The 72,089-nt window shown below is 37.5% G+C and overlaps 3 protein-coding genes and 1 pseudogene across 4 annotated transcripts in view; 2 read left to right on the top strand and 2 right to left on the bottom strand.

Moving 5' to 3' along the window:
• Positions 1-5,504, top strand: part of LOC145589341 (putative F-box/FBD/LRR-repeat protein At5g62970) — a 7,605-nt gene extending 2,101 nt beyond the window's left edge. Inside the window, exons 4-5 of the mRNA XM_081645872.1 lie at positions 421-569; positions 4,767-5,504. Coding sequence (XP_081501998.1) covers positions 421-569; positions 4,767-4,988 — 371 coding nt within the window. The 3' untranslated portion in view covers positions 4,989-5,504. The remainder of the gene's footprint in view (positions 1-420; positions 570-4,766) is intronic.
• Positions 5,505-6,377: 873 nt separating this feature from the next.
• Positions 6,378-10,584, top strand: LOC145589342 (monooxygenase 1-like; annotated as a pseudogene). The gene is made up of 6 exons (XR_014101645.1): positions 6,378-6,527; positions 7,382-7,528; positions 7,635-7,685; positions 8,527-8,695; positions 8,901-9,129; positions 9,785-10,584. The product of XR_014101645.1 is annotated as a monooxygenase 1-like (transcript).
• Positions 10,585-11,661: 1,077 nt separating this feature from the next.
• On the bottom strand, positions 11,662-17,153 carry LOC145587335 (protein BEARSKIN2-like). The gene is made up of 3 exons (XM_081644063.1): positions 16,865-17,153; positions 13,017-13,291; positions 11,662-12,374 (listed from the first exon to the last, which is right to left on the bottom strand). The coding sequence occupies exons 1-3, from the start codon at positions 17,028-17,030 to the stop codon at positions 11,772-11,774; spliced, it is 1,044 nt and encodes a 347-aa protein (XP_081500189.1). The 5' UTR covers positions 17,031-17,153; the 3' UTR covers positions 11,662-11,771.
• Positions 17,154-37,405: 20,252 nt separating this feature from the next.
• LOC145589340 (MAP3K epsilon protein kinase 1-like) lies at positions 37,406-61,097 on the bottom strand. The gene is made up of 25 exons (XM_081645871.1): positions 60,909-61,097; positions 60,214-60,348; positions 58,313-58,333; positions 57,604-57,677; positions 57,407-57,497; positions 57,247-57,330; positions 55,305-55,406; positions 55,037-55,168; positions 52,837-52,908; positions 51,933-52,036; positions 50,375-50,459; positions 49,557-49,925; positions 47,885-48,211; positions 47,758-47,802; positions 47,101-47,280; positions 46,896-46,979; positions 45,796-45,887; positions 45,410-45,493; positions 43,757-44,085; positions 43,271-43,684; positions 41,937-42,322; positions 41,600-41,734; positions 39,306-39,712; positions 38,521-38,635; positions 37,406-37,789 (listed from the first exon to the last, which is right to left on the bottom strand). Exons 1-25 carry the CDS (start codon positions 60,966-60,968, stop codon positions 37,607-37,609), a joined length of 4,110 nt encoding a protein of 1,369 aa, XP_081501997.1. The 5' UTR covers positions 60,969-61,097; the 3' UTR covers positions 37,406-37,606.
• Positions 61,098-72,089: the final 10,992 nt, after the last annotated feature.

Raw genomic sequence — 72,089 nt, 5'->3', positions numbered from 1 at the left:
TGGAGAGAAAAGTAATTGTAGAGATAACAAAAGGTAAAAAAAAAAGGCTAAAGTATTATGGAAGGAATAATTTTTAGTCCACTGTCACTTCACTCGTCCTATTTCATTTGAAGATATATATTATATGTGGTCACATGCTGTTTTAATCTTCCAATAGCCATTCTTCACGTGTCCTTGCATGAGGCTGAGTTTTAATTATGTCTTTATTGTGAGGTAATTGTAGCTAAGCCTGGCTATCTACTAAAACTATAGGGTAACATTAAATATGAGCCGGTGGTGATGTTGGATAATATCTTTGCTTACTCCAACTACTAGCTATGTGGTTTTTTTTTTTAGTTATGCTCTTTTAATTAATCTTCAATAAGTATCTTCTAGTATAGTTGTATTGTATGTTGACAATTGTAATCTGTACCCATGCAGATTATGGTGTAGATTATGGTGCAGATTACGATTTCAATAGATTGAATTATACTCCTGTTGATTTAGTCAAGTGTCTCCTGTGGCTAGCTCCCTGCTCAGAGACTCTACGTGTATGCAATTTCGATGATGAAATTGTTAAGCTATATAAGGTAAGTATATATTTGGATACTTTACTCAACATACATCAACAATGAATATATGTGGTATCTTTTATTTTTGTCCTGTAATCTGTAATTTTCCCTTTTCTTTGTTTCTTTTTGTCCACTTGTTTCTGTCTACTAGTGGTCTGGCTTTCTATCTTTCATTCTTATTAACCCACATATTGGCACCAATATATTAATTTACACAGTTTTCATACAGCTGACCCATTCTCTGACATTGTTGTTGCTGTATGTAAACAAATTATGGGTTTAGGGGATCACTTGTAGGAGTAATTTCTCAAATTGACCAAAAATGAACAGAGCAGAGTGATTATTTAGGATAAGCAATACTATGAAATTCCAAATATCCAATAGACACCTATGTCACTTTATTGAGATCATTGATCACTCTACTAACTGTCTAACTCCTCCATACACTTAAATCACTACTGCAGTATTAATTTGCTCCACTTGTGCTTGTGTGCACTCTAATTTGACTCTCATTTGAAACTTGAAAGTTGAAGCTCGAATTTAATTTTATTCTCAAAAGGCAGATATTCTTATTAAGGCTTAAAACTGCCTTTTATTTTTGTGTCGTCTGAATTTTGAATTTGACATACAATTTCGAGTCTCTGCACATATTGTTGCAATCCATATGGTCATTGAGCTCTCGGGCAAAGGGCAACATGATCAAAGATCGGGAAGATAGAAAAGAGAGGAGGGGGGGGGGGGGGGGCGATGGACGCATGTGTCTCGCTGTAGCTCTAAGTTGCTTGTAGCTCACTTAATTCTTATTGTTAAGTAGACCAGCAGAGTACCCTGGCCTTGAATTCTGCATTAATCTTATGGCATGATTAGTGTTTGTGAATTTATTACACAACTTAATTAGTCGGAGCATTCTTATAGTATGGTTTGGGTTGAACTCGATTTACTGGTCATGGAGACTTTGGATTCAGTACTCTTTTCAAAAGTTACTATTGTCTATAGAACAAATTTCAATCTGAAGGGCTAGTCTTGATTTTAATGATTACCTGTAAAGGACATGTTTTTGAAGGGAAATAGGCCAATTTATTTTTAGTGTTACCTCTCCACATGATAAACAAATAATTAATCATAGATATATAGTAGTTTATATCAAACCTCTTAATTTCAAATATTATGTGATGGGTAAGTTATATCTTGGACCTCAAATTTTTTTTCCCCCCTTTTAATGGTAGACAGTCCTCTGTGCTTATATTTAAGCTTAAAAATTATTCTTGTACATAACTGTTAATGATGTGTCAGTGCTGAGCTGCTGACAGCCTGACATGTTAAGTATCTATCCTCTTGCGAATTGCACCCTCTTCAAATGTACATTGTGGGTTAGGGAAGGAAGTGCTAGCAGAAACGGATAAATCTAGGAGCTGCAAGAAGGTTTTTGTCAAGCAATGATTCCTGGCATGTGCAAAACTTAATTTACTGCATCTTGTCATACTTATAAATGCAATTGAATCATCTGATAATCTATTCAAATAGGCTAGTCCCTGGGTAATCAAGATTAATTTTAATTGAAACTCTCATGCCACTTCAGAAGCTGTTCACAATAAGTTAATGTGTCATCGATATCTGCTATAAATTATCTTCGAAGTTAAAGGCTACATTGCGACTTGCGAGAGATATCGATGAATGTATTACTCTTGAGTGTGGAATGATATTGGCTATGTGCTATTGTTACTCTGATGTGCCACAAGTAATCTAGTCTAAATTGATTCTTATTGGTGTAGGTTAACTTCACTTTTGGAATATATTCCAACTTTATATCCTTGGAGGATAGGAAATACTTTTGGAATATTTTCCAATTCGTGTTTTATAAACTTTATTGATTTCCTTTGCCATAGTTTTCTTAAACCATTATGTTTTTATTCACACATTTTGACCACTCCTTTAAAACTTTTTTATATTTTATTCTTGGTACTCTTCAAAAACTATCTTATATTTTACTAGGATGATGTCTTTTCCTCACTTTACACACCTTTTTTCTAACTTTTTCAAGGGGTTATCTTGTTATGTCCTTTATTCTTTGTCGGACGATTCCTTATGACAATTCATGTCAGCTGGCCCTAAATTATTTTGAGACTAAGGCTTTGTTGTTGTTGGTAGTGGAGGATTGAAAATACTATCATAAATTCTTTTTTTCGTTCAGCTAAAGGGATGTGGATTTGGGGCATGCTTAAGTATTTAGTTAGGTGCTAATCTGTTATGGTCTAAAATAATTGGTTTTTGTCTCGTTTTGATAGCTGTGTGGTTGTGCTTTTCTCAACGTAATGGATTTGGAAGAACTGGGCTACAATCAAGACTGAATAAAAAAAATTTGGTTTACTTTATTTTATTTTAATTTACGGATTTTTCACCGGATACCACTGAGTTTAAGCTTAATTCACCATATACCATAAAAAACTTTCTAATACACCATATACCATTCGGTTTAACAAAAATGTCACATCATGTCATTAATGACTAACGGACGTTGATACCATTACTCAGTAAGGCTAATAATGCCACGTGGCAACATATAATTGGTTTCCCTATTAAATTATCTAATTTTAGAATAATTATTTAATTAATCATCAAAAAAAAAAAAAAAAACCAAAACCCAGCCACCCACGTCCTCTTAGCCTGCCACCTCCCGTTGGCGGAATCCGACTAGAACCTCGCTGGCCCGAATCTAACCAAAACCCCCCGCAGCGGCCAAAAATCTGACCAGATTCCCTCGCCGATGCTGCTCCCCTTCCCTCGAACCACCGTGTCTCACTGCCTCCCTCGACCAAAACCCCCTGTCTCTCTCGAAAAACACTCCCCTAACCACGAACTGGCCGGCACCCAAACCCCCCTCCCCCGCTTCGGCTAACTGAATTTGCTTTTCCCGATGCCATCTCCACCTCACTAAACCACCACGTACGCCGAATCCTAAAACCAAAATCTAGGGTTTCAATTTTGGTGTTTTCGGTGTCGTGGTTTTAGGGCAAGTTGGGCAGCGACGTTATGTGGGAGAGGGTTTGGGCTGTCAGCAAAGGTGGTGGCTAGAGAATTCTGCTAAGGTGGTGGCTGGGGATTTGGGATAAGGTGGTGGGCTGGGGGCTGGGGAAATCGAGAGGGAGAGGGGAATTCACCTAAGGTGGTCTGGGTTTGGGAATTTGAGATAGAGAGGTGGTCGGGTTCAAGATTTTCGCCGGCGGGGCGAGGGGATACCGACCGGCCAGGATGTGGACCTGGCGGCCAGCCGAGGGTGGGGGTCATGGGCTGGGGCGGCAGTAGCTGAGTTTGGTGGTGTTTTTTGTGTTTTTTTTTTATAATTTTTTTTAATAATTTTTCCAAAGTTAATCAATTAAATAAATAATAACTATAAGAACCAATTACAAGCTGCCATGTGGCACAATTAATGTTAATGACTACCTGAGTTAACGGAAAGGGGATGTTGTGACATTTTTGTTAAACTGAATGGTATATGGTGTATTAGAAAGTTTTTGATGGTATATGATGAATAAGCTAAAACTCAGTGGTATATGGTGAAAAATCCGTTTATTTTATTTATTAAGGGAAAACAAAGAGGCCTTCAATAAAAAAAAATTGTATTTAAATCGTCATATTTTGGTAGTTCAATATATATTTGAGAATATGTCAAAGTTATAGAGTGATTAGATGATTGCGGGGACACTTGATTTTTTTTGAAGTAATTGTGGAGTTGATCTTTGCAAGAGGGAAGTTAAGCATCTTGTCTGAACTTTCAATGCTATATTGTTATTTGTACTGCTTTATGATGGTATAGATCTACAGATTGTTAGATTGTTTATGACATTGTGTGTGGGCTTAACATGTGTGTGTTAGATCCGTGTCTCATCTAGATTGGTTCATTGAAGCTCGGCTTGTGCTCAGTTTGATATGAGCTGTAGCTGTACTGAGCCTCAGGTTGTATTAGGCCAAACCCATGTCCAGAGGCATGAAATTTACTTCTGCCCTGCTGGAATAAGTACGCACAGGCTTTGTATATTAGTAGTTGTTTATGTGCAACATATATGTTGTTCATTCTTAGTATCTCTTTTGGAAACACATTCAATTTGAGAATTGTAATCATTGCTGAACCAAATTAAAGAAACCTCTCCCTCTCAGAATAGAAAGGATTGTTAGAAGCTATTGTTGGCGGCTATTAACTTTTCTTTTGCTTTTCAGTTTACATATGAGAAGCCATTAAAAGGCAAGAAAAAATGTGGTTGCTGGAAGTCTCTGGCTATTAATTGTTGGCAGCATTCGCTTACCAATGTATCGCTTGAGTATGAGGAAGGGGATGAAGATGATACAGAATTAGCAGAATTCTTTCGCAATGCCAGGATTGATGGGAAGATGGTGGATTTTGTCAAGACTACCAGGCCTGAAATGAAATACAGATGGTAAACCTTGTCAAGAATTCTAGGACTGAAGCATGTTTCTCCAAAGGCCTTGAGTCGACATTACATATATTGACTTCTGTGTTGGTGTTATTTTGAGGAGCATGGTTTTGAGCCACTACTAATACTAAAGCTCGAAAATTATTAGCCTACCTGACCTTAATTAAATCCAAAAATTGCATCCGTTTTTGAGTACTGAAGGTTAAGGAGCTACTTTTTGTATGTGGTGGGAAGTATCTTTCTTTTGATCTGAAATCTGATGTTAGTAACAGCTTTAGATGTACTTTATCTGGTTACTACAGTATATATTTCTAAACTTATCCTGCAAGTTAATAAACCCTTTGCCGAGCAAATGACTTATCCCTTCTGCAATATCGTGATTAACCAGAAATTGCTGGACAATTTTATGGCTAATTGCACTCTTATACAGAAAGTTTGGCCTTCCCTTTGTGTTCACTGTTCAGGATTCAATCTCTTAAGCTTTTAGGGCTTGTTGAACCTAAGCCAGCCCCGAGTTGCGAAGCGTTGAGGCTGGTGCACACAGTGCAGTTCTAGTTGATTTTGCATGCAGTTGGGAGGAGTATGTGTAGACTTTTCTTGTATAGCAAAATTGTCTTAGTCAAAAAACGTGAGTTGAAATCGCGAATTCAAGGATTCCTACTTTTCTATGTCTCAATTTTGTCCACTTTTCTGAGTCTTAACTCTTAAGTTTTTCATGTCATCAATTTTGCCTAGGAGTCCGTGACAATATCTTTGTTGCACATAATATGAATGGGGTAGTTTATACCGAGTAATATAATGTAAAAACACAACATGACTCGGGTACTACCTAGTACGAAGTATTGTACAGTATTTTTACATGTACTGTTATTGTACCACAGTAATTTTATAATTTGGGATTCATTCTTGAGGTTAAGTTCAAATCTTGCACGAAGAGAGAAAAAGGTAGTCTTCACATAGATTAAAGGTTAAAAACTTACCCAATAGTTGGCCAATCAACATCACAAATTCACAATTATTGAAGTGTCTCATTGATAATGATATCCCTTATTTCTCTGTACACGGTTGCCATTTTGGACTTTTGGTAAGAACTATGCCTTTTTATTCTTAGCTTTTGTCCCATTTAATCCCAAAAAGAAAATAAATAAAAAAAATAAATAAAAGAAAGAGGAAATTAGTTTTTTTTATAATCCATTATTTCGGGAATATCCTCGAGGGAAAGGTTCAAATCTTACACGAGGATTAAATTAAATTATGATAGAATAATTAGTCAGTCAACATCACAATTATTTTAGTCTTATTGATATCCCCTTGGTATCTCCGTACTAAGGTTATGGTTTGCATTTTGTGAACAACTCTACAATTTTTTTTTTTTTTTTGGTTTGGAAATCCAACAACTCTACCTCTTTACTCTTATCTTTAGTCCCATTTATCCCAAAAAAAAAAAAAAAAAAAAAAGAGTAGGGTCGATGGCAGTGGAAGAGATAGATATAGTGATTGTTGGTGGTGGAATTGGTGGATTAGCTACTGCTCTTGCTCTCCACAGGTTCCTTTTTACTTCTGTTTTCTTTTGTGAATAATAATGAATTTGTGTAATAGATAGTAAATTTTCTTTTCTATTTTTATTAGGATTTTTATTATTTCTGATAAGTTGGGGTATAGTCTTAATTTTTCAGATAATTTGTGTAATAGATAGTATATCCTAACTTCTTGTTTACCTTTCCATTTTTAAAAAAGAAAGTAATGAATTTGTGTGTTTATCAATTTGGGTCAGTGGATCGGGTTTGGGTCAAATTTCAGGTCGTTTGATTCAAGTGGTTCACTGGTTTGGATCATTTGGGTCATTACAACATTTGATAAATGAGTCAAATCAGGTCGTTTTCAAGTAGTTTTGTTTGGGTTGGGTTGGGTTGGATCGGATTTTTCTCTCTTAGTAAATCATATTTGGAATTGGGTCGTGCCAAGAATTGACATGTTAGGTAATAGAACTCTATCCCCATACATGTGAACTTCATGAATTTTTATTACCACTCAATAGTCAATACCATCTTGCAAAAGATAATGGATGGTAATGAAGAATTATGAAGAAAAATGAGGGTATTGAGATGACCTCATATTACCATTGGTTTTGACATACAATTTTTTTCATTAATTTTCGCATAATTTTATTACCAGTTCCATGATTGCATGCTGTTGGGGATGTTACCAAGTTGATCTAATTTGGTTTGTATTCAGTACGGATGACATCTTTTATATTTGTAGTACACTGGTGATAAAAACTAACATACCTTAAAGAAGTAAGAAATATGATGTTTTTCAGAAGTGAGTTAAGGATGGTTGAAAGATTAAATGGTATTAAGAAGCAAAGTTGCTGCTGAAACATGTCTGCTGTTTATGCAGGAAAGGTATTAAGAGTGTGGTGTTAGAGAGGTCAGATACACTGCGAGCGACGGGAGCTGCTATTGGTGTTTTGCCTAATGGCTGGCGTGCCCTCCACCAGCTTGGTGTTGACTCCAGTCTTCGATCAACTGCTATTGCACTTCATAAGTACAACCCGAAATTCAAATTAGCTGCATGACATCTGAATTACTCGAATTTCTTTACTTTCAGTGTTTTTGTTTCTGTCTAGCTAACATCCTTCAGTATCCTACAGTGCAGTTGATCTTCAGGCTGAGACTGGTGTGGAACGAAGGTTTCTTTTGTGGTAATCATTACAGTTATTTTGATTTTGTCTAAATGGCAGCAGCACTCCAAGAATCTCTTTTTGATAACTACACTAGACCTGGTAAATGGGTCATTCAGGTCGGGTCACTTTTGGGTCGGGTCATTTTGGGTCAGCTAACATTCGGGTCGGGTCATTTCGGGTTTCAGGTCAACAACTTCGGGTCTGGTATCGGGTCGAGTTCGGGTTGAGCCAATTTCGGGTCGTGTCAAGTATGTTCGGGTCATATTCGAGTCAAGTTAAATATGGTCAAGTCATGATCGGGTTGTTTCATTTGTGAATCAAGCTCAAATCAATTTATACGGAGTATATAATATATATTTTGTTATTGTTATAATAAAAACCTATCAATTCAGTTTATAAGCTTAGCTACGGTAAAAGATGAACAATTTGAGTTATTTTTAGTACAAGACATTTCGGGTATCGGGTCTATTCGAGTTAATTTCGGGTATCGGGTCTGTTCAGATCAAACACTTTGGGTCGGGTCAGGATCGGGTCAACTCCATTTTCGGGTCGAGTATGGGTCGGGTCGGGTCATTTCGGGCCAATGTTTTTGGGTCAATTTTGAGTCATGGGTCGAGTCATCGGGTTTGGGTCAGGATTGCCAAACTACACTAACAGAAATGTTTCGAAGATGCATATGTGCTTTACTCATGTTATCTTAGTGTGACACATGATGGGGACTTAATAATTTTAGTTATGGAGCTTTAAGGAATATAGAGGTTCTAGTTAAAGGGTTGAATTGTTACAAAATGGAAAGTTTATAATTCTTAGAGTACCTTGGAAAACAATGACAGTCTAAATTTGGGCATTTTAATTACAGTGAAGGGGAGGCTCGTTGTATAAGAAGAAGTGATCTCATTGAAGCCTTAGCAAATGCGCTACCACAAGAGACTATACGTTTTGGCTGCCAAGTAGTATCTATAAATGTTGAAAGATCATGTTCGGATGCAGTTCTTCAACTCCTTGACGGGAGCTTAATCAGGGCTAAGGTATTACAGCTGCTGTTATATACTTCACTTTAAAATCTTCTGGATTAATCAAATTGATTAAATTAGCCTGACTTATATGGGTTTCATCAATTTGTAGAACTATCTACTATACACACTAGCATTGGTATTGTGGAATGAACATTAATTATATTTCTAAAATAGATTTACACTTGAATAATCATACACCTACAAATTCAACTTGCAGGTGTTAATTGGCTGTGATGGAGCAAACTCAGTCATTGCTAATTACATTGGCTTAAAGCCTTCTCGTCGTTACTCCACATGTTCAGTCAGAGGCCTGGCTCGATATCCAAATGGTCATGGATATGCTCCTGAGTTCTTGAGGGTAAGAACAAAAAAGCATTTAGTTGGAAGAGTTCCAATTGATGATAAGACAGTATACTGGTATGTTTCTCTGCGCTGGGTACAAGAAGGTATAATTTCACCTATTTCATCAGTAAATCTATTCCTTCCTATCAACCATGACAGTTTAAATGTATAATATATTTGATGTAGGACCTTCATGATATAATGTCATAGTTCTAAACCTATCATACAAGAGATGTCAATATGTCAATGATTGGGTTATCATGAAGTTTTGTTTACCTGACCTAACATGCTGTAATTCACCATGGTCCCTGTTTGGAATTTTTCGGTTCACAAAGAGGAACGTAATATTTTTTTAAGGAAACTTTTTAGTTACAAGTACCTACTGGATATGGAGTTCTCAAATTTGAATATGGAGGGCATTATGTTCATAGAGTGAAATAAAGAATTTTGGTCAATTTAGTGGTCTAGCTTATGCTTTGGTATGTTCAACACTTTAACATGGATGGAACAATTCTAAGTGAAGTGTAACACACTAACACCTGGTAGTTTTGTTGGTAAAGTTATGGTCGGGTGTTACTTAAATCATGGATCAGATCAGTCTACATCATTGTCCTTCGTTCACATTAATGTAGTCTACACCCTCATCTCACTGATTTTAATTAATGTTTCTTACCCCTATAACCAAATCTTTCTCAGGAATAATAGATTATGTTCTTATTTATCAGATTGGGATTAAACAACTAATCTGTTTTTGAGCAGATGCTGATATGCCAAAGGATCCTGCTTCCATCAAACAATTGACATTGAGCATGACAGCGGGTTTACCTAAGGATATCGTGGAGATGATAGAGAACACTGACTTAAGCACTTTTTCAGCCACATGACTGAGATATCGAGCCCCATGGGATTTACTTTCAGGAAACTTTCGCAAAGAAACTGTAACAGTAGCTGGAGATGCTTGGCATGTTATGGGCCCTTTCCTTGGGCAGGGTGGGTCTGCAGCTTTGGAAGATGCAGTTGTTCTTGCTAGATGTTTATCAAAGAAGATACGCATTGCTGATGTGAACGAGAGCATTATGCATTTGTCAGCACAGAAGGCTATGGAAGCTCTGGATGACTATTTGAAGGAGAGGAGGCAGCGAGTAGTACTCTTATCCATCCAAACTTACCTCACAGGTTTATTGGCAGTCGAGAAACCCTCTTTTCTGTTGAAATTCCTGTGCATCATACTCCTGTTTGTTTTTTTCCGAGACCTGCAAAAACCCCAAAAATATGACTGCGGTGAACTCTAAGACCTTTCTGGTGCTGCCACTGAAGTAGTTTCTATATATCTGGGTTGGATATTTCACTTTTACTCGTCCGCAAACAAGTAACAGTTAATAATATAAGATGATGAGCATTAGCACCAACTTTTTTGGTGCAATGTGAAATCCTCTTATGATTGTATTCTGAAAGAGTTTTATGTACTGTATCATGTCATCGAACTTAGTCTAATCTGATGATCTGATCGATGTACTACAGTCAAAGGTAAGGCATGTATATGCAACTCTTCTAAATTATCTTCTCGCTTCCAGTCTTCTAGAAAGGTTTTTGTTATAGTGTGGTGTGATTTTTATTTAATCCTTCTTTTGGTTTAGGCATGAAAATGTGACAGGATTAACTTCTTGTCACCTACCTACTGCAACCGCCTTTCTAGTAGTATGTAGTAGACTTGGGACCAACAATATATGTTATGTTGGATGCTGAAATAAGTAATGGCTGCGAGGAAACACGCACACAATGCTGAAACAGGGGAAACAAGGTATCTGTATGAGGCCAATGTCTAAGGTCCTCATGAAGAGACGGCTGTGTGAATGATCTGCATAAGCTGAGTGAACAACTGACACCAAAAGTTCTTTCAGGCGTTTATTAGACTGTATAGGCTGATGACCAGAGCTTGATCGAGTCTTCAAATTCTTATTGTTGGTTACTTGACAGAAATTATGGCCACTAGTATGGGCAAGGTTAGTAAAACAAGAAGCTTTACTGTCTTTTGTGCAATTGAAACTATCTGCACCGTATAATATGGGAAGAAAATGAAGCCGCATCAGCAGCTGAGGATGTCGCGCACCCTATGTATGATGTCTTGTCCTTGAGCGAGGCAGGGTGACTGCTCTGCTTTAGAAAACATTGTTGCATAATGAGCTTGTATTGTAGCATAACAACTTGACATCTAGAGAATAAACCAAACCCGACCCAAAATCTACCTGACCGACTTGCTTTCCCTCTTGATCTACATACACATCATAAAGGTTACTATTGAACAAATGTTTCTAGTATTATGACTAATATCACTCTCCATTGGATTGCCATTGTCATTATTCGCGACAAACATAATGTGGGAGACGACACAAACATACAAGAACAATTGCAAACGAAATTAAAGGGATTAAAAGAAGAAAAATGAAAGGAAAGAGCAGGCAGTTAAGTGAATAAATATTAATGAGTAAATATAAAACAATCACAATTTGAATTCAATCTTATACACACATTATCCTAATCAATAATGATGCAACATGAACCAATTCAATTGTGTACATGCAACAAACAATTATAGTACTTGTAATAGTGTGAAGTATTACATGCAAACAAATTAAATTAAACTTAATTTGTGCATGCATTCATGCATGGAAATTAAATTTTTATACATTACATGTCAATCTAATTGAATAAAATCCCAAAAAAGAAAAAAAAAATAATGCAAAAATCACTTGGTATAGCCCCAGAAATCCATTTCCCCACGTAAAGAAAGTTGTTGTTGCTGATGTTGTTGATTCATTTCAAGCACAGTAGAAGTCAAGTCATTAGCACTAGCATTAGCCTGCTGCTCACCATGGTGTTCATCTTGTTGGTGGCCTACGACGCGATCAAGCATAGCCCACTCGTTGATCCCTGGATGATGAGGGTCTGAAGGTTCACATGGTCCTACCTCGAGGGAGGTAGGACCACCACCCTCGCTTGCTTGGTAGAGATGGTGAGGATGAGTCGCGTAGTCAGGAGGAGGTAGGGGTGCAATTTGGTGTGGGTGGGAGTAGCTATGAAGCCCTAAGTCGGGTTTATTCATGTATAAGTCAAAGGTTGAGGTTGCTTGAGGATCATTGCGTAGGAGGAGGTGGTGAGGGTATTGAGGATTATTGTTGGTGTGATCCCTAGGGATGAAGTGGCGTGATTGGTTCGCGCTACTTGATCCCGTGGGGTTGCATAGTAGCTGATCGGAGGTAGCGCTTGTTGTAGTTCCTCCTCCTTGTTCACCTCCAATCTTGAACAAGTTTTTCTTCTTGAATACTCTACATATAACCCATCCATCTTCCTGAACATGTATTAAAAAAAAAAAAAATTAATTAAGTAATATATACTTCCTCCGTTCTTTTTTTACTGCTAGAATCATCTCAATAATAAATACTATCATAATATCGATGTCATCAGCATAATATATAATTTTTACGTATGAAATTTAAAGGTGTTGATGGTTAAAGTTTAATCAAACAGGTCAATTAAAAAAATTACATTTTTTTAGGTATTATTTGTTGTATCACAAATACTTTTATTTTTCTCTTCATAAAACGGAGAATTGAGTTTTATGATAATTTCAAAATGTAACACAAACTCACAACTGAAACTTAGCTTGAGAATGCACAAATAATGCATATACGATCAAGCTACGTACAAAACTACAAATATACTAAAACAAAATTATTTTAGCGATCATAGAGTTGAAGTAACTTTATTTATTTTGGAAATAACAATACTAATATACTAAAACTAATTAAACTACTTTTATCGAACATGCTCTTAATTAACACCTTAGAGTATCTATTATTAGCATGCATGCACATCATAGATTATTTTGTCATAAACCAACTTTATTAATCTAAATTATAAGCACATAAATGTTAAAAAAAAGGGTATAATTAGGAAAAAATATATATAAAAAAGTGGGAGTAATACTTACACCATTAGCTTGAGGATCATCAGTATCTTCTAAGCGATACTCATGCATAATCCAATCAGTTTTTTGACCATGAGGAGCTCTTCCTCGATAGAAAACCAGAGTTTTGCGCATACCAATCTTCTTGAAGCTGTTTCTGATGCATTTGTCTCTCCCTGTGGCCTTCCAAAACCCGGCATTCGTTGCTCGGTTAGTCCTTGATCCTGTTGGGTATTTCCTATCCTTGTGGCTGAAGAAGTACCATTCATTTTGCGGAGTTGATCCTATCCTACACCTCTCTGTCAATAGTAATCAACATATTTGAATATACACGTTAGTTTACTATACGATACATAGATCTGATCTGATCGTGAGAGAAGACTGTTCTAACTTCTTGTGTATTTTTTAATTTTTTTTTTTTAAAAAAATATGCTAGGTGTATGAAAACCTTTTGATGAATGCGTATTAATACAACAAATTATATTTGTTTGTTAGAAATCAGCATAAAATTAATCTTTCACTTGGACCTTCAATCATACATATATAGATTAGGTCAAGAATATGAGTGATTTGTGCCCTAAAATGGGGGTGAACCAAAGAAATTTCAGATAGAGGTGCACTTTCATAAATAATAAGATTCAGTTTGCGAAATTTAAAATCTTATCATACTCGATGATGAGTCATTTGGTTTGGTTTCAAATCATAAAATTTTACTATAAGGTCGAGTTAGTCTAGTCAAAATTGAATCACCTAGTTTTTTGTACAATTATTTGAGTCGAGGTCAAACTGTTTCCGGTTGGAATAATGCTCATGTTAGCTAGCTAGGGTCGAAATTTACATATTATTCCAAAGCAAATTAAGTAGCATACTCATACAATTTAATTCTAACTACTCATACAATATAATTCTAACTAACTAACTATATATATAGTGATAAAATGAGATAAAACTGACCTTTATGCATAAGTAAATTTCACCACCTACAAGTATATGTAGAAACGTAGACGTGTTATAGTTGTAGGCGGTGAAATATACGTAGGTGTGTTATTTACTAAAAAAAGGGCACTAATTTATTATTTCTAAACACCGCAAAAAAATAAACCCTAATAATGGCTTAGGAGAATAAATCTGTGACAATATAGCAACCTTTTTACTTGTGAATTAAGGCTGCTAATCTGATATTTTGTCACAAATGTTGCCTCACATATTCATTCATTCTATTTCATACATCAATCATACATTCATACACGATATACATGTACATAATTATGACTTTGATCTATCAAGCAATCGTATATCAATGAGACTATTAAACAATCCAATAATAATAAAATCGCAAAATTAATCAGTTAGATAATATGATAGGACAAGAAATCAAAATTGAATATATTTAGTTAAGATCTATAAATGCTTCAAATGGTTTTTAAAATTTTAAGATTTTATCTGGTACATACTTTCAATTATATATTAAGCATCTTTTAAAAAAAAAATAGCATATAAGATCCCGTTCACTTCAACTTTTTTTTTTTTTTTTTTTTTTTGCTAAATTGAAATTGTTTTTACTGAACTGAAATTATTTTTGCTGAACTTATATTATTTTTACTAAACTAAACTGAACTGAAATATTTTATTTTTATTTGATATCTTTGTCAATTTTGTTTCTAATAAAATTTCTTGAACACCATCATCATGAGAAATTATATATACTTTTTTTGGATTTGTAAATTTGCTTCTAATATTTTTGCCTTTTATTTAATTTACTTATTATTTATGTTAGTATTAGTACGAGTTATACTTTTTTTTGCAAGAATTTAACCTAAAATTGTATGATGGTAAAAATGACATCTATGACCAACGAAGGTAAAATTGAATATGCATGTGTTTTTAACCTTGTTGATGAACTGAACAAAAAATAGTACGGAGTACTAGTATTTGTAAATTAAAGAGAATAGATATTTGTAATATGAACATACTCCCTTAGATTTAGAAAGAGTAAATTAAATTGAGTGTTATTTAAGGATCATGCACAAAGATTAAGAAAGGAATTTAATGTTTAGTCAATTAACCAAAATACCAGGCCATCCCATACATGTTGGACTAAATACATTTATCACATGGGTTAAAGTGTGAAAGTAGATCATAGTATTATGCTTGCATACAAAATCTATTTTAAAAAATTATTATATACTAAAAAGAATTTCAAAAATGAAATACTTTGTTTTTTACTAAAAAAGAAAATTGAATGAAATAATTTTTGAATTGGTCCAATTCAATTCAATTCAATATTTAGTCTTCAAATATCCAACAACCTAATACAAATGATATATACCTCAAAACTACTATCGGAAATATTATAATATACATGTATACAATTCTTATGATTGCATGCATATAAAAAGCTAAAAATAAGAATGTTAATCTACATTATCATTAAAAATAAGAATGAGTACTAATTAATTCCAACTTTAAAAATGTACTAAAAGAGCTTGTATGCACACAATATTTCATCGCCCAATACAATTTATGTTTGATCAAATAAGTATTACCCTATGTGTTTCAAATATATATATATGTTCATATCTTAACTTTGATAAAAATTAAAATTTATAAAAACATAGTACAAGCTAATTAAGAGTAAGTTCATTATAGATATCTTAGGTGGACACCAAACTTAAAGAACCCATATGTTCTAAGATTGAACTTTACATTGATTGTAATTAACATCTATCAAGTGTAAATTTTATATTGTTCTTGCTATAAATTTTGTTATTTTTCTTATTTCTTTGAGAATAATTTTTGAGAGAATTTTGATCAAAATTTGACCTTCAAATATAGGTATTTTATTTATTAATATAAATGAGAGGGAATAATTTTATAAAGGATTATACTCACTATGGTAAATTAAAAGGGTATTATACTTGTACTCTCCTCTTGATCTAAATTCTATTTTAGCAATCAAAAACTTTTAAATAATAGGGTGTACAATTGTACATCCCCTAAATAAATTAAAACTTACTTCAATATAAAATAAAGGTTACCTATATTATTGCTAATAAATTTACTCTTTTTTCATCAAATTGAGCTCATAAATTCAATCATAAACATAATATCGTAATACCTTTCTTAAAATTTATTTCTAAAAAAAAAAAACTCTGTAAATTATAATAAAAATTAAATCAAAAGTTCTTTTTCCACAAAAAATAAAAATAAACAAAGGTTAAAAATTCTTTAAAAAAAAATAAAATAAATAAATAAATAAATAAGTTACCCAGAATTGGTTAAAACAATTTACAATTTGCCAAATGTACAAATCGAAATACTATTGTACATTAGTCCATTTATATAAAGTGCCCCTTAAAAAAAAAAAAAAAAAAAAAAAAAAAAAAAAAAAAAAAAAAAAAACCCAAGAATTTCTTTTAATTCATTAAATTCCCTGCTTTACGCTTATTATCATAATTATATTTATAAACATTAAGTGATCTGACTTCCTGAATCTAGGTGCATGACTATAATGAAGGAATTATGAATTCACTCCACATATTTTATCTTTCATTCTGAAAATTAACATTTAAGTTGGTTAGTAATGGTATGACAAAAGATTTATGCAATAGTTGTACAACTAATTATACAAATCCCTACAACTCTCTTACAACCCTAGAAAAAGAGAGATTTACGATATTTGTAAAAAAATATACATAAAATTTAGGTAAAATTAGGTACGTAATAATTCATTTAAGAGAAGAAAATAATTTTTTGTTTCTAAAACTTCTTCTTTTATATTTGGACAGTAATGATTATATCACGAAAAAAGTTAGTCAAAATAGAAAAAGAACTTGTAGAGATGAAGGAGCGATTATATTTAATAAATTTACCTTGAAGTTCCCAAGGCTCCATCTTGTTCAAATCAACTTCACGAATAACCTCCATATCAAACTTTTGAAAGCTGATTTTCTTCTTAAGGTAATAGTGTAGCAACTCTTCATCCGTAGGGTGAAACCGAAACCCCGGCGGAACACCGCCATTGCTCGAAGATCCCATATTAATCTTAGCCTCTTATTCTCACCTGAAGCAATACTATAACAATCAACCAACCAACTCAAAAACCGTACTCCTACGCATAAACATGCATAATATTATTGCAACAAACCTTTTTTTTTTTTTTTCTTTTTTTTTGGGGAGTGCTATCCAATGATTTTTTGGTGCTTTAAAATGCAGTTACATAAGGTTTTATATAAGTGGAATTACATACATATGTTAAGTTAGTAATATAAGCTAGAAAAAAAAAAAAAAATTTAGGAAATGAAAGAAGACGAGTTTATTAAAGACAGATAAGAGAAGCGAGGAATAAAGAGTAAGATGTCAACGGGATAGCGTGAAGGAGAGAAAGTTTACGGGGCGGTCTCGACGGCGTCGGCTAGGGGAAGCTGATGAGCTATTACACACACACAAAGAGAGAAAGTCTAGATCATCTAATTTCATTTTTATTTGTTAAATTGTACGTAGGAATTTAATTACTTAATGAAATACTAATTAATTAAATTCCTTTTTATTTACATTTGTTTTTTTAAATTATTTGTGTTCAAAAGCTAACGTAAATACTACTCTAAAAATTTTGCAACGATTACGAGACAACTCGATCGCCATGGATTAATTGACACCATTGTTTCCAATTGTTTTTGGGTATTTTCATATATTTTACTATTAATTTTCCCTCCCTTTCGCCTACTAATCTTCTTCATGTGCCCTTAGGGCGCGTCGTCGGGTTTTGCTTTGACTTTTTATGCTTCTCCCTGCATGTATTAGCGTAATAATAATTTCTATCTTACATTCGGGTGTAAATATTTATATATTTTTCTCCTTGTGTATTAGCAAGTCGTAAGAACTACGTAATTAAAGAAAAAAATGTTCTATAATTTTACACTCCAGTGTAAGATAGATATCTTGACTAAAGTCAAGATATCAATCGACTAAAGTTGGGTAATTGGGCCGGTCTAAAGTGACTAATTATAATTATTGTGTCAATCATATTTTAGGGATTTGGTTATTTATTTGGTGATTAATAAAGCTAAGTGCAATAGTATTTTTTTTTTCCATGATTAACAAACTTAAAACATAAACTTAATACATGCAAGATTAATAGGTAACCCCTTGCTATAATTAACCTTATTTTAGAATGAGTAGTACGTAACTATCTTATGTTTTAATGTATTGGCTAACCGCTGACTGTTTTCACTCACTTTCCCATGCAACTTAATTGTGCTTGCGTGATTCCAATCTCTAGGATATGTTATGAATGAAGGAGACAATCAAAATTATCCTTTATCACACTTTTACTCTAAGATGCACACTCTATGTTTTTCTTTTTATAACTTTGATGGACGTTAATTATATCATGCATTTAAGATTTTTTAAATCCAAATTAAAATAGTTGATGAACTATACATATGTAACTAATACTCCCCACTTAGCTTTCTTGGTTTCTTATTACTTACAAGGTTGCAACACAAACTTAAAATGCATGCCGTACAATGAGTTTATCGGATTTAATTTCATTTTCAAAATTAAACTCTAGTATCTATAATATAATAACAAGCTTTGTACCAATTAAACAATCAATTTAACGTTGTATTAGAGCCAGAGTAACAAGAAGATCACATGTTCAAATTTCATCAATCACTTTTTTAAAAAGTGAAATAAATAGTGTTGGGTATGAGGAAGTCCTGAACGAAATATTTAGCGCTAGGTATGATGCATCTACACTTCAAATTGGCTTCTCATGTAAGGGGGGCGGGCATGATAGATATTGTATTACAGTAAATAATAACATATTACGAAGCTTCAACTATCAGTTTAAGATTTTAGTTGAGTTGATCCTTCCGAAGTCTTGTTATCTCACATGCTCTTTTATAGATGGATGACTAGAAATAAATTGCAAAGTCGCATAAGACTAATTAAAGCAATAAACGATCCCGAGAGCATAAAAAGGGGTAAAATGATTATGGGACATTTGTTTCCTCCCAAAGCAATGCTCTGAAAGATAAGTAAACCCCATAAACACCCACCTAAAAACGAAACTTCTTGGGATTCTCTATCTCTTGCTTAATTCTGGGATTTCTCCCCTATTATTTTATTTACAATTATATGGAATTTCATAAATATTAAATTTAATTTAGATTAAAGTTAAAATAAATAATGATGGAATTTGAGCTGTTTTTTCTTTCATTTAAAAAGTTATCAAGATTATACATAAAATTGAATTGAAAATACATCGATCTGAAGGATTTTTTGTGAAAAACTACCTTTTATATACACCTTTTTGTGAAAAACTACCTTTAAAAAAAATGTTGTAAATAACTACCTCTTTTTTAAAAAATGTTGTAAATAACTACCACTTGCCGGAATCTTGTCGATCCCCACCCCCTCCGCCTCCCTTTACCAAATTTCGACCACCACCCACCCCCTCCGCCTCTCTTTTCCAATTTCCGACCACCACCACCCCTGCAGCCATCCTTTTAGCCATCCCTTACCCCTTCTTGCAGCCCTCACAATCAGACCACCCCCACTTCCATTTTCGACAGCCATTTCCGGCCACCCCTCAAACAAATTATCAATTTTCTGATTTCCGGCCTCGAATACTTCGAAACCTCTCAAACAAGTTATCAATTTCTGGCCAAATTTCATCTCACCCACCATATCTCACCCTCAAAATCCCGCCCACCCTCCTTCGACCCCCTCGAAAACCTTACCCTTTTCAATTTCTGGATTTGGGGTTTTTTTTTTTTTTTTTGAATTTCAGGTTTCAAAGACATTGAAGGTTGGATTTAATGGTGGTTGCGGGGAAGAAGGGGCAGGGACGACTAGATTAAAGGAGGTTTGCAAGAAGGGGTAAGGATGGCTAGGGGAAAAGAGGGCTTGCAGGGGGTGGGGATGGTCGAAAATCGGGAAGGAAGGCGGAGGGGCAACAAGCACAATTTTCCGGCAGGGGTATGGGTAGGGGCAGTCTGAAACTGGACAAAGGGAGGGGGAGTTGACGGCGAGGGGGTGGGGGTGGTCGAAAACTGGAAAAGGGAGGAGGAGGAGGGGGTGGAGGTGGTCGAAAACGGGAAAAAGCCGCCAAGTGGTCTAGTCAACGGCAAGATTCCGGCAAGTGGTAGTTATTTACAACATTTTTTTAAAAAGAGATAGTCATTTACAACATTTTTTTTAAAAGGTAGTTTTTCACAAAAAGTTGTATATAAAAGGTAGTTTTTCACAAAAAATCCATCATTGAATTGTATTTTGATCACTAACTTTACTTAGAAAATATTTTAAAGCTAATATTAAATTGGTATGAAAAAACTATTACATATACTTCCCAGTTTCTGGTTTATTTTAGTTGATACTTGACCTTTTTTTTATGACATTTGTCAAAGCATAAATTTTACAATTAAACTCACTAATTATCAATAAGGAAAAAAATCATAAAAATTGATATTATGAAAACATACATTGGAAGTATTCAAACAAGATCTAGCATGACTTTGTTTTACCATAATTGTAATTTAGTAGATCACAAATACTAGTTAGAGTTGAATTTGTAAATAGTATCAAAAGTCAAGACGTGTTCACTAATAAAAAAAATATTTGGACTAACTTCAATACCATTGTTAATAATAATTAGTATCTCTAATATAATATAACAAAAAGTTTATCCTCTCTCTTAATTACACAAGTTTGATTTTGATACTATTCACATGCATCGTTTAGAGTAATAAAGTTTGTGCTTTATACAAGTACATAAGATTAACTCTAGTCATGTGAACCATTTAGCCAGTAAACTATTGATTTCCTTTCATTAGCTCTAAAAACCAAGCTAGGGGTAATTATGTGACCAACAAATGGTCATATATAGTTCCAAGCACTATAGGACTCTGACGATGCATCATCTACAGTTCTGATAATTTTCAACACGTAACCTTCGCAATTGGTCTAAAAGCATGAATTACAATCTTCAATTGTAGACTGTTTTTTTTTTTTTTACTTCTCCAGTCACAAAAAGATAAAGCTCATGGTGCTTCCCACAGACCTCACGACAACTTAAGAGGTCATTTTAGCGATTGGAGTCATCCGCTTTACCTTTTAATTGTCAGTAAGTTTGTTTATGTATCCGTCTCCTTTTGTTAGCCCAAGGCCACCTTGGAGCTTTATGTGACTAACTAATGGCCATATGTATTTAGTTCTAAACAACATTACATGACCCCGGGATGCAACCCGTACAATGGCAAGAGTTTTTGACATCAGGTTCTGAAAACCTCCAAAATTGGTCCTGTTTAGGGGTAATTTTACCCCGCCACGTGGTCCAATCAGAGGATGACACGTGTCAGCCTCAGGATGGCCCAAAGTAGACCAATCTCTGCTTGACACGTGGCACTCCAGAAAATAAGGGGAAAAAGGCGGCCTTCGGGCCCAAATCCTGAGAAAGCCGCAAAGCGGCGCAGCCCACCACTGATTAGGGTACAGTGACCTAATCAAGGGCACAAATCCCAAAGACCCTATAAATAGGGAGATGCCCCTCTTTTTGAGGGCACGTTGGATCATTTATTACACATTTACTCTTTGATAGAGACATCCTGAGCTTGGAATCCGAGCAGATCCCTACCTAAATTTCCGCACCTTTTTCTCCCTTCAAGTTTCTAACTTATGCGTCGGAGGCGGAGCACCACCCAACCGGTGTCTCCGTTTGTTTTGCAGGTACAGCTCGCCCCGGATCAGTCTTCGTGTTGTAACTCTCCCGAGGGACAAAAACACCCAAAACATTTGGCGCCGTCTGTGGGGAGAGTACCTCGAAGATGGTTCAAGAGTCTGTACCACCCCCTAACCGTCTGGGCGAAGACCCAGAAGTCTTTACAGACCAGGAGGATGAAGATCCTCAAGTCGAAACCTTTACAGCCGAAGACGGCTCTCTCAGAATCAAGCGCATCCGGCCCAGAGAGACTCTGGAGCAGGGTGCCTCCCAGGCGGGTGCAAATAGACCCCCTGGCAGCCGGAAGGGGAAACCCATGCGGCAGCTGGATCAGCGCCTGTCACCCGAGACGAGCTCATGAGATTCATGACAAGTTTCAAGGGTGAAATTAAAGAGCTGATCACCCAGAGCCAGGCTGGCCCAAGTAGAGGTCAGTCGGCCAAGAAGACTCCTCTGGAAAAGGGGAAGTCAGTCAAAGATCGGCAGCCCACTCCTCATCCAAAGGAGAAGGCAGCTGGGACCATTAATTGGTCCAAAATTCTTCTTCCCAAGGGGAATAACAATAACTCCCGCCGGACTCAACAGCCGGTGAGAAGTAAGAAGTCATCTCTTGATGCCCGGGAGATCATCAACCGGAAGAGAAATCAGCAGCTGTCTGAGTCGGCTTCTACGTCGAACTTTCCTGACAGCTTTAACAATACCTCTGCCGGGAATGCATCTTCCTTGCATGAGAATCAGACAGGCGGTAATACCGTCCATTCTGGCCCTCATATGATTGGAGCTGTACCGTATGTGCCTACTCAGGTCTACGGCCAGTATCCCCCTCATTTCATGCAGCCGGCCCTCTTTGGAGGTCAGGCGGCATATCCAAATGTCCAGCCATTGGACTAGCAGCTTCGTCTGCTGCGCCTGGGTGAACAGCCTTCTGCGTTCACCCGGGAGATAACCGAGGCGGCCCAGCCGGCCAAGGTTAAGAATGTGTTGGTTGGTACCTATGATGGTACCACCAATCCGGAAGACCACCTAATGGCTTACACCAACCTCATATATCTGCAGGGGTTGGATGATGCCACTTGGTGTCGGTGCTTCCCGGCTACATTGAAGGGCATTGCCCAACAATGGTTTGGCAACTTGCCGGCCGGGTCCATCGATAGTTTCAGGAAGCTTGCCTTCCTGTTTGCTTCCAACTTCTCAATGAATATCCCTGCTAAGAAAACAAGCCTTGATTTGAGCACTGTTAAGCAGGGAGAGAGAGAAGGGCTGCGCTCCTATGTCAGGCGGTTCAATCTGATCAGAATTCAGATTCAAGGACTGTCTGACGAGGTAGCTTTTATAGACTTCTTCAAAGGTCTGAGAGACGGGTCGACTTTTAAGTTCGACCTAGTCAGAAAAGGGGCTTTCACCTTACAGGCGGCCCTGAGGGAGGCGAAAAGTTACATTCAAGCTACCGACCTCTGCTCGCCTGGTACTCAGTCGGACTCCAAGCAGTCCGACAAACCGAAAGATAGCCGGTCTGCTCAGCCGGCCAAAAATAAAGAAGAGAGCAAGAAAAGAAAAGAAATCTGGGCGGTTAATGATTCTGACCAGCCGTCTTAGAAGAAAAAGAAAGAGTTTAAACCGTACGTCCCTAAGTACGAGTTTAACAAAGACTGCAACTCCATCCTCATGGAGGTAAAGGACCGGCTGTCCATTGAGAAGCCAAATCCTATGAAGAGTTCTGTCCAGTCACGGAACAAAAATAAATTCTGTCAGTTCCATGAGGAGGTCGGCCATGATACCAACGACTGCTTCAGTCTTCAGCAGGCGTTGGACCTCTGGCCGACAAAGGGCTGTTGAAGTCCTACATCTCTAAGTCCCCAGCCGGGGCAAAAAAGAAAAACAAGGGTCAGTCCTCCAAGACTACCCCCCAGCCTGCTAGTAGCTCGGATACCGACAAGGAGCCGGTCTACACAATAGCAGGCGGATTTTCCTGTGGTGGCCCTACCATCCGGGGCACCAAAAGCCATCTTCGAAAGATGGACAAGGATGATGATGAGCAGGCGTCTGCAAGCACCTCCTTCCCAGACGTCCTGATCACTGAGAAGGACAGGGGCAGCGTCCGCCGTCCGCATGATGACCCGGTTGTCATTGAATGTAAGGTTGCCAACCAGCTGGTTGGACGGATCCTTATTGACACCGGCAGCTCATCAGACATCATCAGCCTTCGGTGCCTGCAAAAGCTGAAATACAATGTCAGCAGCATGCATTCGGTCACCCACCCCTTGGTTGGTTTTGGGGGTGGGATGGTCTACCCAGTCGGAAGAATTGACTTGCCCATCCGGTTGGGAGAGAAAGGCCAGGGACGACATATTGTCGTCAGATTCTTGGTAGTTGAAGAGTTGACCGCCTACAATATTATCCTTGGCCGGCCAACCCTCAACGTAGCCAAGGCAGTAATCATCCCGTCTCTGATGCTCATCAAATATGAGAGGGATGACGGCTCTGTTGGTTCCTTTAATGGGGATCAAAAGACGGCCCGGGAGTGCTATCTCTCAGCCGTCAGGGACACTATGGCCCCAGGCGGTCAGGAACCAATTGACCTTGACAATGTCAAGGATGCCGATCCAGCACCTGCCCCACCAGCAGTCGGAAAGAAAAGAAAGGCACCTCTGCTGGTGGAGGTGAAGAAGGAGAAAAAATAGCAATCACTGACCGGTGAACGGTCAGATGAGCTCCGTCCCCTACCGGCTGGTGAAAACATTGATCTCGTTCTGGATGACAGTCGTCCAGAACGTACTGTAAAGGTTGGGACGGTTGCTCATGCTACTTTGGGTGCAGACTTGCACCTTCTGTTGAAGGAATTCAAAGACATTTTTGTCTTTGAAGTGGAAGACATGCCAGGCGTCAGCCCGGATCTTGTTGTCCACAAGCTCGCCGTGGATCCTAATAAGAAGCCCATCCGGCAAAAGAAAAGAAACCACGGTGAGGAAAGAAGTCAGGCGGCAGCTGCCGAAGTCAAAAAGCTGCTAAACGCCAGGTTCATCCGGCCTTGTAATTTTCCCGACTGGGTGGCCAATGTTGTCCTTGTTAAGAAACCGAATGGGTCCTGGCGCATGTGTGTTGATTACACAGACCTCAACAAGGCGTGTCCAAAGGACAGTTACCCGCTTCCAAAGATCGACAGTCTGGTCGATTCTACAGCCGGTCACGCCTTGATGAGCTTCATGGATGCCTACTCCGGCTTCCATCAGATACCCCTGTGGAAGAAAGATCAAGAGAAGACGGCCTTCGTCACTGATCAGGGGTTATTCTGTTATACTGTGATGCCGTTAGGCTTGAAAAATGCGCCTGCCACTTTCCAACGGATGATTAATACGGTCTTCATTAATCAGATTGGGAGGAATGTGGAGGCGTACATTGATGATATGATAGTCAAATCCAAGCTCCAGATGGATCACCTTGCTGATCTCCGAGAAACATTCACCACCCTCAGGCGGCATAAGGTTATGTTAAATCCTAAGAAATGCGTCTTTGGTGTTGAGTCTGGGAAGTTTCTCGGATTCCTGATTGATCAAAGGGGGATAGAGGCTAACCCTGAAAAGATACAGGCGGTGATAGACATGAAGTCACCCCGTTCTGTCAAGGAAGTGCAGAGACTCACCGGCTGTCTGGCCGCCCTGGGGAGGTTCCTCAGCCGGTCAGGCGACAAGTGCCTCTACTTCTTCCAAGCAATCAGGAAGAAGACCAGATTTGAATGGGGGGATGATGCTGAGACGGCATTCCAGAGGTTGAAAGAGCATTTACATTCTCTACCTAGGTTGGTCAGTCCTTTACCTAGGGAGACGTTGTACATGTATTTAGCCGTCTCAGATCATGCCCTCAGTGCCGTTCTCCTTGCTGAGCGAGACGGCGTGCAGCTCCCGGTTTACTTCATTAGCCATGTTCTTAAAAATGCTGAACTCCGGTATCCCATGGTTGAAAATTTTGGCCTTGCTCTGTATATGGCTTTAAAAAAATTGAAGCCCTACTTTCTGGCACATCCGGTAGTGATTTACACCGACCAGCCACTCAAGCGGCCAATGTCTACCTTGGACTCATCCGGGAGAATGTTGAAATGGGCTATTGAAATGCAAAGTCTTGAAATCACTTACGAACCAAGAAAGGCAGTGAAAGGTCAAGCGTTTTCCGACTTCATTGTTGAAATGACCCGTCCGGTGGCTCCGGATAATCTTGATCAGGTTTGGAAAGTGTATGTAGACGGGAGCTCTACAAAGAACGGCTGTGGTGCAGGCGTAATCTACGAGTCTCCTGAAAGGGACAGATTTGAGTATGCACTACGCTTCAAATTTCAAGCCTCTAACAATGAGGCGGAATATGAAGCCCTGCTAGCCGGCATTCGTATGTGTAAGGCGGCAGGGGCCATGAAAATTGACGCCTACTCTGATTCTCAATTGGTTGTTAGCCAGTATGAGGGAAGCTACGAGGCTACTCATCCGGCTATGATTAAATATCTTCAGGCAGTCAAAGAAGAGACCAAGGCACTTGAGGAATTCCGGCTGAGTCAAGTGCCTAGGTCGGAAAACAATCAGGCGGATGCATTGTCTAAACTGGCGTCTTCCGCCTGCCATGATACGCCTCGGTCAGTCTTCTGGGAAGACCTTGAAAAGAGAAGCATCTATGAGGACCCCATTGGAATTCTGGACCAAAGCTCTACCTAGATGGATGGCATCCGGGCCTACCTTTCAGACTGCACACTTCCTGATTCGCCACAGGAGGCAGCCGTCCTAAAAAAACGAGCTGCAAGATTCGAGTTGAAAAATGGAGAACTTTTCAAGGCGGGGTTTCTGAAGCCTTTGTTGAAGTGTGTCACCCCAGAAAAGGGGAAAGAAGTTCTCGAAGACTTGCACTCGGGATTCTGCGCCTCTCATATAGGCGGCAGGTCCCTAGCCGTCAGAGCCAGACGGCATTATTTTTGGCCCACTCTTGAGGCAGACGCCAAGGAGTTGGTAAAGAAATGTGACAAGTTCCAAAAATTTGGCAAACTCATTCACCGTCCGGCTACTGATCTGACGGCCATCCACAGCCCAATCCCGTTTGCAAAATGGGGCATGGACATTTTAGGTCCTTACACGCCTGCTCCAGGCGGAAAACGCTACATCTTGGTGGCTGTGGATTATTTCACCAAGTGGGTAGAAGCTGAGGCGGTTAAAAAATCAAAACCTCAGACGTGATTTCCTTCATCTGGAAAAACGTTATCACCCGGTATGGGGTACCTATGTCTATGGTGTTTGATAATGGTCCTCAGTTTGAGACGCCTCAGCTAAAAACTTGGTTGGGAGATCAGGGGATCTCAAGCTATTTTGCATCCGTTGACCGGCCCCAAGCAAACGGACAAGTTGAAGCCTTCAATAAACTCATCTCTGACGGCATTAAGAAGAAAATAGAAAGAGCCGGTGGCTTATGGGCAGAAGAGTTAATCCATGTCCTATGGGCCATCCGGACAACAGCAAAGGGGGCAACCGGTGAAGCCCCATTTCTCATGGTTTACGGTGCTGAAGCCGTCTTGCCCATTGAACATTACGAGCCGACCTTAGAGTCATGCTATATGATGAAGAGGCAAATTGGGAAGCAATGCGCTTGGCATTGGATTCACTCCTAGAACGGAGGGGCAATGCCGCCTTGCGTCATGAGATTTACCGTCTGAGAATGACGAGAGCCTACAACAAAAAAGTACACAAGCGTCCTTTGAAAGTTGACGACTTAGTGTTACGAAAAATGGAGGCAACCGGTAGGGCCAATGAGTTGGGGAAGCTAACCCCAAATTGGGAAGGCCCCTACCGGATCTATGAAGAAGTAAGGGATGGCACCTACCGCCTGGAAACTCCAGACGGCAGACGTCTGCCTAGAACTTGGAATGTAGACAATCTAAAAAAGTACTACTTCTGAGATTGTAAACTTTTTGTAAACAGTGAGTCAATTAATGAAGATTCAGACTTTGTTTGCAAAATTGAGTTATCGTTTGATCATCCATCTGGGTAATACTCGGATCCCTTGTTTATTTAAGTTTGATACTTTGTTTATTCAACTGCTTGATTATCCACCTGGGTAATACTAACTAAGTTTGATACTTAGTATAAATTCAATACTTTGACTAAAAACTAAGCACAAAAACGTTTAGTGGCTATACAACCGGTCTCAAACAAGACCAAAGGCTAAAATGGCCGGATGGTTGCTCATTTTATAAAATCTCCTGTCCCAACATGGACAAAGGCGTGCGGCGACACCCCTCCGGATGCAATCGTCGCAGAGAACAGTATTTGTCGGTTCTACATACCCATGCAGACGACAAAAATTGAACGACCAAATTGGTCAACTCATAGCCGTCTGACCAAAATGACCGGTGAAGAATGATCAAGTTGCCGAATACCGAATGCCCTGGGGCATCAGTCGGTCACCGGCTGAAGATCTCACTTGGTTATTTATTCCAAAATTGCAATTCTTACCTCAATTGGGGCAAAGGAGTCGTGCAATGGCTATGAAATCTCTACCAAGACGGATAAGCATCGTCTGGGTAGTAACTGGAACGCCTGTTGGTGTACGGCTGTGCACTTGGTTTGGGGCAATCACTATTGTGATTGATTGACTTGCAAACATATCATGCTCTTTACAGCATCAGACGTTTTCAAGTCAATCAACCAACTCCACTTGAAACCAACCACACAGCCGTCCAGGGGCAAGGACAGCCGGACTATTGATTAGTTAGGCAAAAATGAAAAATCGCCGCATGCTTTTGATAAGTTGGGCAAAAATGAAAAATGAAAAATTAAAAATTCAAATGCAAAATGATCAAAACCGACTCAGTCGGTGCATTTCATAAAGACCACCCAACCAAACGGTTGTGATGGATCAAATGTTAATCGGACCTCGTCCGGGAGAAAGAGAAATTGTTAATTAACCCGGCTCCTTAGCCGGTAAATACAAATATACTCGGCACGCAGGCCGGAAAAAACAAGTTTTGGCATACTGCCGCTGAATAAAAGAAAGACAAAAAACAGAGATTGGCATACTGCCGCTGAAAAGTCACTTCTGGCCTGCAGGCGACTCCTCCTGGTCCTCCTCCTCATCATCTGAGGGTATCTCCTGCGCTTCACCCGGACCAGGTAGCTGAGGTACGAGGGGCTCATTGTTGGCATTAACCCAGGCGTCGAAGGATTCAGGCTATGGGTCACCCTTCTCTCTCAGGTACACCACGTCCTCGGCGTACCTGTGAGCCAGTGCCCAGACGCCATAATCCGCGTCCGGGTACAGGGCAGCCCAGGCGATCTTCATCCGGGCGTAATTATCAGCGTCACTCTCAGCAACTAGACGGTTTTGCTCCGCCTCCAGGGTTGCTGCAAAGTTTATCTGAGCCTAAGCAGCCTCCTTCTCCAGTTTTTGAACCTTGGTCTTCAGATTGGTGTTCTCTTCAGAAACACCCTGAAGATTGCCAAGGTCCGTCTGGGCCTTCTTGAGCGCCTCATTAGCCTTTTTTGCACTCTCAGCTAGGGGAGAGCATGGGACGGGTACCCGTTCCAATAACGTTATCGGTTCGGGTACCCAATAACCGTTAAGGCTAAAACCAATTCCCGAAACCGATCCAATAAGGTTCGGGTACCCGAAAATTCGGATACCCGAAAATACGGGTACTCGAACCAAATATCCGAACCGAACCAATAAGCTGATTTTTTTTTTGTTTAGGTCTTTTTATGTATTTAACACCTGCTTTTTTTCTAGTTTTTTTTTTTTTTTTTTTTTTTTTTTTTTTTTACTTATGTTTTTTTTTACTATAAAAATTCAACCTGAATATCTTATCAAAAAAAAATAAAAAATTCAACCTGAATACCTGACAAGTACATTAAAAATCCATGATTTCAAAAAATAACCATCTGAACAAAGAAAAAAAAAATAGTCCATGAATTAAAAAAAAATAACAACCAAATAGTCTCATACAAAATTACAAACATACAGTTTCTTATAAAAAAAACTAAAAAAGTCCAAACTCCAAACTCCAAACATACAATTTCTTATACAACTCATTACATAACCTTAAATAATGCCTGATTAAAAAAAATGCTGCCTTTAGTTAGTCCAATCACCAACAAAGAGGAAATGTTCCTTCAAGCTAATAACAGCTCCTGCCTCTAACAACTCCTTCCTCTAATCATCATCAACAAAGAGGGATTGTTCCTCACCAAGTGGTAACATTTCTTCAAAAAGAAAAAAAAAAGAGTAAGGAAAAGGAAGATATCAGGCTTAAAGGGAAAAAATAAAAAATAAAAGAAAAAGAGAAAATATTTAAATGTTACCTGATTCAATTTTTTCCATGTCTTCAAGTCTCTCCTCAAGTATAAGTGGACCTTGAGATGTACGTAGCCAATCTTGTGCACAAATCAAGGCTTCTACCATCTTAGTTGAAAGTGAGCTGCGAAATGAATCAAGCACTCGACCACCGGTGCTAAAGGCTGATTCAGAAGCGACTGTTGAAACGGGAATAGCAAGTACATCTCTGGCCATGAGAGCTATTGTTGGGTACCTTTCACCATATTTTTTCCACCACCCCAAACAATCAAAGCTTTTTCCAGTAGGATTAACTTCTCTATCATCTTCTAAATACTTGGCCAACTCATTTTTCCCTTGCACTCCAACACTTGAACCCACATCCTTTTCAAACTCTAATTCCGCAACATCTACATCAGAGTCCATATCTTCTACTTCCTCCAGAAAATCAGAAGTTTTGGGGGGAATGGAATCATTTAAAGGGTTCTCAGAAACATAAAGTTCATACATTTCATTCAGAGTTTGCATCACTTTAGCACACAAATACTTAGCTTTTTCAGAATCATATTGTTGATTAATTGCCCATTTAGTATAGCCCATTTTCCGCCTAGGATCAAGAATGACAGCAATATACAACAAAAGATTCACATTATCAACATTCTCCCAATACTTGTCATGCTTTTTCTTCATTCCACTAGCCATTAAACTCACCCCCACATCATTACTCAACATTTTTTTCTTGATTAACACACTAATCCCAACAAGTTCTTGTAAATACACATTAGAGGTGATATACAACGAGCCAGAAACTCTTAGAGTAGCATCATAAAATATTTTAAGGAAAGGAAGAAAAGAGGCAACACGATCCCAATCACTAGATTCAGGCACACCATCTGACTTATTTAACTCATACTTAAATTTACCACCATCAGAACATTCAAGCAAATCAAAGGCCCTACGATATGCCAAAGCACCTTCCAACATTAAATAAGTGGAATTCCACCTAGTATCCATATCTAAACAAAGAAAACGTTTTGACTCCAACTTTTCTTGTTTAACACAGCTCATAAACTTTTGCAATCTAGCACCCGATGATCTTACATACCTAACAGCACAACGAATTCTTTTTATAGACACATCACTTTCTTTCAATCCTTCTTTAACCGTTAAACTTAATATGTGAGCACAGCATCTCATGTGTAAAAACCGACCACCCAAAACTAAAGTCTTCCAACTTTCAAACCTCCTTTTCAAATATTGAATGCCCACATCATTTGAACTAGAATTATCTACCGTGACAGTCATAACTCTAGAAATACCCCATTCAAGTAGGCACTTTTGGACAGATTTACCAATAGTTTCACCAGAATGACCAGAAATTATACAAAAGTTTATTATTTTCTTGTGCAATTTCCAATTTTGGTCAATAAAGTGAGCGGTTAAACACATGTAATTCATATTTTGGCAAGAAGTCCAAGTGTCAGTGGTCAGACTTATACGTGAAGTGCACTTGCTAAAAAAACTCTTCAAATTTTTTTTCTCATCCAAATAAATCCTAAAACAATCTCTAGTCACTGTCCATCGAGAAGGAATAATGAAAAAGGGTTGTGTTACCTTCATAAAGTTGCGAAAACCTTCATGCTCCACCGTTCTAAAGGACATTTCATCCATAATCACCATCTTTCCAGAGCTTTCCTACTATCTTCTTGATTGAATTTCCATAACTCAAGTCTACCTTTCTTTTGATCCACAAGATTCCCATCAAGAGTTTGCTGACTAAGGGACAGTAGTTTCTGATTTTGATCAATGTTTGGGGGGTATGCCTTACATCGCGATATGTGGTTCTTCATGCCGGAGGTACCATGAAGTGATGCACAACCAATTAATGCATGACAATAGATACATTCAGCCTTGTTTTCTCCATCCTTCTTTATAAAATGCTCTCAATGAGGAGACCGCCTTTTTCTACTTTTTTTTGAAGTTTCACCAGAGGGGGCAGCAACATCAGCATCTTCAGAAGGTTCATTTGATTGATTTTGTTGCACAAAGGGGTCATTATTTTCCGTCATTGGCTCATACTCCCAAGGCTCAGGAGGAGGACTAGGAATTGGAGGAGCTTGACTTGTAGCCGATGAGTCTTCCATCTCCCCACTACTTCCAAATTCCATACACTCCTACAAATGAAAAAAAAAACAAATAAGTTCACCCATGTAATCATGTATAGTTGTATACACAAATAAGTGAATAACAGGACTGGAAATCTAGTTAGTAATGGAAAGAACCTAAACAAAAATTCAGTCTAACCAAAAAGTTCACTCATGTATATACAAATAACAAGACTGGAAAATCATATAAAGTTATAAACTATAAAGTAATAAGCCTAAAAAAAAAATTATTTTAAAAGACTCAAAAAATCTAGTTAGTAACCAGACACAAAACAATGATCAATAAGCCACTAAGTGCAAGCTACCAAAGTAACTAGAGATAATTACCTGAAATAATTGGATAACCACTGATAAAGAATATAGATCAGAGAACCAGAGATTAGAGAAGAGGAGGAGGAGGAGGAGAGAGAGAGAGGAGGAGGAGAGAGATGGTGATGGTCTGATGGAGGCTGAGTGAGTGAGTAAGTGAGTGAGATTAGGGTTCGTTTCTTTTGTTTGTTTTTTTTTTTTTTTTTTAATACAAAACACGGCTTTTAGGAGTTTCAGCATTTCAAAACTTTATGTTTCAATTTTTTTTTAAAAAAAACTGACATTTTAGATTTTCGGGTAATTCGGGTACCCGAAACTGTGTTAACGGGTACCCGCTACCCGAACCGTTAATTCCTAAACGGTTTGGGTACCCGACCCGAATCCTTTAAACGGTTCGGGTACCCAAATTTTTGGTTCGGTTACGGATCGGTTTTTCGGGTTTTCGGTTTTTCGGGTTTTTTTTCTCAGCCCTACTCTCAGCAGCCTTCTTCTGGGCCTCCTCCGCCTCCTTCCGGGCCGTCTCAGCATCAGTCGCCCGTTGCTTGGCCGCCTCCAGATCTGACTCCAGCTGCTGGATTCTAGACGCCTGTGTCATAATGATTGCTTTAGTTTCAAGTTCATTTACGATAGTTGAGTGTAAAGCAATATTGTCAGCGTCTATGGCGGACTTCTTGGCCCTTTTTACCTCTTCCCGTTTGCGGGAATAAGGACGTTTGAGCCCGTCCACCCGCAGCATAGCCTGCAGAAAAGCAAGCGGTGTGAGTATCACAGGCGGGATAAAACACTTGGAAAAAATAAAATTGAATTGACAAGTTTCTTACCTCAGCCAGAAGGGATAGAATGCGTTCAAGATTGAACGTCTCTATCCCAGGGATACTGTCTTTATCCCTCTTCCGGACGGCTTCCAGCATGGCCTTGGCGTGCTTCTGGACGTCTGGCCAGCGGGGAGATTGATCTGCACCACAATCAATACGTGATGAGTGCGAAACTAAGGCAGCACCTATTTGTTGTCGGCCGTCTAAAGATGATGTCTGTGGAGAGTGGGATTTCACCCGCAAAGGCCACCCCAGCTCAAGCGGGGATTCAAAAGGGTTCTTACCTTCAAAGCCAGCCAAGCGGGAACCGCTTGCAGGCGTGGAGAACCCCCCGGTCGCTGTTACGGGGTTAATGAGGCTGAGGCCCAGGCTGCCGCCTACCTTCTCGTTACGCCCCGCTATCCGCATCTGCTGATGACCGGCTGAGGCGCCAAGAGTTGACGCAGAGGTGGATTTTTTGACTTTGTTGAGAACGGCAGGGGTCTCCTCCCTAGCCCGTTTGAGTTTTTTCTCAAACGACTTTCCAACCTCTCCTCCCTGCAAAAATAACCAAAGTTAAGGTTAGCATCCGGGAAAAATGATTTTAAAAGATCAACTTATGAAGGGGTCAGGCGTTTGTTACCTTGGCTTTGACCTCAGCCGCAGCCTTTTCCGCAAGCGCCTTGCGGATGACAGCAGAGGATCGCTTTGGGATTTTCTCCGTCTGCAACATGTTTAATGCTTCCTCTGCAAAAAGAAGGAAGTTGGCCAATATCATAAAACAATTTCGATAGAAAAATACTACAGACGGATATAAACTCAGGCGCATACGTTTGGTAAACATGTGCCCTAGCCCGCAGGCGGCTAGAAAGCACTCGTCCCTGAACCAGGCGCTCTTGGGGATCCAGTTCTTGAGGACCTTTATTGTCTCCCCGGTTGACAAGGTCGCGTCTGTGAGGCCAAAAAAGTCTGCCTCAATGATCTTGTCAAAGTCTTCCTCTAGGACCCGGGGAAGAGCACACTTCCGGCCCAACAAGTCGGGCTTCTTATTGTACAGACGGAATTCATAATTCTCCCGTCTGGTTGGGGTTGACATCAGGAAGAACCTGTGCTTCCAGCCGTCGAATTTCGAGACCTTGTCCAAGGTCATCATATATTGGGGCTGCGTGGTTAGAGTGTACCACGCTCTCCAGCCGCCTGGGCTTCTGCTAAGATAATGCATGCTAGCAAAAGCCTCCCAGCCGGGGTTAAGCCCTTGAAACTCGCAGACGGCAACATACCCCAGAATGTTTGTCCAAGAGTTGGGGGTAAGTTGCCAGACTCCGAGGTCGTAGCCTCTCAAAATTGCCTTCACATCCTGGTGAAGGGGAAAGCGGAGACCAGTCTTGAACGCCGCCTCATAACAGCCGAAATAGCTGTTGGCGTTCTCCTGATCGTCCTCCCAGGCGACGGTGCCATTCTCAGGCGGCACCCGGATCCTATACCCGTCTCCAAGCGGGTGCATTTTAGTGAAATTCTTCAAGTTCTCCTCCATTTGGATCCGGTCCTTGGAGGAGACGTGGATGTTGAAGGGATCATCCTTCTCGTTCCACTTTTTCCTTTCTTCCTCCTCGCTATCCGGAAGCGGGAGTAAATCGTCACTACTCTCAGAGGTAGAGGCGGAGCTGTCGCTCTCCGTCTCCTCCTCACTTTGACCCAAGGGGGCAGAGGCGGCCTCGTCGCCGCCTTGGTCGCACTCTTCCAAAAAAGAGTCAGCAGGGGTAGAAGGGGCGCGCGGAGGGGATCTCTCTAGAGCCGTCTGGTCACCCTGACCGGACGTTTCTCCCTCAGGCGTTTGGCCGCCTGAGCCTTCGCTCTTGTAATATGGATCAGTCGCCGTCTGCATTATCCGAGCCATTGTGTCCTGCACAGACACGTAACTGGTCGGAATCCGAGGCAAAGGGTGGTCCCAACACCCCGAGACGGCACTCCCAGTCCTAGACTCAGCCGACCCTGGTGACCGGCTGGACTCTAACCTAGGTTGTGCCGTGTGTGTTGGTGATGCATCCATTTATTGCAAGAAATATGTACAAGCGGTGAAAAAAGAAAAAGAGCTGAGAGAGGCAGAGACGGTACCTTTTGAAGAGATATCTGAAACTAGGCGGGTCCGGCTGGGTCTCTGGAGGACGAGCTTTCTTGCTTGCGCCTGACTCAAACGGATGACTTCTGCTCTCTCAAAGTTCTCTTCAGAAAATTTTTTGTAAACGTACCAAAAATTATGAGGGTAAACGGCTATATATAGAGGGTAAATACGGGGGCATTTCCGTAATTTACCCGGAAGGTGAACGGTTACTCTTTAATGGTAAAATTACCGCCAATCGGAGCGTGATACATGTCACAGATGCCACGTGGCGTGCCACGTCACATCTGTGAGGGGCAAATGTTTAGGGTAATTTTACCCCACCACGTGGTCCAATCAGAGGATGACACGTGTCAGCCTCAGGATGGCCCAAAGTGGACCAATCTCTGCTTGACACGTGTCACTCCAGAAAATAAGGGGAAAAAGGCGGCCTACGGGCCCAAATCCCGAGAAAGCCGCAAAGCGGCGCAGCCCACCACTGATTAGGGTACAGTGACCTAATCAGGGGCACAAATTCCAAAGACCCTATAAATAGGGAGATGCCCCTCTTTTTGAGGGCACGTTGGATCATTTATTACACATTTACTCTTTGATAGAGACATCCTGAGCTTGGAATCCGAGCAGATCCCTACCTAAATTTCCGCACCTTTTTCTCCCTTCAAGTTTCTAACTTGTGCGTCGGAGGCGGAGCACCACCCAACCGGTGTCTCCGTTTGATTTGCAGGTACAGCTCGCCCCGGATCAGTCTTCGTGTTGTAACTCTCCCGAGGGACAAAAACACCCAAAACAGGTCCGAAAGCTTGTATAACCCTCAATTTTTTTTTATACAATTTTACTTTTCTAGCCCCGCAAAGAAAATGTGTGGGATATCTCTATAAATCCCACAACACTTTGGGAGGCCATTTAAATGTTTAGAATTCTCTACTTTGCTTTTAACTTATCAATATGGTTGTTTGCGTATATATCTCCTTTTATATCCCAAGGCCACAACATGTAACTAACTAATAGCCATATAGAGTTCCTAACAACTTTACATGACCTCAAGATGTGTTCCCTGTAATTTTCTACGTTTCATACATTGAGTCTCAAAACCTTTAAAAGTACTTTGAAATCTTGGATTCCTTCAAATTTGGAAGTTAGATAAATTAGTATACTTGAAAATTTTATGCATTGAGATAATTCTCAAGCTTCCCAAGGGTTCTCCAGACGCATAATTGGTGCTCAAAACCATCTCATTCATGCCTTGTCCCACCTACCTTTATCATGTCCTAAGATGCATTGGCTTGGCTTTAAGGTGCCTTAGCTTGGCCTTGTGTTGCTTTGCCTTTTTAAGCCTGCATTGTCTTGATTTGGCCTCTAAGGCAAGCTAAAAACACCACCCTCAATATTCAAAAATAGGTGTTTTTCTAAGAATGAGGTGTTTTATGCCTTGTACATGTGCACACGCCCTATGCCCTACCCCATGGCTACAATATGGTCGTGCCTTGGCTGGGAAGCAGCTCCAACATCCTGAGAGTTGTGGGCAGTGACGTCACCATCCAAGTATCCAATACTCCACATTTAGTCCTTGTGCCTTGGCAGTTTTTGTTATTAGAAGCATATAGTTTTTGTTGTGACAACTTTCTTACTCCACAACCAATTATATGCTTCTAATACTACGTATATCGTAGTATATGGTTCTTTATAGAAGCACATAATTTTTGTTGTGACAACTTTCTTACTCCAAATTTTCATTAATATGCGCTCACTTGTGCTTAATTTAGTTGATTCTGAAATCCAATTGCAATTGAAATCTTTGCTACAACCAATATTTTATAAATATGAAGCAGAATAACTTGGACAGTAAACACATTCAAACAGAAAGAAGACCTTCAAGGCTTTTAATTAGTCACTCATCAAAACAAGAGGCTGCCTGTTTTTTTGTTCTGACGCATACAAATAATATAATTTGGTCCTTGGCTACCTAAGCCGGAGCACCCTAAGTATAGTGTAGACAAGCTCTCATAACAGGACCAAAAATATAAAAGGAAATTATATCAATTAGCAAAAAGTTGATTTGGACAATGTTCTGAAGACATTCCACTCCACGAACCCCTCTTTGCCACAACAAATACATGATATTCAATTACAGAATCAGAGAGTCCATACACACAGAAGAATAATTACAGAGAAAACCTAAAATTGAATAAACATATTTCTAAATGATGAATTTACAAAACTGTATTTATATGAAGAGCCTTAAGTAACGAAGTTGCCATCTGTTTTACCAAGACTTGGCCACTGCCACCAGATCTCTGTCCATCTCTTCGCTCCTCAATTAAATTCTGGAGCTTCTGTGGAAGATCATTCTCCAGGATCAGTTGTTTTGGCCGAGGATGGTGCTCATAAACAGCCTGTAAAAAGTTTGCAAGACATGCAAAAGTCAGGAAAACAAAATAATCAATAGAACCCATCCTTTCTGTGGGTAATCCATAAAAAGATACTGGATACTACAAGCAACATTCCCCTAAAAATTGTAGGCAGTCATCTTGTGACAATATGCCCAGAAATGGCACCAAAGAAACACAAATGATACAAGGATCTTTGACATCACTTCGACACATTTATGAACAATAAGACATCAGCAGTAAATCGAAAATATATGTTCATTTGTACTATTGCATCATCAACGTAAAACGTTAAAGAGAATCCAGCCCTAGGCAAAGAAAGGGTTAAGATGATCCTGAGATGACAAAGAAGTCTCCTATATTGAACCATGATCTACTATGAAAGTTCACTAATATCACAACATTTTAAAAATGCAGAAAATCTGATGAGCCATTTTACTGTTTTAGATTAGTCCACATTATATAATAATACAGAAGTCAGAAGAATGCATATGGAGAGTATGTTACTCAAAATTCCTCCTGAATAAAGATGAAGAAAAGAGACAGTTGAAAGAATAAAGATGTAAATAACTAAATATGCAGGTCTTTGTAAATACCAGATTTTGAGACAATAAGGACTAACAGAAATCTATTGAAACTTCAAACGATTCCTTTTATATGAAACATCCACACTTAAATTTCAAGCATCAACATTTTAAATTTATATGTGTCTATAAAGCAGAGCTGAAAGTACCAACCTTAATTAACTTAAGCAAATTCAGCCGAGCTATAGCATCCTGGTGATCAAGCTTTCCAATAAGCAACGGTGTCAAGCCATTGACAGCTAATGTCGTGTTTATCCGGGGTGATTTCCTGCATTAGGTATGAAACAAATGGTAGTAAAAATATAAACACAATTACAAGAAAATACAGAACTCCAATTTCACATGCCTGCACATATAAATAATCAAAAATAATTCCCCAACTATAATATATAGCAAGACACAGCAATTGAGTCTCACATGAAGGGCTGATGTTTAGCTTAGATAGGGTTCCCTACCTTAAGTTGGATAATGGACTCTTCATAGTCCTCAGAAGTAACCACTCACAGTAAAATCGATAATTGCAGTGTGATATCTTACCCTTTTAAAATGACCACTTAAACACATAAAAGGGTTACTCTGCATGTTCACTTAAAAGTGGTCACTTATAAACTCGTAGAGTAACTTATGTATGGGTGAAAGATAAACTTATTGTGCACCTGTTACATGCAAGACCAATGCTCACTCATAAAGCTACATTTTAAGGCTACATTTTAAGGCTATACTCACTTTCTTGCACCACCACTTCCATTAAGAACTTAATTAAGTTTGAGTCCTTTAAAAGTGAACAAATATAAGACAAGCAGTTAAATAACTCGACTATGTAAAAAGCAATTTTTGAATCTGGCAGCTGCTAGCTTAAGATAGAAGCTATGAAAAACACTAATAAGAAGTTGTAGGTTAAAAAAGCATGATATAAGGATGAAGGTAGAATAGCATACGTAATTATTTTCAAGAAAGGCTCCAATATGTGCACAAAATGTTGTTCCGGGCACTTCTCAAAAAACTTGACCAACTTCTGAACTGCATCCTTCTTTAATAAAGCTTGTTCAACTTTCCTGTTGTCATTGTCATGTGCCAAACAAACAGCGATAGAATCTAAAGCTGTCACGGACCAAAGGTCATCATCAAGAAGACTTAAATATACATCCAATCCACCATGGGCTCTTAACTGTTCCCTCGAGTTACGTGATGCATGTGCCATATCACACAACAAAGGCAATGCACACTGTTTTAAGGGAGAATCTGACATGATGAAATTCATCAAGTGTGGGATTATTCCATTTTCAGCTGCTTGCTCCTGCCTTCTCTTATTTATCTTGCAGAGATTAAATAGAGCATTGAGGACCTACAGAGAAATGAACCAAGTCAGCAATCAAAAATATAGTCTGAAGCACTATGAAGATTGTCGAGGTAGCAGCAGAGGGGAGGAAATCCCAATATCAACAAGCCCAATACACCCCCTCTGTCAGTTTCTTGAAAAGCTATACTGATTTAGTTTGGAACTCACATCTTAACCTCATGAAAGAATACAACATGAATGAAGCTTTGTTATTACTAAAATAGAAGTTAACAAGCATTACTTGCTACTTTGCTAGTACTAGTACACAAACAAACCATATGACATTTGCTTGCTAGTACTAGTAAAATCAACCAGAAAAAGGCAGCCTAGGTGTAGCAAAGAAAAAACTAGATGCAAACTAGCCTATCACGTAACGATAAATACAACAACAAAGACACAGCCTTATTTCCAAAGATATGGGTCTGCTGCAGGAGCTGATAGTCTATCACATATTCACATATGGTCATCCACAATCTAATGCTAAATCACCTTGTAAGCCCACTTTCTATTTGTCCTTTTATATTCTCTCCATTCAATTAATATTTCATTTTCCTCGACTACGATTGATATTTCAGTTACCCCTATGTATCACATGCTCAAATCATCGTAACCTCCTGTATCTGGTTCTCAATATCTACAACTCCAACTTTCCACTGCTATAAACCTAATTCTATTCCTCAACGTGTTCCTCAACATCCATCTCAACATACTTTAAATTAGTTGGTACAACTGGGTGCACAATGCTCATGGTGCACCCAGTCAAAATAACATCTGCTCTTTGGTATCAAACTATACGTTCTTTGATTTTTAACTATATGTTTTATAATTTAAATTATTGTCAATACAACCCATGTTCAATTAATTTTTAGATAAATAAAACATGGACATGTGTTTTGGTTTGAACTACATGTTCTTTGGGCGTAAACTTGGGAGTATAGACACGTTCTTTGCATTTAAACATGTTCTTTGTTGCTTTTGGGGTTCATGTTCATTTATTGTAGTCTCTTTGTTCCATGAATTTAACCTTTATGTTAATTGGGTGCACAATACCTAAGTACACAAACCAATAATTGCTCAACATATGCATCTTTGCTACACTAATCTTATAAACGCAAACATTGTGACCCATACAATAATGCCGCTCTAATTGTCGTCCAGTATAATTTCTCTTTTAATCTTGAATATACACTACAACCATACGGTAACCCATTTCTCTGCTCTCACTTTGAGCAACCCAATCAATGTCTCCATTTGTTAGTAGAATCGATCCAAGCTACTTAACAAATTAACTACTAGGCAACTCTAACCAAGTTACCTTCTACTATCGCAACATCTTCCCTTGGCCTCCTTATACACTCCCTGTACTTTATTTTACTCTTACTAAGCTTGAAACCTATAGATTCTAGATTCATCAACATGTCTATAATTTGGCATTACCTCTGCCTCCACCTTTGTGAGATTCTAGATTCATCACCATGTCTATAACTTGAATTTAACTCTGCCTCCACCTTTGTGAGTTTACTACTTTACTAACTGCCGATGCCAAGGAGGGTTGCATTACATTCGCGACAACCAATGTAAATCTATGTCACTTCCATGAGCATGAACTGAGAATCTAATAAGATCCCAAATGACTACATCACTATATATTCCCTTAACTATTAATAATCAAAGCTAGTTAAAGTGTAGAATAAAGTCAAAGTGCTGCAAGTAAAAAAAAAAAAAAGAGGAAGTATGTTTTATCTACGAAGGAATAGAAGGTATAGAAATGTTCTCAAAGCTCAATGCGACATGGTAACTCATTGCACGAAGGAACCACATGACCAACAATAAACATGACAGAGCTACCACTAAAAAATATAATAGAGAAGGAGAGAGAGAGTTATTCCCAACCTCATGATGAATTTGGGAAATAAGGGGCCCTTCCTTCAGCTCCAAGTTAGGTATAAGATGTTTAATTGCTTCAGCCCTTTGAAGATTCTCCAGACAGTTAGGATCAGTCGATAGATGGTTAATACACTTAAGCAGCTGCAACAGAAAATATCAGCTTAATGTTAAAATTATTTTTCATCAACATTCAAATTGTGAAGTTAGATAATAGGTCAAATGAGCATGAGTAAAGATAAGAATCATTTCATTGTCAATTGGAATTTTATACTTAATTTGTTATATATAACAGATCAATAACAATCACAGGTAATATAAAAATACTAACAATCATAGGGTATACCTTCAAAAGAATATGGGGCTCAACCCTGTTGAACATATGAAATAGTCGGGTAAGCAAACTTTGACTACACATGTACGACTTCACTGTGGTATCTGCTTGAGCAAACTCAAGAAGGAGTTCTGCTACCTTCTCAAGATACTCCCTAGAAACATCAGCATTCATTGCAGAGACCATATGAGAAAGAAGCCCAGAAGATGTTGCACTCCCTGGTCTGGCATTTAAAACACCTGAACCTGAGAGTACACCTGATGCAGTCTGTGAAGCAAGCCCAGATGTAGAAGCAGCTCCATCATTAGAAGCTACTGACATGAGCTTCTTAACTGCTGCTTTATTTGACATTCTTGGTGTTTCAGAATTTCCATTTTCCCTACCACGTCCTGAGACCTCTGCACAGAAATAAATACAAAAAAATTCAAGCAGAAAGTGCATGAGTAATAAAGCTGGGTGTTCAAAGAAATAGTTACTGTAGACAGACACCATACTGTCTTGAGCATCTAAAATGCATGTCATGAAGTAATATGACTAATACTTTAGTTTCGTGGAGCAACATAATATGTATTGAGCAAGGGAAGTTAACTCAAACAAGACATCGCAGAACTATACTGCATCCTCACTTCTCAGCATTTGACTTTTAACCTCTTCAAATTCACGAAGAGAGAATTGATCAGGGTGTACTGCAAAGGCTGGGTTTCATACAGGTTTTATTCTTTAACCGAGCAAATTTAGGATGCGGTTTTGAAGTTAAAAAATATTAAAGGGCAACAAGAAGGTAAATACCCTAGCAAAACACATAATTGTGAAATAATGGAGCAATATGGGGATCAATAGAGCAGCCAGTACGAGTTGCTAAACAATAGTTTAACTCTGCATGCAAGTCACAACCAACCTCAGTAAGTGGCGTGTGACAAAATAACAGTCTTTTTAAAGACATAACATTGGTTTGTCTCCAAATGTTTGATGCTAAGGCAAGAGAAGTTTTTAAACAAATATTACACACCTAATTACTCAAAACTTAGTGAAACTCAGCCAAGCAACTCAATACCAGATTATCCTAACCAAATACAATCTGAATTGCCAATTTGCCACCTCATATAAAGCCCTACCTAATTCTCCCACCTTCATTCAAGATACAATAATTAATTCACTACAGATTGCTATAAAAATAGGAAAGCCTTCAATCAGTCTTTGAGATCCTCATCACATGTTGTCACACAGGAGTTTTAATTCATGACCTAAAAGTAAAGAAAAGAATTTTTGCTGAAACATACTACACCACCCACCCACCAACATACACAAGGAGGAAAGGGAGGGAGAAAAACAGATAGAGATGATACCTGCAAATTCTGCCATCAGGAAATCGAGTTCACCATTTGCCTTCTTATCATTAGATGCGTGCAACAAAGGAAGTATGCTTTCATGTCTCTCCATGCCTGCAAACTGGCGCACATCTAACTGACCGGAGAAATGCCGAGAAGGAGGTTCCTTTTCAAGCAAGCTAAGGAGAGGACGAACTTGGTCTTGTTGAGAAGAAACTGCATAGGGAAGCCCATTGGAACCACCTTCTACTTTTGGGGGCCTGTCTGTTGACGTTCTATTGGAAGAATTAGCAGCTCGCTGCTGTCTAAGATCAATTTCAGCTCGAGTAGCCTCTTTAACTACATTAACAAATTTATCCGCAGCATCAGCTGACCTGGAAGAGGCTGAGGATTCAACAATTGCATGACTTGATTGAGGTTTATCTGCATCAACTGAGAAATACTAGAATTCAGGTTGATGTACAACTCGCTTTTAAAAATGTGGAGCAAATGCATGTCACATACCAGTTGATGATGAGTGTTCAGCTGCACTGTGTCTGGCCCTGAGATCAACTGGATCTGATCCAGAATGATTTGCTTCAGTTAAACTAAAAACAGGGTGGCTAGGATCTAGCTGTCCAGAACGCGGCCTTTGAACTGAACCATCTGATGTTATTCCACTAACACCAGATATGGAAGCAAGTCGAGTCGCCTCATTCAAGCTATGGAGAGTATTGATAAGCCTCAGTAATATCCCATTTTTGGCAGCAATCCGGCAAAAATCATTTCTTGGTGTTGATCTCTGAAGTTTGAAAACCTGCCACATACCATCGATAGCCAGATGAACCATTTCCCTGAACAAAAGTAAATTTTTTAGATAAATATAAGCTTTATTAAAATAACAAGCAATAGCAACACATAGCAGGGAACATGCTACCCTGCAAGCAAAAACTTAATTCAATACAGCAAATCTTTCACCCCCTGCACAAAACAAAGTACGAAAAGAGGACAAGGTGTCCTCATAAAGTGACCAATAAATCAAACTACACATTAGCCCATTTCATTAATTTTCCCTGTAGAATAATTTGGAATTCCCTGCCACTTAAGGCCAAATAGAAGCTAACATAGTGACATTATCCCACAGCATAACACACGTGAGTGACGTGACACCTAGTAATGAAACATACGTCGATTTTGATCCAGCCACAACCCACAGAATAGCCATCGTGGAAACTCTTCATTTCATTGCATCTCTTTCTATGATCACTTACTAAAATAGCCATCGTGGAAACTCTTCATTTCATTGCATCTCTTTCTATGATCACTTACTAAAATTTACACATGCCATTTGTCTCCCTATAGCCACCTTCATTTGGAAAAATAATGCCCCATACAAAGTAAAAGCCTTTGCATGGACATCTTGTTTGGGATGGCAAAATACTAATGAGAAACTGCAGATTTGGCAAATATGAATCATCCACTAATATGTGTCATGTGTCAAGTTATTAAACATGGTACCATCTCTGTTCGCACAACAGGGTGGCTACATTTCTTTCAGGTGGGTTTTCCCAACTTCTGCCTTTGCTCCAAAGCTAGCGTCTAACATAAGTCATGGAAAAATAATTCTTGGAGATCAGCATGTTCGATTGTTCTTTCAATCATGTGGTTATCAAGAAGTGACATTACTATCTTTCTTTCACTTGGCTCTTCTCTAAAAGGTACTTTTTAAGGGTTGAGTTTTTTCATATGAAGTATGGATGGCACACTTATTTTCAGATTTACTATGTCGAATTATTGAGGTTTAGTTTACTGCTACGATTGCAACTTTTAATAATTTAAAAATAAAACTATACTTTAAATTCCTCTTCCCATTACAATAATACTAATTTCAAAACAACTGAAATTCTTAATCTTTGTTTTGCAGCAAATGAACCACGTGATCCAATGGTCTAGATTTTTGTTATTTATCAATCTAATTTGAAGTTAGAGATCACAAAATTCACATCAAGAGCTGGATGATCAGGCTCCTGCTCCTAGGGTTAGGAATAAAGACCCCAAGTGTGAAAGCTAACATCAAGCTTTCAATATAAACTAACCAAAAACAATATTGTGGAGATCTATAGGGAGATACTAGATCACTTCAAACAATAAAAGATTGTAGGTCAGGCAATCATTCACCTGTATTTAGCATAATCAGCTTCCAGAAATCCCACCAAAACTGGTATTCCCCGGCAAGCAATAAACATTTGAAGGGTCAAAGAGCTGCAGAGAGAATATCAACAGGGTCAAATACGACAAAACAAATTCCAGGAATGAAGTATTGGAAGTGACAGTAGTCTTCCTTCTCATGATGCCTACTATATTGAAGGTTCCACAGATTAAAATGCAACTTTTCTCATCGGTTATGTTTATTGTTATAATATTGCCCACTTCTAATTTATTTGACAAATACAGTGTTAACCAAATAAATAACAAATTATATATTGTAAAAGATAGTTTCAGGGACTCTAATGTCCTCCAATCAAACCAACAAAATTAAAGAACAAAAATACAGGAAATAAAACCTGGACTGGCAGAGCTGCTGCAGGAAATATGCTGCTTCCATACGAACTTCCCGAGGACGATCAGGAACGGCAAAACCCATCACAATAGGAATCTGTGACATATAACATCAAAAAACATTACTGCACCACAACCACACATTATTTGCCAAAAAAGATACAATTTATACATCAAAGGGTTCCAAGATAAAGACCTTAATACAGAAACCAAAAATTTATAATTTCAAATACTTGACATGTTTTCAGTCTGAATTTCTATCAGTTCTTTAGTTTCCACATTATTTAATGGGCATAGTTTTGTGTATTTACAACAATTGGTTAAAATGTATTTTATATATATATATATATATAAATATATATATATATATATATATATATATATATATATATATAATGCTTTCTTAGGTTGCCAGGGTCCTTAACTTAAGAGAACTAATGTCCCCCTCAGAATGTCTATATCCAAATTCTATCATCATTCAATTTGCCATAAATCCAAAGCCCAACTTTTCTTCCCACCCACCTAACAAATGAAGAGGGCAAAAGGTTGCAAAGAAGACTTGTTCCACACACATGTCCCTCTAAAATTTTTCACTAGCATGCTTATGAACAAAGATACTAGAACAGTTCCCAATTCCCACCACCTATATCCATCACTTTCTCCATGGAGTGAAAATAAGTTCATTCCAAGCTGTCAAAAATAGAAGAGAGTAACAGGCTATCAGCACACTCATTTATTGGTATAAATTAACACAGGAAAATGAAAAATAAATCCAGATAAGTGCTTTTTCCATTGTCCTATGATCTAGTACCTTCCATTAATGTTTTCATTTATGGGGCAGTAAGAATAACAATGATGCACAATAATATAAAAAAGCAGTTCAACAATGAATAAATAACCAATTATAAGATTGGTAATACTTCAATCAGGTTTAAACAACCGAAAATGACAGCCATAAAGTAATTAATTAGTATGAGTATATAAAATTCAGATAACCAGCACTCCAGCAGGGCCAAAATTTACACTTAAAATTATGTTCTCCAGTCACAAATTACAATCATTTGAGGAAAGAAGTATAGTACTTCACGAACAAAGAGGAACTCACCAAGCCAACATGACAAGCATTCTCCTGGAAATCAGTATTATCCTTGATTATTTGATTTATCACTTGTAGTACAGAGCAGATAACCTGCACTCATGTAAAGGATTTAAATTAAAAGTTATGCCTTGTTATATGTATATATATTCTAGAATGGACAAATGTTCAAAAGCTACCAAATGGAATATAGAGTTGTTACAATGTTACATACACGAGGTCGGGGAACTTCAAGCAATTCCATGAGAGGAAGCAACCCATGCTGCTTGACAAAAACAACCTTCTGCTCAGCACGCTGATTAAAGAATGTGATGAGCTTCTGACATGCATTCACGATCACATCCTCTGGTTCCTCAGGTCTTAGAGACGCAATTAATCTGCTGAACTCTACAGCCTGTCAAGAATAGATTATTGATAATTAGTTGATTTAGTTCAACCACTCAATAGACGAGGAACAATATTTTTGCGCATGTGAAAGAAAGCACTGGAGGTTTACAAGTAATAAGCAAAGACATGGAGGTTGCAGACAGCATAAGTGAAGATTTCATGTCATCAGAAAAAGCTTATTCATCCACAAAACATAATATACTTTTAATTCAAGTTATACCAAAGGAAACCTCGGGAATAAAGAACCCACTGAAATTGCCATAATACTCGAACAAAAACATTCGCAGAAATTAAATTATTTACGGCAGCACCATAATTAGAGAAAGATGTATTCTCACAAGTAAAGCATAAACTCATTTGAAGTTGTAAAGTTGACTTGAGTTAAAATAGTCAACATAGAGAAAGCGGTCAGCAATAGATTCCTCATAAAAACATTGGATGATAAGTTCACATCACAACTCAGGGTTCATAAAATAGTACATACCTGAAGAGGAAAAAGGTTTTCTCCAGGCATTTTGTCATCAAAAACCTGAGGAGCAAGTTTTTACAAGCATCAGATGCAACCTAGAAAAAAATGCAGAGAAAAAAAACCATCACTGTTACAAACATACCAGACTGCTATCTATATCAATCACATCCTCCTTCAACGCACGTATCATAACACGGAGTAAGTTACCTCCATTTGTTTGCCCCATTTCATTCTCCATCTGTTTCTGTGCAATAGCAGCCCTTAACCTAGTTGCCAAGTCATTCTTTCCAGACTCGGGTGCTGCACTGCTTGAGTTGACATGTGAATTGGAAGTAGAAGCAGACGTATCAGCTGACCGATCTTCTGTATTTTTGTCAAGTGGATGAAATAAATCCTCTAAAGATGCATCCCCAGGTGTGTCACTAAATTTACTGAGCTCATTCCCCGTAGATATGCCTTTTTTTGCAGCCTTCAAAACAAAATTAACTATTTGTAAAATTATTAACAAGTGTGAAAACTATTAATGCTTATCACTGAAATTCAATAAGAAAATTTCTGCTTTGGTGCCCTGAGGTATGGAAAAGTTCCACTTATAGACCTACGTTTTTCAAATTTCCACTTTGGTAACATTTTGTATACCACCAAGTATAAATTAAAAGACCACACACTAATGGCATTGAAATTTCCATTAAAAGAATATGGCTACACCAGATTCCCTTTGAAACATAATAATTAGCCTTAAAATTTTGCTAGTTTGGTGACCCAACGAAATCTTATACTAATTACAAGACTTTTATGGGTAATCCCACAAACTATTTATGCATTTTGGTGGATAAAAAAGATTTTATTTTGGCTTTATTAATTTTTTAAAATGATTGATCGTTAATTATAAAAAATAGAGCTTTTTGAAAATTTAAAAAAAAAAAAAAAAAAAAAAAAAAAAAAAAAATTATACCTATATACAGTTTTATGTTTAGTGTAGAAAAGGCAATACTTCAATAATCAATAAGTTGTTAAATTAAAAAAAAAAATTAATAAAAACAATAAAATAAAATAAAAGGGGATTATTTCAAAAGGTCGATATAAAAACATAATTAACACAATTTTTTCCTCATTACTATTTCAGTATGTAAACTTTAAATATCAATTCTTTATAACTCCATAAACATAAATATATTATCAAAGAAAATAATTATTAAATATGTGCCATGGAGCCCACGAAAATCAAATTGCAAAAATTAATATGGGAAAAAGGCAGTACTCCCTCCATTTTGGACCATAAATGAGTTTTTTAATGTAGAGGAATTAGTAGATTCAGTTTATATTATTAAAGAATGGGGCATGTGAGACTGTGAGAGTAGTAAAAGTTAGTGGGTCACAATGAGTATAGTAAATATAATTCTATAATCATGGCCCCTTACAATTTAAGGTCAATTATTTCAAAATGGCCAAAAGAGGGAAGTGTGTTAATTATTCTGAAACGGCCAAAAGAAGGGGAAGTGTGTCAATTATTCTATATCGGAAAGTATAATTTTTTGGAAAGATAAATACTTTGGGCACGTAATAATTTCTGATACATACAATCTAAGACATCAAATCTTTACGATAATATTTTGATCAAACTAAAAAAAAAATACGAAGTATCTTTCATAGGAAAAATTTGGCAATTAGCAATCTCCTAGAAGACAGAAAACATGAAAAGCCCTAAAAAAATATTTATAATTTTCAACCAAAAATTAAACTATACAACCATTAACAATGATCAAGAAGTGAAGTATCACATTAAACGATCAAAAAAAGTAAAAGAACTTCACCTTCTGAAGATTCTCATCTTGATTTCTTGTCCCAAAGCTGAATAAACTATTCATTTTATGTACAGTGCTTCCTTTCCCGTCAATTTTTCCAGATACACCATCCTTTCGCTTAGATTTGGGAGATCCCAGCTCACCATTGGTCAACACTTCATCAGGATCAACTGTATGCCTATCACTAAGCTTCTCTGACACGACACTTTCTACACTAAAAGTGGATTCAGCAATGGATTTATCATGAATAGCTAGTGTTGGAATCTGGTCTGCTGATAAATCTCCACAATATCCTATCCCGTCCTCAGACAGCCCTTGATCACCGTCAGCTTGACTTGCATCAGCATCATCATTCAGCAGGGCCTCCCTTCTGGCAACCTGCCATTTAAAATAACTATTTAAATAACAGAAAGAAAAATAGCAAAAAAGGGGAACCGGAGAAAAAGAGGATCTGCACTGCTCAAATGAAAATTGCAAAGAGCAGAATGGTAAAAGTCAACGAGCACCTATTTCAGGACAGGCCACCAGGAATTGGCCATTGATACTAAGTTCAGCCACTTATCCAAAAATTTTAAAACTACTGCCCAACAGAATAGATTTAACGCTGGGAGGCTACAGATTTTTTAAAAAACATTTGGCAGAAAAATATGTGGGAAAAAATCAAGGGAACCATAATGGTTAATTATATCAACACAAGTATAAATATCTGAAGCAACAAACAAAGTTGCATCAAAAATATAGGAACAAGCAACTTTAAGTTACAAATTTTATGTTTTTTTGCCTCAACCTAATTTTCACATAGCTTAGTCAGGAGCAGGAAAACTTACTTCTTTCACACATGGGCTTTCAGCTACACCATTTTCATCCCCATTAGACAATTCTGTTTCCATCAATGCATCTTCCTGTGTACTCCTGCAATAATGTAATAATAATTACTTTTATCCCTGGAAAACTACACTGAAAGTTCCAATCACAATGGAAGGGCCTGAGACCATGAGCAACTGGTCCTTTGAGACGTATGTTTCATCAAACTCGATTAGAGATAATAGTAACAACATGGAACACATAGAGGACATAATAAAGTGCACAGTTCATCAGAGGCTGAAGGAGTTGTAACTATGCAGGACTACCAAAACAATAATCAGAAGATGCATGGAATTATTAACCTATTCTCTGCAGCAAAGAATCATATAATAAAAGTGACACCTTGCTTCTCCGAGATAAGCAACAATTGAGCTAACAAATTGAAAAAATATACACAGATATTGTTCAGTGTTTTCAAATTTTAACCTAACCCATGTCTCCTTAAAAACCTCACAAGTCTCTTCGAAAATGTCTGCTGTCTTGTTAATGCTATGATAATATACAGTTTTGAACAAAAATAATCACTCTCCCTCACTTTTTCATAAAATATCATTGAGAAACAGTAATTGCCTGATATTCGAGCAGGGAGGAGCATCATGTGATCTATATGCAGTGTCAAATAGAAGAAAAAAATCCACAGTTTAAGCTTTTTTCTCCAGCCAATATGCAACATTATCCATCCAGTATTCCAGTATCTCAATGACGTAAAGAAAAGAGGAGACGGGAACAAGAATCACAAAGGTCTAGCGACACTCAATGGAATCTTTAAAGGTCATATGTCATATGTTGTGAGCCAAGTGTATGAGACTATAACCCAAAGGAAACTTCCAAAGCCTTGACCCCATAAAATTTTTTAGATGCCAAACTCATGAAATCTAAATCTCAAGCCTCAGGTTTTCCAAACAAACTCAGACTCTAATTGGTCTTCACTCATCTACAACATAACCACAAGTTCACAACGGATTTAACAAGTAGACATCCACCAGTCCCTTGCGTCCAACTCTTTTTAAGATAAAAATAAAAATTTATACAATATAAAATTAATAGACCTCTTTACAGAGCAAAGAAAGCATACAATCATGCAGTTCATCAATTAGCAAATATGCAGGGGAAAGCATCAGATAGCACAAACAGAGGAACAATGATTCCATAACACTTCCACTCCACTTGTCTTACTACATAGGGTCTTAGCCTCCCTATCTTTTCTTGATCAACATATTCACTATTCAGTCAAGACCCTCCACATAATTGAGTACAAATTTACAAGGGGCTGTATATTTCTAAATGTTGTGTTAAATATGGATCCCAATACATCAGCATATTTCTAAACTTACTTTCTTAAACCTTCTCTTGAGATCAAATAGATCCCATGCATATAAAGTTATCAACTATGTAAGCCTAGAAGAACCGGAAAATTGAAGAAAAGATTCCATGCATGTGAAACAAAGACTTCATAGCAATTAGAAGAATGTAATTTTTGATAGCATAACTGCAAAGAAATTAGCAAATAGGCAGCCGTACCTTATTGCATCACTTGCGGGAAGGGATGGCTGTAATGTACGCCTGTAGTTAAGTATCCAAGGGTGAGAAAGCAGCATTTTGGCATCAGGCCTTTGTCTGGCATCCTGAAATGAGCTAAAAATGTTCAGAGAGACTATTACACTAGATCCCCCACCCACCCATTGGAAATGCCTCATTTTCTTGTCAGTTTCAGTGGAATTATACATACAAACTTCACTAGATGAGCATGTAATAGGTTCTTATTAAAGATGATGGTTGCACACCTAAAACAATCAAGAAGAATTTTCTTCTCAAAGACATGTACATATATAGTATTTGTCAAGACTCAAGATTAAAAAGAAATAGCAATCCTTTTCTGGATTAAAAAATCTAAGAGAATGCATAGCAGCATTTCACACACTACGTAAATATACGTAGGTTATGTGATCATATATTCAGAATAAATCATGAAGTTATGTGGATATTGAGGAACGACGGAGACCACAAAGTTGCCTAAAAAAGATTGGCAAGTCATTAAGCTCCTAAAAATAAGATAGATTATTCAGCAATTAGCATTCTCTTTGGTTCTATATTCCAAAAATGTTTCTCATGATGAGATTTAATAATATAGTGTAACTAACATGTAATTTTTCTTCAGCAAAAACCTCTGTAAATGTAATCTACTTTCATTCTTATTTAATAAAAAGATCCTTTATCTTAAAAAGAACTATTCAGTACATTCACCAGAAAATATCTTGGATCTTTTCACTGCAATACATTTAGAAGCCAAGAATTGAAAATCAAACTATTGGCCTCACTAATCCCACTATTACAGCCATTGTGCACGAGTTCAATCAAACTATATCTAGGAAAATGTATGCCATTTCTATGACTAAAATACAATGAAAACTTCACAATTTCTTACCTTCTGGAAGCACAGTCGCAAAAAATCAGCCATATCAGCAGAAAGACCATCTGGAATTGGAGGATTCTCATCCTGATAAAAAGATGAAGAAATTCAAATTTAAGATGACACATAACAGCATTAAGTAACAAAGACTCCTGACATTATGATCTACCAGCTTCAAATATGTGGATTTAACATCATATCATACAATAACTTGTAAAAAAGCAGAAATTGTCCGGATCTATGAAATGTGTACTCAAGACATATTTCCCTTAACTATTCTTTGTAAATGGTTGACACCCCCTCGGTATATAATTCTTTATTACATACTAAAAAACATGCTAATAAGACGAGCAGAAATTGAATTTTAACTTTTGTGAAACTATTCATTAGTATGTGATGCTTTCATGTCAGAACTACAAGATCCATATTAAAGATCATAGAGCTGTAATGGTACTGTAGTACACAAAATCCATAGTGGTGCCTGTAAAACTAACATTAGCTGTGGGAGAGAAAGCTTAAAGCCTCTTGGAAAAAAATAAATTTAAACAAGTTTTATCTCCTAGATGCTCCTTCACTCTCCTTTGTTTATTAGGGATGTCCTCTCGAAGTCAAAGAGAGAAAAAAATGGTACAAAAGGGCAACAGTGACCAGTCCAATCACTCAATTGTCACTACAGAAATTTAGTGACTAGCACTTCTCTTCACATGACAAAATTTTAATTTACCTTCTCTTCAGAATAAAACAGGAAAGAGTATAAATGAAGGTATCAAAAGTCAATCACTTAATTTTTACAAATTTGTCAAAAAATATGTTCGTAAGAAAGCATAGGTACCACATGGAAAGCCCCTAATTCACTAGACACAAACCATGTGATACATGAGAAAGCATAGGTACCACATGGAAACCCCCTTATATATGAAAAAATGCGAGTATTTATTATGCACTAATTTTTTTTCTATGTTACGTTACATTGTATTTGCTATGTTTAACTAGGTAATGATAGAAACTTTATGGTTTCAAACAATTAGTCAAAAATTTAAGTTTGGCTCAAATTATCATATTCAAACTTTAACAGTAAAAATCCTGGGTAGTGCTGGGCCACACTTGCTAAAAAAAAAAAGGAAATTTTGCTAATAACACCACTAAAAAGCTGAAAAACTGATTATAACACCACCCAAAAAAAACTTTAATTATAACACCACAAAAAAAAATCAAAATTTGCTTTCACCACCACTTAACGGATTCTTGGATGGAATCCGTTACTGGGACCCCTTAATAGACACGTGTCACATCTCAATTGGTTTTAAAAATAAAAAAAAAATAAAAAAACCTCAAACCCAACCCAGCCACAACTCACCACCAGGCTTCCTATGCCGCACCACCACCGGCCAGCCTCACTGTCGTCAGCCCAACCACAGAAACATCACCACCATCGCCGCCCTCCTTTTCCCTACCCAGACCGTAGTCGAACTCCTCTCCCCCTACCAGCACCGTCGCCGAAACCCCATTCCCTCTCCCCGGAAACCACCCAACGTACAAACAATCACGAATTCCACCACTTTGGGGTTCGAAGGTCGATTTCGGCCTTACCCTCCGCCCTCAAAACGGCCGAAAAGGATGAAATCGACCTTCGAAGTCCCAGAAACTTCGATTTCTCGGTGAAGGTTGGGTTGTTTTCGGGGAGGGGGAGAATGGGTTGGGTGGTTTGAATGGGTAGGGATGGTTTTCGGGGAGGAGGGGGAAGGCCAGGGGAGTCGCCAGTTAAAGAGGTGGTGGTTGGGCTGAATTCGGCGGTCAAGGTGGGGGCAGGCGATGCCGGCGGCGGGGGTTACGGTGTCGGTGGTGGGGCTGGGCTGGGGTTAGCCGGTTAAGGTTTTTTAATTTTTTTTTATTTTTTTAACCAATAGCCTATTGACACGTGTGTGTTAGGGTCCCACTAACGGGGTCCATCCAAGAATCCGTTAAGTGGGTGGTGAAATCAAATTTCGGTGTTATTTTGTGGTGTTATAATTAAAGTTTTTTTTTTGGAGGTGTTATAATCAATTTTTCAGATTTTTTGTGGTGTTATTTTGCAAAATTTCCAAAAAAAAATGGAAAAGCTGCCACACAACATGATCCCGCAAATAAAAATTATATGGAACTAACAAAACAGCTTCCCAGTCACAGCATGTATAACTTGACTACAACAGTAACAGTATAGTGCAGATTACCAAACCTGAACAATACGGAAGAGAGCAGGCATAGGTTGCAGGTCATAATAAGGTGGTACACATGTAAGAAGTTCGATCACAGTACATCCAACACTCCAGATGTCTGATGCAGCACAAACTCCTGACATTTCAATCACCTGAAAGGAGCTACAAATATCAGAAATATCACAAAAATATAATTTGAAAAGCAGGCAGAAAATTCATATAAGCAAATTGCTAACAATTTCACTACCAGCTGCGTCATAAGGAACAAGAAGGAATGCTAAAAATTACCTCAGGAGCCATCCAATAAGGCGTTCCAACAACAGAATGTGTATTGACATCTGCCTCTGTTAACTTCGTGGCCACCCCAAAATCAGCAAGTTTGACTAAACCCTGTAAGATTAACAGTCAAATTATAGAGCTGTTCTGATAGAACAACTGAAAGCATATAGCAAAGAACAAAGACAAAAAAAAAAAAAAAAAAAAAAAAACAAATCAATGAAACAAACTTGGGCTGACAGGTACCTAGTTCACTCAAACTACCAGGGCTTTTCACAACTAAGCGCAGACATTTGGTCTAATTTGGATATAGGCGAATAGCATTTACACCAGGTGCCAACCAAAGTCACCTAAATCGCGCAAGACCCTCTGGGATTTGACTTCCTGGTTGCCACCATGGGTCTCCAAGACAAAATTTGGTACTTAACACCTGGCAACCCAATCTTCTAAGGATGATAACAGCACAAACGGACTCTTAGATTATGGTAAACACTCTGTCACACTCCCTTTCTCTTGTTATCTAAATTCGTTTTATATCAAGGCTTTGCTGATGTCGGGGGCCCTTGTAGTATTGACTTAATACCATGGAGTTATACAAGCAAAACATATTGGCAAGCTCAAAACACAGAGTCCAAGAGTTACTACTTAGATACATTGACAAGCCCGGGAAACGCCATTAACAACAACAACATAAACTTTGCGTCAAAAAGAAGGGGGAAAAAACATAAACCCTCACTACACTTCTGGCACCATCTCACATACCCAGCTCACATGAAAGCAACTATTATTACCTAAGTAACACATAAGATAGCATCTGAATGAGACACTCAATAAATCCCAAGAAAGGCATGTCGTGAAAGCTCCTCCATACTAGATTTTATTTTTTATTTTACCTACACAAACCTGGTTGCCTAAAGCCAATAACAGAACTTTGACCTTGCAAATTTTCTTACAATAAACTCCGAACAAATACAAAATCAAATGCAAATGAGAAAACCTAGGAAACAACAAGAATATATGCAACTAACACTTCCATCTATTTGAAAGTAATGGCCCAACTGACCATGTAGTTAGTAGAATCATATTTCTTCTTTTCAGAGCATCCTTAGAAGAAAATTTTCCTTTTGAAGCTTCCATGCTAAGAAAACACTCCAGGAAAAACCTTTGATTTCCGTATAGCCTTTCCTGGATCCAAAGCTTATCTGAGTTTCCAGCCTTGACTCCATTTCGATATAAAATATCATAATGAAGAACTGATGACTAAACAACCTAGTCTACAACAAGTCCTTTTCAAAAAAATTACTAAATTACTCCTGAATATCATATTCAGAATGTTTTCTTGCTAATCCTCTGTCACAAACAATACCAGCCAATTCAAGTACTCAACAATGTAGAAAAACCACATCAATCACCCAATTAACCATATAAATCCAAGCACTACCAGCCAGCTCAAGTACTCAACAATGAAAGTTATGAAACCGCCTCAATCACCCAATTAACCATATAGATCCAAGCACCTATACAAATTCTAAATCTAATAAATTAAGAATTGAAAAGGCCAGAATAAAATTTCACGGTCATGAGAACACATATAATATTAGAGACGATGGAATAAGCCCAGGTAGAGCCAGGAGGCTCTTCAATCATTCATTTTCAAAACTCAATCTTTATTTAGAAAAAAATTCCAAAACTCCATGCCTAGAAATCAAGGGCAACAGAAAGGTAGAATAGAGCCAAAAATAATAAGAGGCTAAACGATGTGGTATAAGGAGTAATAAAATATAAAAATTGATTTGCTCTTCTTTAACAACGGTAAAATAGGAACCAGTAGGAGGGGGTTTTAGGAAACAAACACATTCCTCACAGTCAATATGAATCAAGTCACGCATTCCAAAGATTTCAAGACAACTGTATCACAATTGCTACAAAATTAATGAAATACAAACTAGTCTACCTCTTTTGTAGTAAGTATATTGGCACCCTTGATGTCGCGATGTATAACTCCTTGTTCATGGAGGTAGACAAGGCCTTCTAAAACCTAACCAGAAGTATTGATAGATAAGCACAAGCAATTGAATAAACAATAAAATAGATGATGTGGTGAAAAGGAAGACCTGAGCAATGTAATGAGCAACTAGCTGTTCAGGAAACGGCCCAAACTTGTTTGGCTTAATAATATTTGCAAGTGATCCATTTTCAACATATCTGTAAAAATAGGATTTGGCAACTAAATATGAGTTATTTACTCAGATGCATACACCGTCCGCAATCTCTGCATCAAGTCAATCAAGCTTTAAAAAGAATCACTTACTCAAGTATAATGTGAAGGTGGCTTTTCGTCTTTAAGGATCCTAGATATTTTACAATATTTTTGTGGTTAAGGTTCTGCAAAACAAACAATATGCTCAGAAAGTGTACGCATAATGCAGAATACACAGAGGTTTGCACACAAGCATCAGTTTACATAAAAGCAGCAGCATTACACCAAAAGGCAGCAATCACTCTAAAGAAAGAAATTCCGTTAACAAGTTGCCAGCAAAGAGACACCGCACATGCAAGCAAGTCTGTATGAATGTGTGAACACACAAGCATGCATGAGTGTCATTTAAATCAACAAAATAAACTGATGAGCTGTTACACAACATTCATGCCACTCAGTGGATGCTGATGTACAGTTCTCAGCATCAGGATGCTGAAAACTGACTGTAAGTTTATGAAGCAACAACATTTCTCAAAAAATACTTTAAAATACTAGTTTAGCAGAAATGCATAGATATTGGTTTGCTTTAGGGTGCTTTCTATATCATACTATCCTCCACTTATCTTATAGTATATCAAGCAATCACTACCTAATTGAAACACATTTCCACATGCAGGCAGAAGAGTTCTCATTTCTCAATAGAGATGCAAAGCAAATTGTAATAAACTCATGTTCAATTAAAAAAACATTACAAGAATAATATTGTAACAGTTGTGCAGATAGCTTATAAGAATTCAAATTCTGCAAAGACGAAAATTACCTTGAGAAGGTCAATTTCTTGCTGTAAATATGCATTCCACGCGCCAAGCCAATTTGTATAATTGCAAAATAAGCCAAAGGTAAGTCTTATTTGAATAAGAGAAGGAACAAAGGCAATATGATATGATGGATCGAGGGTGAGGGAATGCAAGAAATAAGCTTAAACTTTCCAATATATGACCTTCCATACATAATAACTGAAACATTTCAAAATATACAAGTTAAACAATAAGAAGTAATAAATAAACATAATAATATAAAATAATACAAGGCTAACCATATATATCAAGAATAAATCGTAATAAATCATTTGTCAAGTTTCAGGCCTTTTAGGGGGGTAATCATCACTCAGCCACGTTAACCACCAATTATATAATACTTTCTCCATTTATAGTTGACACGTATTTTATTTTTGGGAAAATTATTATCTGTTCACATTTGTATCTTGGGTACACTTTCTATTGTGAAATGTCATTAAACCTTCAATTTTCTTTTCTCTCCTCCCAATAGCACCTTTTCTCTCCTCTCTCCTCCAAACTTCACTATACTGTCTATCCTCTCCCTCCATAACCAAAGCACCATCTCACTTTCTCTCTCCTCCCTCAAAACCACCAACATTATATTCTCAAACCACATGCATTCATCCACCATTGCCACCTAGCTTCTACATGGCCTCCACCCCTTTGCATATGAGATCAAGAAAAAATAGAGCAAAGACCCGAAGAAAATAAAAGTCATCCTCAAGTGTTTGAGCGAAGCCCCAATCAATTGAATATTTTGCCAGAAAATTCTCCATTGAAGAGTGAGAAAATTAAGAATTTTATTTCTAAATTTGGTTTGGAGAATTGAGGGAGATGTTAGATCGAATACTTTGTGAGTTTCCTTTCGCCGAAGGTTGTAATTGGGTAAAGGGTTGAAGAAGACGGTTCTAATTGCAAAGGTCATGGTGGTCGTTGAGTGGAGCAAAGGTATAGGTGTTGGTGGCTGGTTATATTTGTAGTTAGAAGGGTGATTGAAGGGGGTGTCAATAAAGAGGAGGGTGGGTAGCTTTTTTATATTAGAGGTAAAATTGTATTTTCTCCTTCTCTCAACCCTCTCCTTAATTTGTACCCAATTGTGTCAACTTAAAAAATAAATATATAAACACTAACATAATTCTTTGTAAAAAAAAAGCCACCATTATTAGTTCTTGAAAAAGCACACCATAGTACACCAAACTCTAGCCAAGAAACAACTTAGATTTACGTAATCTTTATTTAAAGTTATTCTTCAATTGTCAGTCCACTCAAACTTCTCATCCACACAACGAAATCATACTGCACCAGATAAGACTCTAACAGAATAGCACTACCAGAAGCACCAGATAATAAAATTAACCTCTTCCACTCTACTCAACTCTTAAGGTATTTTTTAAGCCCTTTAACAAGTGTTGATCATCAAACAAAGGCCTAATAAAGAAGCTTGCCAAGAATAGAAAACTCGGAATTCGTCCTTAGTGACATCAGCTTACTCAATTTAATTTCCCAAGACGAGGATTTAACAATCCCATGGAGGGGCAAAGGAGCATATGTACCAAAACAGTAACTTTACATTTTGACACGTGAAAATACCAAGTACTATTAACTGTCTGAAGGTATAAAACTAAGTCTACTGTTCCCTTTACATAATTAAGAGCATGAATTTGGTTTCATAGAAAAAAGATCAAGGTCACAAATTTTGACTAAGGCTACATCTAAGATACAAACAACAGCACTTGCATCCGTAAAAATTGGAGTATTAAAGTCTAAAGCAATGAGAGGGAAACACAAAGCAAAGAGATATGTCCTCACACATCGATTCCATCATATCATTAAAGTAAAAATTTAAGCGGTAAAGGGAGATAGCCAAGAAAAAAGAACAGACCATAATAATATTGAGATCCTCCTGAGCTATATTTTCCAAAGAAACCTGCTTAATAGCCACAAAATCTCCATTCTCCAAATCCAAACCCTTGTATACTCGACCATAGGCTCCTTTTCCAATCTCATCTCCAAGCATCTGCGTATCAAGCACAGTCACAGCGGATAATAATCAAACGTAGGCAGAGGCGCACAGCCCTCGTCTTTCATTAAAATTCACAATCCAAATCAAACCCAAGAAGATTCCATACCAATTAATTCAATCAAATTTAACTAATATTCAGCATATACCAAAAACCTAATCTTTGATAATCTTACTACATTTCTCAGTTCCTTCAAACAAAGCACAACAACTACAGCATACAAATAGCACCAAACTAATAAATAAACACCGAAAACCGGCAAAATCACAACCTCGTCTTACGTAATCAAGAAAACAATTTACATTTTTACTACATTTCATATCCAAAGTTCAAACTAATTACTCAAAGCGCAAAAATTAAACAATTTCGACAATTAAACACTAAAACACACAAATTTAGCTTCATATCAAATTCAATATCAAAATTCCAAGCAAAAAAAGCCAAAATTCACTTTTCACAAATTAAAAAGCATAGAAACCACAATTAATCAGCAAAAATCCCCAAAACTAAAAAAGCAATTAATTAATCAAAAAATAGAAGAAAAGCATGGACTTACATATTTATTATCAAGGGTTTTGGATTTATGAAAATGCGAAGAAGTCATTTGACGAGACATTGTCGAAAATTGCGAAGTCGAATTAGGGTTTATACTATGAATCCATATTCAGGCGAGTCGGAAAAAGCTGATCGCCGGAGAAAATGCGGGAGAAGAGGAGAGAGAAAAGTTAGGGGTGGAATTTAGCTGTAAAGTTATTAATATATAATTAAGGATTTAATTTAATTTAGCAAATCATATAATATAATTATGATTATATGAATAATATGGTTGTGATAATAATATAAGGTGGGGACAGTCCAATGTAATACAAATGGAAATGGGAAAATAAGTGATGTGATATTCTTCCCGGACGATGGATTACAGCCGGGCGACAACCTGTGATTGGAAAATGGAATATCTTCATTTTCTTAGGGTTGTATTTTGATCTTTATCTAGATGATTATGTTTAGGTAAAGTTTTAATCTCTTATTCACTTGGAGCTAAAAGTTTCGGATAAACCTGATTAATGGGCAGGTTGGGCTAAATTCATGTCGGACAAAGTCATAAAAATTATGTCTGTGTCTTGGGTCGGGTCGGGTCAAACCTAGCTTTGGGCCAAAAATCCATGCCCAGACCCATCCAAAATGGCTGGGTCGTGCGGGCTTATTGACCGAGCCACAAGATGAACTAAAATAGCATAAAAACGTATTCCCAAGCCCGCCCAAAAAAATTAAAATTGAAAAAACTGCCCAAAGCCGGCCCAAATTTGGTCGGGTCGGTCATGATCAGCACTAGTTCCGGGTTGTGTTCATGTCTTGTCAAGTCATTTTATGCTAGCTTAATTTCAGTTCAGTTCAGTTCCTAATTTCCTTCTGTAAATAATTCATTTCAACTCAATTCAGTTCAGTTCAGTTCAGTTCAGCTCCAATTAGATCAGATCAACTCAATTCAGTAAATCAAAACAAGCCCTTAGTCATAACTTTAGTTATAAGACTTATAACTCTAAAGTTACATATTTCTCATACACGACTTAAGTTGCAAATCCTTTAAATTACAAATAATTTATTACACTACTGACATAACAATGGTACAAATTAGTTGAAATATAATACAACCTTCTAATTCTTTTATCTATATTTTGTTTTTTGGGAACGGGTCTTTTATCCAGATTTTTGTAGTCTAAACTTTCTCTATTGCTTAAAGGAAAATTTGTTAATTACTACCTCATAAAGAGGGTCTTTGTGAATTACTACCCTAAAAAAAGTTGATAATTACTACCCTTAAAACTAATTGATTCTGGTAACTACTACTACCTTTTTTCCTAATCAACCTACTTAATTTCTTAATAACACCAATATTCATTTAAATTGTAATTAATAGCTTTTAAACTTTTAATTAATTTGTTAAACCCTTGCACCACCTACCCACCACCTTCGGCAGCCCCCTTTACCACCTCCGACAGCTCCCCCACCACAAAATCCGCAATTTCTGCGGGGAAGGGGAAGGAGAGGGGTGTTACAAAGGGTTTATCTCATTAATTAAGGTTTAAAAGCTACTGATTACTGTTTAGACGAATAATGATGTCCTTAAGAGGTTAAGTAGGCTGATTAGGGAAGAAAGGTAGTAATTGCTAGAATTAATTAGTTTAGGGGTAGTAATTATCAACTTTTTTGGGGTGGTTATCACAAAGACCCTCTCTTTGAAGTAGTAATTTACCAATTTTCCTTGTTTAAAATATTCAAAATGAGAGGTTCAATTATTATGAGTGTGAAGTGTGTGTTTCAAAATTTTGCATTGTTTCCTTTAATTTGAAGCAGCTTTAATAATATAACTTTCAAACCCAATTTACAGAGTTAACATCACAATTAGGCCCTCAATTCTTACATGTTTCACTCTTTGAGTACTTAATTTTTTATTTTTTTTTCACTCTTTAAGTACTCTAACCCAAAATCCGCCCAACTAACTCACTGTTAACTCAGGTAATTAAATACTAATAAAATTTAATAAAATTAAGTATGGTAATAAATGCTACATGTAGAATTAATTATTTTAGTTGTATATTAAACTTAGATAAGCCAGATGAACCACCTACTGCTGGCATTGTTCGGGTGAACTCAGACGCTGCTATTTTTTTTATGGTAGTGGTGTGGCCGGGGCTGGGAACGGTGGCCAGGGACGACTGTGGGAGGGTCTTGGCTATTATGACTCGTTGGGTGGAGGGTGATTTTTCTGTTGTGTTGGCTTAAGCTATGGCTGCTAGGATGGGGATGGTGCTTGTGTCTAATTTTGGGTATCGCAGCGTGGAGCTTGAGTGCGATTCGCTTTCGGTGGTGACTGTTGTCAACAAGAATCTGGGTGGCAAGGCTCCCATTGATATTGTGATTGATGATATTCGTGCTGTTGGCAAAGACCTTGTTTTCATGTTACACCTTGTTTCTAGAATTCTTCCTAGTAATGGTATTTAACAAGTGTTTGTTGATGATGTTCCGAAAGACATTACTACCTTGGCGGAACTCGATCTTGCTTAATTAATTCTAATCTTGCTCGCTGAGCCTTTCCTTTCAAACAAAAAAAAAGAAAAAAGAAAAAAAGAAAAAAAAAAGTAAAATTAGGTTTCATAAATATTTCAAATTATTTCCAACATTATTTGTAACTCTGTAAAAAATGGATCATCAAATTCATACTCTTCTAAAAAAAAATTATTAAGTGGTTATTTGATTAATGAAATATTTTAACCGGTATCATCAGGGTTATTATTTGTACTCCATAATATCGATCCAGTAGCAAATAGTTTTGGAGAGAGTGAGATAATGCAAAGAGATCTTCATTAACTTTAGTAAAATTAATCTACCAGCAAAATACTCTGTGCACATTCATGGCATCCATAAAACTTTCCTATATATTTTCCTAAGCCAGAAGCCGAAAAAAACTTTACATTATGTTCAAGGATGAAAACCAGATGAGAGATAGGGAAAGGGGTGGGGAAAAGAATCGAGAGAGGTATCATCGATCAAAAAAGTGCTTTGGTGGGCGTTAATTTAACCCAAAGTACTCAATTATTAACCCAATGTACTCAATTCTTTAAGGGTATTTAATTTTTTTGACCGAAAATTGGAGTTGAGTACCCAAACGATGAAAAAAAAATGGAGTACCCAAACAGTGAAAAATGTAACAATTAAGGGCCCATTTATATAGTTAACTCCATTATACATTCAACAAATAAAAAATACTTCTATATATGAATTAATTAAACTCCTCTCTCTTCTCTCTACTAAACTCTAGCCTCTATTGTCAATTTGAAGGGGCTTCCATCAGATTTCACCGGTGGAAAGCCCCAATTTTTACTTTCTTTTAAGCTTTTTGTTTCCTAGGTTACAATAATGTCTCCCTCGAAAGAAAGGATTTATCTCCTTCGAAAGACAAGGTTTTTTTTACTCTTTCGAAAGACAATGTTTTAATTGCGTTTAATCTGGTCTTCGGTTATGCTGGGCTACGATTGATTATGACTTAGATTCGGGTTACGGAATCAGCACAAGAATTTACTGTAGGGGATTATAGGTACTACGCAGCGGAAATAAATTATGAATCATATTCATATAGCACCTAACCAAGGATCTCATGCATAACACATAAAGAGTAAGAATAATACCTTTGAAGCGTGATTCCACAAGTGATCGAGCATGAACAATAAGGAGAACAAGAACCCCACGTGTGATTCCTCTACTTAGTCCACGAGCACGGATTAAACCTCCACTAATGCTAGTTAGTTGTGACTGAACGCTTCAATCAACCTTCAACGGAGATCTGAGTCACGAACACACCACAGCACCACCCACGCACCACCACACGCGCCGCCCACAAGGGAGAGCCGTACGGACAGGGAGGAGAGAGAGAGAGGGCCGAAATAGAGAGAGAGAGAGAGAATTAGGGTTTTGGGATGCTTGGTTGCTTGTGTGACAATTTACTGTATGTCAATTGTTCTGTCATGCAACCCTAGGCATGGTTTATATTTATAGATCATATCTAGAAATAAAACCATGTCATGTCCAAAACCCATTTGACTCTTCTAATTCTCCATGTCATGAACTCATGAGGCCCAATAATGGGCCTCTAACTTGTTTAACCCAATACTCTTATGTGTGACCTTGTAGGATCCATTCTATAAGGCTTTGGGCCATTAAGCTAGCCCAAAGATCAATTGTCATATCTAGCACCAAATATTGACGACCCTATAGAATGAACTTATTATCTCCATAATAGTGATCCTTGATATATCTAGTAATTGCACTTATCGAAGACATAACTCCTTCAATCTCCCACTTGTCTGAGACAAGTGCGCAATATTCAAATTCCTTAAGTCAATGTGTGTCGATTTGATAATATGATTGCATCTCATGTCGTTGATCATATTAGTCTACAAATCTTTTCTTGAAAACTGAGTGAGAATTACAAAACAAATGATTACTATGTAATCTATTTGAGCACGGCCATGCATTTTCTGAATTCTCCCTCTTCAAGAGGCCAAGACACATTCCTAATTAAATAGGTAGACTCAATTCAATCTTGTGGCAACCAAGGCTCCCACTCAATTTCTGAAATAACCGGGAAACACCCTTTATAATCTCCAGTTACGGGCAGACGTTTGAGTGTACCACAGCTATGACATCCATTGAATGAAATCAATGTTCCACTCATGTCAAAGGAATCCACTAATATATCCGGAAGTTCTATACTTGAACTTCAAAGTAGGTCTATAGTTCGATCATGCATCATTCATGCATATCCATGTGATTGACCGAGCCTCACTATGCTCCTATAGCCCATGAAACTGCGCTATCCAATCAATCTTACATGCTAGTCCATTATTAGAAATCATTTATGTCCAATTTAATGATTCTGAACTAGGAACTTTAAATAATATATGGATTTTGTTCACCTGTGGGGTTTCATTCACCAGGTCATCAACCTGATGAGCCCATCAATCCATAATTATTTTGGACATTTTATTTAATATTGAAAACCATCATTAAATAAGAGAAACAATAAAATTTCTGATTAAACATAATTCTGCAAATAAATGTACTACATATGTAACTTATTTTTCTCCAAAAATAAATACAACTTCTAATTACATCATTTGCCTCAATCCAGATTCATTAGCATGTTTCTCATGCTTTGGAAGTGGAAGGGGTTTAGTAAGTGGATCAGCAATGTTCTCATCCGTATGAATTTTGCACATCTTGACATCTCCTCTTTCAACGATCTCTCGAATGAGGTAATATTTCCTCTCTACATGTTTGGATTTGAAGTGTGACCTAGGCTCCTTTGACTGAGCAATAGCGCCATTATTATCACAATACAACTCGATTCCCTTTTGAGCACTTGGTATGATATCCAGCTCAGTTAGGAACTTCTTAATCCAAACTGCTTCCTTAGTTGCTTCAACAGCAGCTAAATATTCTGATTCTGTTGTAGAATCTGTGACAGTGCTTTGCTTCGAACTCTTCCAGCTCACTGCTCCTCCATTCAGACAGAAAATGTATCCAGATTGTGATCTGAAATCATCTCTATCTGTTTGGAAACTCGCATCAGTATAACCTTTGACAACCAACTCATTTTCGCCACCATATACTAGAAACATTCCTTTAGTCCTTCTCAAGTACTTAAGGATGTTCTTGGCAGCTGTCCAGTGTGCTTCTCCTGGATTTTCCTGAAACCTGCTACACATACTCAGAGCATATGCAACATCCGGCCTCGTACATATCATGGCATACATGATTGACCCTATTGCCGAAGCATAAGGTTTATCAACAATACGTCTCATCTCTTCTGGCGTGTTAGGGCATTGAGATTTACTGAGCGTAATGCCATGAGACATGGGGAGAAATCCTCTCTTGGAGTCTTTCATGGAATACCTATCAAGAACCTTATCAATATAAGTTTCTTGACTTAATCCAATCATCCTTCGAGATCTGTCTCGATGTATCTTGATCCCCAATATGTATTCAGCCTCTCCTAAGTCCTTCATGGAAAAACAACTCTTCAACCATTCCTTGACTGACTCAAGCATTGGTATGTCATTTCCCATGAGTAGTATGTCATCTACATACAAGACTAGGAAGACAATGCTGCTCCCACTAGACTTCTTGTATACACAAGGTTCCTCTTCACTTTGATAAAATCAAACTGTTTGATTGCTTTATCAAAACGAAGATTCCAACTCCTGGATGCTTGCTTCAATCCATAAATGGATTTCTGAAGTTTGCATACCTTTCTAGGATTTTCTGGATCTTCAAAACCCTCAGGTTGTATCATATACACTTCCTCCGTCAAGAACCCATTCAAGAAGGCGGTTTTGACATCCATCTGCCAAATTTCGTAATCGAAAAATGCAGCAATCGCTAGAAGAATCCGAATGGACTTAAGCATGGCTACTGGGGAAAAGGTCTCATCATAGTCAATACCATGAATCTGTCTGTAACCTTTTGCAACCAGTCTTGCTTTATGGATGTAGGCATTTCCATCCTTGTCTGTTTTAATTTTGTAAACCCATTTGCAACCAATAGGTTTTACCCCATCAGGCAAGTCAACTAGGGTCCACACTTCATTTTCAGACATTGATTCCATTTCGGACTTCATGGCCTCAAGCCATTTATCTGAGTTGGGGCTCACCAAAGCTTGCTTGTAGGTTGTGGGTTCTTCATTCTCCAATAAGAAGATTTCAGAATCCTCAGTTATTAGAACCTCAACAAACTGTTTGTTTCTGATTCTGGCAGACCTACGAGGGGTAGGAGCAACAACAGAAATATTCTCTCCAACTCTTTGAAGATTTTCGCAAGAACTAGGTTCAAGTGGGACGATAGGAGTCTCGCTAGTCGAAATAGCTTGCTCCGACGCATGATCAATCGACTCATGCGCCCTCGCCTCTAATGTGGTGTTATCCACATCCATTTGTTGCTCGTCTCGAATTTCTTCGAGAACCACTTTACTCCCACTTGGCTTTCTAGACAGGAATTCCTTTTCTAGAAAGACACCATCGCGAGCAACAAACACTTTGTTATCTTCGCGATTGTAGAAGTAATACCCTTTTGTTTCTTTTGGATAGCCCACAAAGAAACACTTGTCTAATTTAGGTTGTAGTTTATCACCTTGTAAACGTTTTACATAGGCTTCACATCCCCAAATCTTGAGAAAAGACAACTTTGGAGCTCTTCCATTCCATATCTCATACGGAGTCTTTTCAACTACTTTGGACGGGCTTCTGTTTAGTATTCTAGCAGCTGCTTCTAATGCATATCCCCAAAATGATATGTGAAGATCAGTAAAGATCATCATGGACCTCACCATATCAAGTAAAGTCCTGTTCCTCCTTCTGACACACCATTCAACTGTGGCGTTCCTGGAGGAGTTAACTGTGAAAGTATTCCACAATTAATCAGATGTTCATCAAATTCTTGGGTTAAATATTCACCACCACGATCTGATCGTAATGCTTTAATTGTCTTCCCAAGTTGGTTTTGTACCTCATTCTGGAATTCTTTGAACTTTTCAAAGGATTCCGATTTGTTCCTCATTAAGTAGACATAACCATATCTACTTAAATCATCAGTAAAAGTAATGAAGTAGTTAAACCCACCCCTTGCTTTTGAACTCATTGGTCCACACACATCCGTATGTATGTGTCCCAAAAGATCACTAGCACTTTCACCTATACCCGTGAAGGGTGACTTAGTCATTTTCCCAAGCAAGCGTGACTCACAATTTTCAAATGATTCATAATCAAATGAAGAAAGAAGTCCATCCTTATGTAAAAACTGGATGCGCTTTTGGTTTATGTGACCAAGCCTACAATGCCATAGGTAAGTTGGGTTTGAACCATCTGTTTTCTGCCTTTTATGATCAATATTGTAGACATGGGTTGTATATTCTAATACATACAAACCATTAATTAATTTGGCGTTGGCATATAACATATTTTCTTTCGAAATAAAACAACACTTGTCTCTTATTTCAAATGAAAATCCTTCAGAATCTAAAACAGGAACTGAAATAATGTTTTTAGTTATTGTTGGTACATAATAACAATTATTAAGCACCAAAATAAGTCCAGAGGGAAGTCTTAAGTGATAGCTTCCAATAGCAAGTGCAGCAACTTTTGCTCCATTTCCTACTCGAAGCGTTACCTCCCCTTTTGCTAACTTCTTACTTTCTTTCAAGCCCTGCACGTTATTAATGATATGAGCACCATATCCGGTATCAAATACCCAAGTGGAAGATGAAGTAAGATTAATTTCTACAACGAAAACATCAAGTAACTCTTTACCTTCTGTTTTCACTGGTGTATAGTGGGGACACCCTGGTGTATGGCATGGCCAACTACCGCAAAAGAAGCATTCGCTTCCTCTCCTCTTCAGGAACTCTTCAGCATGGTTAAGCAACAGATTGATCAATGTCACCGAAGAACCCTCATCATTATGAGTGAGCTTGAAAATGTCAAAACCATCATGGAGTGAGAACAAAATAATATCATGAGCAGAGTCATCATCGATCGGTTTCCCAAGGACATCCATTTGATTGAACATTTCAATCAATTCCCTTACATGGGCCCTTACTGACTGACCAGGCATGAGTCTTTTAGCCATTATTTTACAATGGACATTGTAAGCCTCATATCTTACATTGTCAGTCCAGGAATAGTAAATCTGAGGGATCGAGTTAACGACCTCTCTTACATTTTGATCATTTATGCCTCCACTTCCTAGTGCTCCTATGCCACCTCGACAGATGGCACGAAGACATTTGTACAATATGGTTAGCTCATAGTGCCTGAATCTTCTTTTCCAACAAGTTGGAATAGATTCTAAAATGAGCTCTCTGATTTTCTCTGCAGCTGAAACAATTTCAGCATACCTTTCAGCTCCATACTTTTCTGTGTATTTGCTCTCAACAGGAATGTATAAACGAGATTCAAGCCCATGGCTTGTGAGAACATTTCTCAACTCCTTTCCCCATTCCCTGAAGTTTCTGAGATTCAGCCTTAAGTTAAGTTTCATTGGTAAAATTGTGTTGTCGTACAAGTTATTCATCTACAAACAAAACGAGGCAAAATTCAATAATTATGTTTAATAAACTTTTAAAGTACCATAAGCAATTATAAAATTGGTAACTTTAAAACATTCGTTCAATCTTTAATTGATCCCTATTAAATAGAATGATTCCAAGATCCTTTATTTGTGCAATAATTGACCTGACTGAGGCCCTACCATCAAACATTGCATTTTCAAGGTGAGTAAACTCTTTACTGATTACAACTCTTTGTAATTCTTGGTTGAATAATTACCCATCACATGTTTAATTATTACCCTTAGCTTCAAGGTTCTAAACTCTTTAGGTAACCTTGTTGAGTATAACCAATTAAAAGTGTAAAACGTGATTTACCCCCACTCCCCTAAGATATAGTATGACACCCAGCTGAGGCATGACCTGCCTTAAATATCGAAGGTTTCATCGGGTTTTTAATTGGGAAAGCAACCTCAATATTACTGGGACCTAGATTCATTATGTTGTGATTATTTAGTGAACTCTAGCGCATCATCAAACAACATAAATAAAATCTAACATGCATAATCTACTAATGCATAAATAAAACATGACATAGTATGACCCCTTAATCCTAAGAAAACTAATAAAGCAAAAGCTCCCACTTGAACCTTCATGGATCTCATCCATTTGCTCCTTTGGGCCTCCACTCCATGGATTCTTGGATTAACTACAACCTGTAATTCTATTCTATTCTATCTACTACTTAAATAAAATAAAATAAATTACAAAAATACTTAACGGTACGCAGATCGTATTTAGATTACAAAAATACGAAATGATGCGCATATCGTATTTATAATCTATGGGCCATACTAGTCTATATAGCAATATACAACATCATATATTATAAAATGCCATATAATAAATCACTCATCATGCTTTCCTAAACTACAACATCGAATGTTCACAGTAAAGGAAACATGGCTCCTAAAATATCTCATATTTTAATTAATTACTGTAATTAGATAATATCATATATTATTCATAACCAATTATAAAATATCATATATTTTAATTTAGGTATGAGATAAAATCAAATCTTATTTTAATTATGGAAGATAAATCATATTTATTTTCCATGATTATCCTAACTCTTAGGAGATTCTATCCTAATTACTTGCCAATCACATATTTTAAATCAATTAATATCCTAAAATAATTATGGGATAATCATATTATTTAATCAATTATTATCCAAATAGAATCTTTTGCTCCATAATTATCCTATCTTAACAAAATTAACAACTTTAATTTTGTTAATTATCTTTTCAAAATCAAAACTTATCTTTTAATTTTAATCTTGAAAACTGATTCTATTCAAAATAAAGTAAATTTTTTTTTTTGAAAAATTCGCGTCAGCCACCGTGGTGTGGCCAGCCGAAGCCGGCCACGGTGGCCGCACACCTTGCGGTGTGCGCTGCCCCTGCAGCGACGCGCGGACAGCAGCAGCAGCACACACATCGAGGTGGTGCACTGCTGCGCTGCCCCCTTGATTGACCCGTGCCTAGCCCACCCTCCCTCCTGGACCACCACCGGTGCGGCAGTCGTCGTGGCTGCGCCACCCAGCCGCGGCTGCCGTACCTTAATACGCCTTTTTTTTTGGATTTTTTAATTTAAAACAAAACATTTTTATTAAAAATAAAATTAATGTGGTCCATCCAATTTTAAAATTAAATCATATTCAATTTTAAAATTAGGGTTCTTCATGAATTTAATCCCAATTCAATTTAACTTTTAAATTAAATAGGTTGATCATGAAAAATTCATAATTTATCATGAAATCAATTAGATTAAATTCTTTAAACATAAAACTTTCGAATTAAATCAAAATAAAAAAAAACACAAATTTCATAAATTAGGGTTCTTGATTTCGAAATTTTCGAAATATTAAGGGGGGGGGGGGGGTTCGAATTTTTTGAACATGATAGGGCAATTTTCGGATCAATTTAGGGCTAATATGGAGCAAATTAAACACCTTTAATGATTCTATATTGTTAAATCACATTTAATATAATAATTGACCCATAATTAAATTATTCTCCCTCCTAATTGAATTAAAATTGTGGATTAACAAAGGTTTAATACTCAATATATGTA

The sequence above is a fragment of the Chenopodium album genome, chromosome 17 (genome assembly GCF_948465745.1).
Source record: "Chenopodium album chromosome 17, dcCheAlbu1.1, whole genome shotgun sequence".
Taxonomy (NCBI): Eukaryota; Viridiplantae; Streptophyta; class Magnoliopsida; order Caryophyllales; family Amaranthaceae; genus Chenopodium; species Chenopodium album.
The sequence above is the reverse complement of the archived record's forward strand: the minus strand, read 5'-3'. Positions and strand labels throughout refer to the sequence as shown.

Excerpts from the sequence above, each read along its gene's own strand:
- LOC145589340 (XM_081645871.1), bottom strand. The coding sequence starts at position 60,968 with ATGTCTCGTCAAATGACTTCTTCGCATTTTCATAAATCCAAAACCCTT. Across the intron at positions 45,494-45,795 it reads CAGCAGCTCTGCCAGTCCAG|CTCTTTGACCCTTCAAATGT; the intron begins GTTTTATTTCCT and ends TTCTCTCTGCAG. Across the intron at positions 43,685-43,756 it reads TGAACACTCATCATCAACTG|TTGATGCAGATAAACCTCAA; the intron begins GTATGTGACATG and ends AGTATTTCTCAG.
- LOC145587335 (XM_081644063.1), bottom strand. The coding sequence starts at position 17,030 with ATGGGATCTTCGAGCAATGGCGGTGTTCCGCCGGGGTTTCGGTTTCAC. Across the intron at positions 13,292-16,864 it reads GGAGCCTTGGGAACTTCAAG|AGAGGTGTAGGATAGGATCA; the intron begins GTAAATTTATTA and ends TACTATTGACAG. Across the intron at positions 12,375-13,016 it reads ATGATCCTCAAGCTAATGGT|GAAGATGGATGGGTTATATG; the intron begins GTAAGTATTACT and ends ATACATGTTCAG.